Source organism: Pyxicephalus adspersus, chromosome 5 (genome assembly GCF_032062135.1).
Source record: "Pyxicephalus adspersus chromosome 5, UCB_Pads_2.0, whole genome shotgun sequence".
In the NCBI taxonomy this organism is placed as follows: domain Eukaryota; kingdom Metazoa; phylum Chordata; class Amphibia; order Anura; family Pyxicephalidae; genus Pyxicephalus; species Pyxicephalus adspersus.
Window position 1 is genome coordinate 66,502,974 of NC_092862.1, and position 72,089 is coordinate 66,575,062.

The 72,089-nt window shown below is 38.6% G+C and overlaps 2 protein-coding genes and 1 long non-coding RNA gene across 4 annotated transcripts; 1 reads left to right on the top strand and 2 right to left on the bottom strand.

The window, feature by feature from the left end:
- Positions 1–7,791: 7,791 nt before the first annotated feature.
- On the bottom strand, positions 7,792–43,675 carry LOC140331084 (leukocyte elastase inhibitor-like). 2 transcript variants are annotated; one of them, XM_072411803.1, is made up of 4 exons: positions 43,514–43,675; positions 10,389–10,565; positions 9,225–9,362; positions 7,792–8,213 (listed from the first exon to the last, which is right to left on the bottom strand). In XM_072411803.1, the coding sequence occupies exons 2-4, from the start codon at positions 10,554–10,556 to the stop codon at positions 8,046–8,048; spliced, it is 474 nt and encodes a 157-aa protein (XP_072267904.1). In that variant the 5' UTR covers positions 10,557–10,565; positions 43,514–43,675; the 3' UTR covers positions 7,792–8,045. The 2 variants fall into 2 exon arrangements, with proteins under 2 accessions (XP_072267904.1, XP_072267903.1); XM_072411802.1 differs by lacking the exon at positions 43,514–43,675 and adding an exon at positions 16,963–17,117 and having other exon boundaries at positions 7,798–8,213.
- LOC140331082 (uncharacterized) lies at positions 22,765–25,974 on the top strand. The gene is made up of 3 exons (XR_011920855.1): positions 22,765–23,006; positions 23,125–23,301; positions 25,657–25,974. It is a non-coding gene; the product is annotated as an uncharacterized lncRNA (long non-coding RNA).
- Positions 43,676–48,736: 5,061 nt separating the features above from the next.
- LOC140331085 (serpin B6-like) lies at positions 48,737–57,708 on the bottom strand. The gene is made up of 8 exons (XM_072411804.1): positions 57,572–57,708; positions 57,150–57,369; positions 56,019–56,081; positions 51,882–52,019; positions 50,850–50,967; positions 50,334–50,476; positions 50,056–50,223; positions 48,737–49,425 (listed from the first exon to the last, which is right to left on the bottom strand). The coding sequence occupies exons 2-8, from the start codon at positions 57,312–57,314 to the stop codon at positions 49,027–49,029; spliced, it is 1,194 nt and encodes a 397-aa protein (XP_072267905.1). The 5' UTR covers positions 57,315–57,369; positions 57,572–57,708; the 3' UTR covers positions 48,737–49,026.
- Positions 57,709–72,089: the final 14,381 nt, after the last annotated feature.

The following is a 72,089-nucleotide window of genomic DNA, read 5'->3' on the forward strand; positions in this document are numbered from 1 at the left end:
TTTTCAGACTGGTGGCCACTTGACAGCAAGGAAGTGTTACTCTGATGCCTGCACCTCCCTGAACAATAGAAACACACACAGGGCAGAGCAATGTGCCAGAGCTCAGTCATTAAAAGAAAAGTCAATAAGCCCTCACATGTGTATGGCCTTCTTGGGTTTTTGTACAAAGTTGTCTAAATGTCCTTTCCTTTAAGACACATTTACTCCCAATACAAAATGGCTATGCCTTTGCTGGATTAACAAATATAAATGTAAAGTTACTTACTTTGTATTTGTAGACAAGAATTCATAGGGATTCTTATTGTATATCCACTTAAATAGTTAACAGAAAGCCACATTTTACACTAATATATAGAATTAGTAAGACAAAACTGCAAGCATTTGACTAATAAACAAGAATAAATGCAATATCAAGTAAAATACATGCTTGCACAGGTTTATAAAAAAAAAAAACTTTATACCATATTTGTGAATTCCACAATATGTACTGCTCAAGGTTTCTCAATCAGGTAACAAACGATTATTCATGTTCTCATATAATCATAGCGCATACACTGATTTAACTTTATTTCTAAAATGCTAGCTGCACACAATACTTGAACTATAAATACGCAGTATGTAACCCATTCCTCAAAACCATTGTAACAAATACACTCAAACTTAGTTTTTACTTTGGTACAGTAGCTCAAATCAATTGTGGTTATACTATAATATATAGTATATCAGCGGTCGCGAAATGGTGGTCTGTGAGAAAATGTTGTTGGTCCGCGGCCATGTTCCCCGTATTTACAGAACCCGCCCACTTTCCCATCACAGGCTCAGACCTGCTTGCTAAACATCTTGGGGGGACAGTAGCGCAGGGCTGTGGACACAACTTTTCCCTGAATTTAGCAAGCAGGTCTAAACCTGCAATGGGAGAGTGGGCGGGTTCTGGCAGCATGACATCACTCTGGGGGAAGTTTCTTCCCCTTTGTGTGACACACGGTTCCCCGCACATTGGCGGTCTTTCGAGGTGGGAAAGGTTGGTACCACTGTATAATATAGTACTATATTATATACTTGGCTACTATGCAAAATTTAAAGCCGAGTGGTACCTTCATCTTTTTTCCCTGACACAAAGTCAGTTAGGCCAAGATACAGCCATAGAAAAAAAGAAAGCTCTGAAATCCTCACGGTCCCTGACAGGAGTGCCGGAAAGACCTGGACAAAAGTCAAGGCCCTAGCCAAAGATACACAAACCTGGAAAACATTTTCAACTGTCCTAAGGACCATTGAGAGGAACAGGAAATATGTCAAGTAAGTCGAAGTCAGGGTGCATAAAAGCAAAAGGAGGGTAGGGCAGTCTGAGATTACACTGGAGCTAAACCAAAATGTTAAGACTATTACAAAATTAAATTTTTGCACCTTGACTTTGACTAAGGATAAAAGTTGAAGGTAAAACTGAACTTTACAATTATTATTTATTTACAATAAATAAAAATGTTAAAATCAGCAGTAAATTCTTCAAAGGACAACTCTAGAAAATATACCTGGTTATATAAGTAACACAAAATGCAAAAAGGTGCTCTGATTTCCAATGCATAGTAGTAATGTAATGTTTAAAAAAATAAGCTGAAAATGTAATTAATAAGATAATATGAATGATGATCTATAACACAGATGTAAAAAATCATATTTCACTGTAGCCATAAATGAAAGATCAAATTTTGTTAGTTGTACTTGAATGCACAGTGTCATGAAAGAAACAATTGTTTGTTTCCTGTATATTGACTGCTGATACTCTTGCTTTAGTATCCTGAGCCAAAATGCCACAAATAAACATGCATATAAGGACTACCAACTCCACAACTTAGAATATTGGTCAGTTTTGAACTATTTTTTGTGTCCAAAATGTTCAACATTTTTGACAGGAGTAGAAGAAGAAATGTTCCAATGGGGACCCCTGTTCCTGTAAAAAAAATCAAAGGCGAATTTTTTTTTCACTTTCCGGAAGTGAAAGAAAATCACCTGAAATGAACACTGACAACAAAAAGAGTCTTACAGGGCTTATAATAAATCTATACTCAAACCCAGCTAAAGCAGACCTCTCTTATAGTGCTTTTATGGTTCATTGACCCTGTAAGTAGTACCCATAAAGTGTACATCAGTATTAGGTTTAATGGCTGAAAACAAAGCAGTTTCAGAGTCTGGACCCACCAAACTGTGTTGCATTGCTTCCAGCTGATTTCTATTAATCACAGGATCTGCAGCATGTTGATTTCAATGTCTTGAAAATAAGATTGTTTTCAAAATTGTTTTAAAATCATGACACTGTAGTTTAAAAAATGTGTACTCACATGGCCAAAGAAAATAAACTGTAACATCTGCCTGCTTGAGTATTATCATTATGTCATTGAATGTTAATATTGTAGGTGCTGAAGAAATTAAAATGAAGTGTGCGTGTTTTCCTTTTTAATTTTATTATTTTTTTTTTTTAAGGTGAAGTGAATCTGCCACAGAACAAAATGTGACTGCACTGCTTGTGTACGATAAAGAAGAGGAATGGATGGTCACAAACAAACTTTGGTATAAAACGTGCACAGCGAAGCATGACTACAGCACCAGTGGCTGCGGCTGCTTCAGTACCTTCCTCATTGACCTCTACAAATGATTTGTGTACAACTTTAGATAAAAATAGATCATTATCTCCAGACATGCCAGAGAGATCACATTTAATCACATTAAAGACATCAGTCATCCCTAGAGTGGTAAGCACAGAATCCAGGTCAAAGTAGTTTTCCAGCTTGAATTTTGGCAAGTAGAGATCCACTTCTATTTTTTCCAAATTAGATGGATTTATTATTTCAGCAAACTTCTCATAAGTGAGTTCCTGTTCAAGCTGGAAGCAAACACAGAATGATGGTATCAGATTCAGAGTAGAAAAAGAATGTATATATTTTACAAGTCAAGACCAAAACTAGATTTTGATTAAAATCTGAAAAAAATATATTACATGCAATAATAAGTATTTAATTGAAATTAAAATAAATCTTTCAAATTTAGAAATCATTGATGATATTGTTGGTAATTATTTGCAATATGCATATTCTGATCCGGAATCTGTCTAAATTATATTAAATGAAAATATTAGAAGATCTTACCATTCCTACGGATCAACATTTTCTGACGGTTCTAAAAATAAATTCTAAGTAGAATAAGGTAGTCAAGATTTAAATAGTGTGGCGGTCATTGATTACACCAGGCAAATTTAAAGTGAAACACCTAGATATGTATTCAATGAAAAAAGAAAAAGTTGAAAACTATTTATTACTGGAATGTATAGTCAAAAATATTATTTTTTGTACAATCCAAATACTAAGTGCTAGCAGCACATTAAAAAAGAGTTAGACCACTTCCCCAGTGGCCTGGCACTCTCACTTGCAAATTGATCTAATTAACAATGCTGCTCAGTGTGCTGAATCATTATTGAGTGTAGGCACCAAACAGTGCTTAAATGTTTTGGCTCAGGTGACCAGCTTTGACAGTTCCTGGCAGGGTTGTGTGGTGTTTGACTGCTATAGCACATTTCTTTTAGTCTGTCATATAGTTAGGCAACCCAACCTACAGAAACATGCAGAAAAAGGGAGGGGGGGTGGGGCTAGGGAAGAATGCATTTTAAAGTTACAGGTGGGCAATAAACAGTGTCAGTGCGAGGAGCTGATAGATGTGGCCAGCTACAATGTAGACCACATGGAGCTGTAGATCCCTGTGCAGAAGATGGCAGCAAAGTTTTAGCCAAACTGATTTCAAAACCACCAACAACCTTATGCCTGCTTCCCAGGGGGCCTCAGGATTCCCTGGACCCTGCTTGATCCTGGCCTTTGCACCTACTTTGCACCTATTCTGAATCCATTTAACCTCCATGCATCAAGATGGCACTGGCAAAATGATTGGGTAAGGAAAATAAGTAGTGACAACCAACCAGTGCCAATGCTGCCTGCCAAAAGTGCCCATCCAACTCGTTGAATGGGGAATCCCAAGTCACCTATCCACTCCTCCAGCTTAGCTCCAGGTCTTGTAGCCAAGAGGCCTCAGAGCTACCTTTGTGTCCCCCTAATGTGGGACACATAGCCCCAAAATATTGGGGCTATCCAAGAGGCTTGGCCTTCTGTAGCAGATATGGCTCTGTGGGCAGCAACAATTCAGCATACTCTTAGAAGGTGGATGATCTGCAACAGCAGGTGCATAAACCGATCTGGCTGTTTCTTCTCTGACTCAGTGCTTTGCCTTGGTACAGTCCTTTGAATACAATGTAATGTTGTTTCAACTTTATGTGCTGCAGCTTAAAGTGCAAGATGGGGAAAATCATAGCTACTGCAACAACATTCTGTTAAGAATTCCTGAAACCATTACTGGACCGCACTGAAGAACTACTGTTGCAATTCTTGGACTCTGATTCAGTCTTTGTTGCTAATTTGTGGATATAACTAAACATCTCAGGGCCCTTCCCTGCAATGTGTATGTCACAACCCCAGCGGAAAACTCTTTTCAGATCTCACCCTTGGCACAGTGCTCCCCAGACCACTATAACCTGCAAGTCCTAAGCATGTCTGCTGTGCTCCAGCAAAGGAAGAATCCTAAACGGACTCATTTTCTGTTCACTTTGCCTATATATTTCTGTTCCCTCCTCCTTTAAATGATAACTCATGTTGAACTATTAAGCCTCTATATTCAAACAGGGTAACCGATTCCAAATCTTATTTCATCACACAGCATCTTTACTACTGCACCTGTATTAGGATATTCAGCACAATCCTCTCGAAAACCTGGGACAACTTGGATATTGTAACAATATAATCTACTATAGAAAATCCCTGTGTCTTCATATGATAATCCTTCCAATAGCAGCCAACCAGCTACTATTTTGATCAATGTCCCCTCAAGAAGCATATTGGCAAAACAGGTCTGGAAAATGAGACTTTATACCGGCTTTAGTTTTTTCTTTCAGGGTTTTCCCTGTAAAGATGTGAAGGAACCACTACCTATGATATCTGAAATGGGAGTGATCAATCTATGTAACCTGTACTGTATTGAAATGTGTGAATGTGAATCAAATTCACTTCAACTCTTGAATACAAAATACACTTTGAAATTGCCAAAAACAAAACAATCTTTCCTTTGCTTTTTACTCCACGTTCACAAAACAATACAAAGTCATTCTTCATTCACTTTATGATTGCAGCTAAAGCTTGCATCTCCATAATCAGAAGGAACTCCTCTATACCTACAATTGCACAGCCGTTTGTGAGAATTAATGAAATCATGACTATGAAAGATCTTTTTTCTTTACCTATTTTTTCTACCTATTTTCTTAGAGGCTGTTCATTGCCGTTTCCTCTTCCTTGCTTCACACAATCTTCTTTTTGTTCCATTTCAGTGTAACTGCTTACTTTGATATGTGGCTGATGTGTGTTTTATTATTTGTTCTTTATTGGCTTGGATTGATTTTGGCTTACTAGTCCTAGTTTGTTATTTAGTCTGATCATGTGTGTACCACATAAATAATTAACAAACATTCATATTGTTACTTTGTACCAGAAACAATGCTAGCATACAAAAAAGGTTAGCAAAATTTGTTAGTATTTGTTATTTTAATTTGAGCATTTTTAAACAAATGCTTTCTGACAGTTGACCAGTGCTAGATAGATGATAGATAGAATTTGGTCAAGTATTAAAAACTTTTGCTAAATAGGAAATAATTCCTATATAAATCCATTCCAGGTTTGCTAGATAACCCAAGATAGTCTATCTTCTCCGGTCTTAGAGAGCTTTATTAAAGCCCACTGAGTCAATTAACAGTAAAGCAAAGGCAAAGATAACAGCTGTACAGTTTGCACTTTAGCGTAAAAGTTAGCAATATCATCCCTAATAGGAGTATCTTGACTATTTAATGTTAAATATATGATTATGGAGGATGCATAGCTTTATGGTCCTCTCAAATTGGGAGCGATTGAGTTATTACCTGGAGAACATTGCAGATCTTCATTTTTTTTTCCAATATGTAGTATAAGTCCACCACTAACCTTGAAGGCCACTCAAAGCTTTATCCACATAAAATTAAAAGATCCACATTCTTTACTAGTACAAGCTAAATTTCCCTGGCACAGAAATATTCTATACATCACCCAAATACACCATACCAACAGCAAAGTTTGAAGGTGGGAACATCATGGTGTAGGGCCGTATTCCAGCAGATGGTACTGACAGACTTCAATAATTGAAAGAAAGGTGAATGGGGAAATGCAGCGGAACATTCTTTATGTGAATCTGCTGCCATCCACCAGGATGCTGAAGATAAAATGAGGGTGAACATTTCAGACAATGCTCCCAAACATATAGCCAAGGAAACTCTCAAGTGGTTTTAGAGAAAGAAAATAAAGCTGGTAAAATGGTCCAGTCAATAACCCAACTTAGAACCAATTGAAAATCTATGGAAAGAACTGAAGATCAGAGTTCATAGAAGAGGACCTCAGAACCTTCAATATTTGAAGGCAGTTTGTGTGGAAGAATAGGCCAAAAAATCACACCTGAGCAATGCATGAAACTAGTTTCTTCATACAGGATGCATCTTGAAGATGTCATTACCAACAAAGACTTTTCTACCAAGTATTACCCACCTGGGTGTTTCACTGATGTCTGGATTTCTGTACCAAAAGCGGTACACTGTTTTTCATGAATTTTTTTTTTTTTTTTAAATTGTAGACCTTACAGAACTTACAGAAATATGCTTGAACAAGGGTCTAGTAGATATCCTGAATATAATAAAGTTTGAAACACACAATCATGTAAAAAAAAATAAATAACTTTAATAATAAAATTAAATAAAAAAAACAAAAAAATCAGCTTAAACAAGAATGCATAAATAAATAAAAAATACTGAAAATGCAATAATTCAGTATACTGTATAGTAATATATTTTTCTAAAACACCTCCCTAGTGTGGTAAATGTTAAAACAACGTCACATACCTATAGACAAAACCACATAAATATATTTTGTATTAGATTGGATACAGGACTTTGTATTGAATCCAATACAAAATATTTGAATTTCCCGCTACGACCCCCGTTGACGGGCATATGCACTGACATCATCAGGAATCGCCGAGGGACGCATATGCGAACGGGAGTTCTAATTCTTTCTATACTTCCATGCAAAAAGTGTTACATTTTTTGCATGGAAATTTTTTTCAGATTGTAGGCTATAATTCTTAGGCATAACTCACCGAAATGTGTCCAAAATGTATTAAATTTATTCAAAAACGTAAAAATTTTTTTTTTATAAAACATTATAAAAAAAAAGTGTATAACGTAATGTAACTGTACAGTAGCCTATATAATATATATATATATATATATATATTATATAAAGATTTCTTTGTGTTGGACTCAATACAGTTTTTTTGTATTGAGTTCAATACAAAGTTATTTGAATTTCCAACCCCGCCTCACCAGGAAATCCCGGAGATCGTTACTGCACATGCTGGGTGAAGACAGCGTGTGCAGTGACGATCTCCACACGCTGGGAGAAGAGGTCGGACGTCTCCAGAGGAGGTGCGGGGACAGGGTAAGTGTTTTTTTTCAGTTCTAATCCGATTGTCATACAATGTTGTATGACAATCGGATTGCACTGTAACGCTTGTTTATATTTTTTAGCTACCCTGAACCTGATTCAGGGTAAACGATTGTAGCAAGTTTTCTTACCCCCGAACCAGGCTCGGGGTAAACGCCCAGGAGGTTAAACACATTTCAATAAACATGTTCAATATTGTAAACAATGTGCCATTCTACTTTTTTACACATAACCTTATTTATGGACTTAAATGTTTTGATTTCTTTGTATGTGTGGATTACTTTGGTTGTTACAGACATCTGGTATAAATTTCATGGCAGCAGCCCCATTAGAAATATATGTATTGAAACAAATATTGACATGTTCAATATTTATTTCTCCTACCATAAAAGCTAATATTAAGCATTGATGTGGGCTGTACTAACTGTAATAACATCATCCATAGACTAATGCAATAAATGTATATAATAAAGAATTTTGGCCACCTTCTGTTGTCTGTTCCACCCAGGTATTAATGTCTTTTCTGCAGTCCTCTGACTTTCCAGTAAAGTCTACAGCCTGTAAATCTGCAAGATAGTGTTTCTGAGTTGATCCAATAAAATCCTGAAAAGTAAACAGCACAATAACACTATAGAAAAAGAAAATATTTATGGAAAATCAAATAAAGAAAAAACTAGTAATAGTAAAGCCTGGTGTTACTGAACCAAGCAGCAAATATATATATACAGTGCCATGGTCAAAACTGTTATGCGATTTCCTAAAGCATATATATATATCCTTTGCATTGAGGTTGAAGCTCTTCTTATTTTCTTTCAGCAACTCGAGCTATACTGACATTCATTCTTTGGGTCTATAATTTTTTAATATGTCTAAGGATGCCAAGCTGATGTGGCATATGTTACCTTTTAGCTGCTTACCTGCTTCCCACTAAAAGTATAACCAAGAGCCTAGCACACTCAACCTCTATAGCTGCATCTGAGAAGGTAAAATGATGGAAGTTCTTACAGCCAGGATTAACAACAATATAGCTAGGAGTGTGTTCATAAAACCCCTAGGATTGCTTTAAGGCACCTTTTAAGAGATGACTTATCTTGAACTACCCTCTTTTACAACCTAACCATCCTATACCTTTCCTTTGTTATCCTGCACATTCTTGTCTTTCTCCCAAAGAAAGGGATATTTTCCCTGCTTCTGAATGTCCTACCTCTATTTCTATTTTTTTTAGGACTCTTAACATTAATTTTCATAACTTTTAGGTACTAATAAATCGACCTTGCTGTAATTTAAATTTCAATATCACAACTAGGATTCCGTATATTCCAAAAGTACCATTGTTATGTATTAAAAATGAGCTACTCATAGTAACCTGGTTGCCAACTAACCCATTAAATAAATATAAATATATATATATATATGTTTTTTTTGCTTACTAGCCATTTTGTATTAAGTCTTGTACCCTATATATCTTCTCCAGTCTTGGAATCTAAATCAGACCCATTGTGTGAAGACTAAAAGGAGAGAAAACTATATTAAAAAACACTATTTACCAAGTCAATAATTCACAATATATCACTAAATAAAGTTAACATTACACTAAGCAAAAGATAGGCTTACGTCAAGAAAGGCAAATGACTTTTCTCCATAAAGACGATTAGCAGTTCTCAAAAGGTAATCAGTGCCTGGCTTGTTGATTTCAGTGATAAGGGACTGAAATGAAGGATGAACATTTTTTGCTTTTTCAAACTGAAGAACCTGCAAGAAAATAAAGAATAACAAAAGGGGTTTAAATAAAAAATATTTGCCCACAAATGTGAAAAGCCCAAACTTCCATTTTAGGATGTAAGTAGGTAAGCCAAACATCATGATTGTATCAGAACAAAAAGTAATGTTAAATGACAAACATAATGATGTGGTCATTGTGTGAATAGAACTCGATTCTGCTTGATTGGCACCTAAGTAGATAACATTGAATTGGGGACTTGCCTTCTACCCAAAAATGCACCAGTCATGTCAGAACCTTAAGAATACTCTTTATTTGGTTCCTGCCTGTGCAAATTTGCATGCCTAGTTTTACTGTTTAAACAATGGAAAAAAAACAGTTGACATAAAAAGAAATATTGTTTGCCTATAAGCAAAATCCAGACCAGTGGTCGCCAACTTTTTAGTTGTCACGGACAACTAAACTTACGGATTCCGGACCATGCATGTGCGGGTAACTGTGTGTCACTCAAAGGGAAGAAACTTCCCCCAGAGCGACGTCATGATACCAGCATCCATCCACTCTCCCATTGCAGGTCTGAGCCTCTGATGGGATAGCAGACAGGTTGTGTTCAGAAAGACAACCCGCCCCCCACCCTGATACAGGAGACATGATTTTTGGCACTGGCCGGATCACCATCATTTTCTTGCAGACCACCGGTTGGCGACCGCCGATCTAGAATATTGAAGCAATGTCTGGAAATTATTGAACAATATGCTAATACTGAAATATAAAACAATGATATTTGACTCTACTTTGCAGTATAAATACTGTAGTATTTGTACAGTAGTAATACACGACTTGGCCTCCTGATTTTCATTTATGAGAAATATATAACTATAAGGGTTTTCTTGTATTTAGTAATATTAGGCATTGTACATATTAATCTTTTAGTGATAAACACCCCACAATTTTTAACAGGTTAAGGCTAGCATGGCCAATGTATGTGTAACTGTACACTATAACGGAAATGCACTTCCACTTTTGTTAGGCATATTGCTGTAATTTTATATACAGACCTTTGACATCTGAGCAGCAGTGTTTCCTTTTGCCCCCAAGTAAACCATTGCCAGAGCAGAGGAAATGCTCAATGGGGAGAAGAACAAGTTGCATTTCCTATCATTTTCATTCAACTTCTTATAGAGTTCAATAGCAAAGGAGCCATTTGCTGCACTGAGAGAATCCATTTTCCAGGCCTACAAAATGAATGAGAAGATATTATATACAGACAAGCATTAGAGTGCCTGTCCAAACAAGAATTTGCAGTAAATCTTTGCAATACATGTAATGCTGCAGTATGTTCCCCATGCTTCATCCCAATTAAGACCCTGCAAGTATAATATTTAACCACTCTCAGATCTTTACAACAAAGGCTAATTATTCTGTTGTCCAATATAGGAATTGGAGGAGCTACATTGTCTCTTTCAAATAATACCATTTGTACAGAGGATACAAGACAGCTCATGAAGATCAATTGTTTTTTATTTGAACAGATATAACAAAATTTATTCAAATGTATATTAAACAAGATCATTCTTATTCCCACAATTTGCCTTAGACTGTGTTAACAACACAGAGCTCAACCCAGAGTTTTTTTTAAGCCGGATGGGAAGAAATTGTAGGTGGGTGGCAGCCCCTGTATTGTGACCAAACTCTTTAGTAACCACCCAAAAACAGCCGGGTGGTTGCTGAAAAGTGCCGGGTGGTGCGCCCAGCTAAAAGGGCCTGGGGAGAACCCTGCAACATATGAGATACATGAAAAATAATAACACATAAAAAACATGTACTTAATAGGCAAGTCTATTATAGCTACGTGGCTTTCTTTCCTGACAATTTATGGCCTTAAAATCTACCAGAAGTAAGGCTATTTTCTCCACTAGCAGCTTTTTTAAAGCCAGAAAAAAAAGTTATTTTTGAAACAAATTAGTACTTTTTTTTTTTTTAATAGGGCAGGACTGCCAGTAACAAAGAAAAAAACAGATATAACAAAGCCTTCTTACAGAGAGAGTCATATTTTGAAACATTAGGAACATTATTAAAAAATAGTTTATGGATATTGCATTGTTTCCTGAAATTTACTTAGGGAAGTTTTCGTTAGTGTGGATTATAGCTGGTTTAGTTGTTAAGATACACTAATGTTAAGCAAAGGCATTTTTAGAGTGAAAGTTCACTACAGGCACACCCAGGGCAAGGTTGATGAAAAACCTTTTATCTGTTTAGTCAGCTATTATATGACAGGTTGACATCTGCAAATGATCCAAACATTTTTTTTCTTGACAATGGATGCTCCCAGCATGGGAATTACCAACAGCATTAACAAATAAAACTGCCTACCTACTCTGTTTCCCCAAAAATAAGACTGTGTCTTACTATTATTATTACATAGTATTTATATAGCGCTGACATATTACACAGCGCTGTACAAAGTCCATAGTCATGTCACAAGCTGTTCCTCAAAGGGCTCACAATCTAATGTGTTATATTAATTTTTGCTACAAAAATGCAGTAGGGCTTATTGTCAGAGGATGTGTTATTTTTTCATGAACGACAATCGACATTTATTCTTGAACAAAAAAAAAAAACAACATTTATTAAAAAAAATAATCATGTCATTACATTCTGGAACATCACCACAAGTCTTCAAACACTGAAATCCATCATGAGTTTCTTGTGATATTCAGGAACAAAAATCAACATTTAATCAAATACAGTCCGGTCATCATCTTTGGAACATTATCATAGCTAACCAAACCCTGAATTCCATCTTGAATTTCTTGTGACACCATTTCCAAGTTCTCATGTCTAGCAATAGCGCTTTCCTTAATAGGGCACCTCTTGTCAATGTACATATATATATATATATATATATATATATATATATATATATATGCATCCTCAAAAATATGGAAAAATCAGGCTTGGGCTTATTTTCAGGGTAGGTCTTATTTTCGGTAAACGGGAATTACTTTTCTATTGCAAATTAATTGCAAACTAAAATTAGAGAGCAGTGTGAATGAACCATTACAGATTTACTGTTGTGGTGTTTTAACTTTCTGCAAAACTGGAAAGAGGTTTATAGGAACAATCACATATACCTAAACAATACAAAGAACAGAAAATTATTTGCATAACAGGGATTGGTCAAAAAGAAAGAAGAAAAATATTTGCATGTGAAGGCTCAGATGAAAGCTGGCATTCTGTATTTAGAGGTGAATACTTGTAGTGAGGTAAAAAAGCCGAACCTCATCAATTTAATTGTTAATTAAAAGGAATTAAACAGGAGCAACTTAAAAATGAGGCTTGAGACAAGGGTTTTTTGGTTTGTGAGAAATTCATTACTAGGTTTCTCCTTTGCATTGTTGGTATTTTTTGATTTTTAAACATTGATCACTGCTTGAAAAAAAAAATCTTCAACATCATATTAATATAAAACCCCCTACAATTTAAAAGGATTGGGGATATGTTGGGAGGTCTATGAGGCATGTATGTGGTTGGAACTTACAGTAAAGCAGAGGTACAGTCATGACTCAAAGGTCATGCAAGTTTTTATCATGCATTAAGAAAGGATAAGAAGGGCAGGTGTGGCTTTTTTTTTTGTAATGTGCATCCTAAAATCAACAATGTATAATATAACCACACTCCCAAATTCAAACTCAACTGAGGGCTTTTTAGTACACTCAAAACTCCTGTCTGTGTTAATATAGACCATGTTTTTCCACTATGACAAATAAAGCATAAACAGCATTTTAAAATTGTCAGGAGTGAAAAAGGTAAAGGTGTGGGAAATGTTTCAAGCAACCTGACACAAACCGGGCTAAATTTCCAATCCTACCACTGGCTCTAAATGACAAATCAGTGATTTTGTTTTTCGGATCTGGAAATAGTTGGCACCAACGTGATTTTTCTCACGGTCTGCAGGAATGTGTGGTAAGTGGCTGCAATCCACAGATAGAATAGTCTCGCCTCTTATTTATGTGAGGTGTGGTTGGAAATGTACTATGCATTACACAAAAGCAGTAAAATGCTTAGGCATTGTTCTACTTTCTGCTGTGCTTAAGGGCTTTTGATGTGTTGGTACCTGTTTTACTATAAAGCTGCAATCCATCTCTCCTTTTTCTAAGCATTTGCTACATAAACACTCCATCTCCAGCAAACTGTCAGTAGGGTATTATATTTGTAAAGTGAGTTTCAATGGACAATGCAAGTTTCACCTTGCGGAGTGATGATTCACTTTGCTAGGTGAACAGCCAACTTGAGTCTTTAAAAAAAAAACCCATTGTATTAGACTGAACATGGCTTCCTGAAAACATTACAGCACCCTGCCTTAGTACTGCTCTCAACTGTAGGCTGGTATTTGGGAGGAGTTCTGCAAATATCAAAATTCATTGATGGGTAGCTGTTAGTCTAGGTGAGTGTGCATTACTAGGCAGTTGTTAAAGTGTACCTAAACTCAGGAGTTTCACTTTACATAAAAGGGTAGACAACCTTTTTTTTGTTTTGTTTTTAAGTGCAACACCCTTTTTTAAATAAAAAAAAGGGTGCAGTACCGCCCCCTAATTCTCAACCGCCTAGGCGATCAAGAATGAATGGGAGCGCAAAGCCTCCCGGGATACCTACGCCAGGCATCCCGGGAGGCTCTTGGGTGCTCCTTCTGCGCATGCCCAAGCATCATGAACATGCGCAGAAGGAGCCTTTTTGCTCAAACAGATCATTTTGCCGATCTCACGCATGTGCAGTGATTTCGGCAAATTTTTTTTTCATCCTAAGTCACCCGATCCAGCGCCTGGGTTTGGTGACATAGGATGAAGAACCAGGAAGAAAAGCAGAAGATGGCGGCGCTCGGAGCAATCGACTGCACTGCGGGATTGAAGGTAAGTGTATTTTTTTTTTTTTGTCGTTTTCAATTTAGTTCCCTTTTAAGCCTTCATGGTTGAAAGAAATAAAATCCAATATTAAAAATAGGGGCCAGGGTGTCCTCTGTGATGCTGGAAATCGTTTAGGCAGCTAGCAATATACAATATAGGAAGCATTTTCAGTACAGGAAGAGATGGCCATACACCTCTGTAAGACTTAAGTGGATCTAAACTCAATGTTTTACTTAATTTTAGTGGACATCCCCTATATATATATAAAAAGTAAAAATATTGTTCTTTTTTTCTAAATTAAAAAGTTTTTTTTTTTTGTTTCAGTTTATTCCACTTTAAGGTAAGGCTCAGTTCAACTTTAGTAACACAAAACTTTTATCAGTTAATTATCCTATATGATCTGAACAGGAACAGGATCAAGGGACTATTCTAGAGGATGATGAGCAATGAGCAAGAAATGTATAGGCTGGACAAGAAGCTAAAAGTTACTCATATCTGTGTTCTCCCCAGCCCCTTTTAGCTGGGCGCACTTTTCAGTAACCACTCAGCTGTTTTTAGGTGGTTACTGATGAGTTAGCTCACAATACCAGGGCTGCCACCCGCCTACAATTTTTTACCACCCAGCTTAAAAAATTTCCAGCTTATTTCTGTGTTAAACACAGCATGTGTATTTACAGTCTGCCAATATACTGACATTTTACTGTGACATCTGCATGTAGCACTGTACTATTTTCACTTATGTTAATGTAGATTTTTTGTGTTTTGTGCAGAACGTTCACTCATTTTTCAGTATGTATAGTATCTGAATAATTTGCAGGTTTGAAATAGGTTTACATGTATTTTAGAATATGTTTAGACTGGTTGTGGTGCAGTTACTGCTTCCTCATGACAGTAAAGCTAGGTACACACGTGCAATAATTGTCAGAAAACGAAAAACGAACGATTATTTTGAACAATCGTATTGTGCACAATTCTGTACATGCTGTAACAATACGATTGTTCAAATATAAACCACAAATAATGTACACACGCTAAATACTATCATTTGAACAATGCAAGAAGTGACAGGTAAAGGAGAAAGTGTACCGCAGAACCATCCACGATCACTGAACGACCGTACGCACAATAAATAGCAAACAATTGTCGCCCAAATAGATCCGCCGGGACGGTCGTTCGTTTCCAGCAACAATCCTCGTTCATCAGCGTCGTGGTATATACCAGCCTGCAGGTGCCCTGATACATATATGCACGGTGTCTGCAAACTTCCAAATCTGTGTCACAATCTGTAAGTAACTCAGCCTGCACTCCGTCCAGGGGTGTAATTATACCATCATCACTTCAGTTTGTGTTTTTCCCATTCTGATCCTGTCTGCTGTCTTAGGGAGACAATGATCCCCTAGTAAGAGCAGTGTTGTCACCCTAGTGTGCACACCCCATGCAGACAAAAAGCCATCATACTGATGCAGTTTAGAGCCCATGGTAAGTTCAGGGAATTGTTGGTTATCCATGTCAGTGGAGGGAGACATGCAAGTGCACAAAAGCAGAAATAGCTGACAAGAACAAGTTAGTCACGATAGTGAACTATGGGAGAGTGTGGGAGACTAGAGAATTAGGAAATGTCTAAAATTAATTTTTGCCTACAGCAAAAATACATTTCTTTTCTTGTTGCGGAATATTCCACACCTAAACATACTGCTCCAGGCTGTTGGTGTGGCATCAGAAATTACTACATTTCCATTTGAAAGGATGCCAAGATAATTTATGATGTGATTCCTAATAAAAAAAATTATGTGCATGATCAACATTTGCATATGACCTGCCAAAGTGTAACACATACACAACTTTCCAAATTACTCCATAATACCAGTGCAATTATGTCATCTGTGTACTGTGCCCAGATAGCAATCCAATCAACGTACCAAGGCTGGGGCAATTTATAAGCCTATAATCTAATAATGATAAAAGAATAGAACTAATAATAATGAAAATTAAACTTTTCCAACAAGGATGTGTACAAACATGCTGACATTATATAGAAAAATACATTTACATTCAGGTATTAGTTTACTATACTTAGTAGTAAAGTAATTGCTGGATCATGAAAGATGTCTTATTCTGCATAACTTTCCTAGAGAAATAGAACAACTGTCCATGTCTCAGTACACCCCTCCCACTGCTTTATGACAGGTACACTTATCTCTTCCTATAATATGCACCCCCCTCTCACTACTATATGACAGGTACACTTATCTCTTCCTATAATATGCCCCCCCCCTCCCCTCACTACTATATGACAGGTACACTTATCTCTTACTATAATATGCACCCCTCTCACTACTATATGACAGGTACACTTATCTCTTCCTATAATATGCACCCCTCTCACTACTATATGACAGGTACACTTATCTCTTCCTATAATATGCACCCCTCTCACTGCTATATGACAGGTACACTTATCTCCTCCTATAATATGCACCCCCCTCACTACTATATGACAGATACACTTATCTCTTCCTATAATATGCACCCCTTATCTCTTCCTATAATATGCACCCCTGTCACTACTATATGACAGGTACACTTATCTCCTCCTATAATATGCACCCCCCTCACTACTATATGACAGGTACACTTATTACTTCCATGACTCAGTGCATTCCCCTCACAACTCATGTAATAACAGCGCTCAGGACAGACTGATATAATGCAGCTACAAGGGTCTCACCTGTCCAGAGAAGCCCCAGGTAGACAGTGTAATGTCAGTGAAGCAGAATAGCTGACACTGGGCTGCACTGTTATAAGGAAGCTAGCAGGAAGTGATGGTGGGTGGAGGGGAGGGGTGACTCAGCTCCCAGCAATGTTCCCGCCTCTGGCTGTTGCTCGGTGGGGCTATTATTCTGGACTGTGAACGAGTGACTCTTCGTGTTCTGTCAGCTGCTCACTGCTATGACTGACAAACGAGTTTATACATGGAAAGCACGAGAGTTTACTAGTAGTATCAGTACAGTACTACAAGAACATGTTCTAATCATTTCTAAACAGTGCCCAGCAGCCACATAGTAATACATGGGTATTATAGTATGTAGTTTATAAATGGCTATCATCTCCTGTGGGGTGTGGTGCAACATGGAGGTAATAACAGATAACAGTCTGGGAGAGCACATTCTGAGGTGATAAAGAAGCAGGTAATAGAAGATATGGGTGGACAGGTGGCTTCATGTGTTGTAAACCAGCGGTTGTTAACTGGTGGTCCACAAGAAAACTTTGGTGCTCTGCGGCTCTGGTCAGTGCACCCCTGACCAGAGTGTCAGGAGAAGGTTCTCGCTGAGGGGACGCACCGGCCAGAGCCGCGGACCGCGTCCCCCGAACAGTTCCCAGGCTCGGGGAAGTGGGCGGGCTGTGTCCCTGGAGACACTCCCATTACAGGCTCAGATCTGCTAAAGGAGAGTGGGTGTGGCTATGTCATAATGATGTCCCTCCGGGGAAGGTTTCTCCCCCTTTGACTGACACCCGGTTTCCCGCACATGCACGGTCGGGAGCCAGTGATTTTAGTGGTCCACAGGACCAAAAAGGTTGGCGACCACTGTTGTAAACTAGCAGCCATTCTGTGGAGCAAAATTCAATTCAGATATTTGCATTCTTTATAGGAGCCCTAAACCCAAATTGCTTTACTTTGCATAGTTCTGTGGCTCATTCTCTCCTTTTCCCTTCATATTGCTCCTTTTGTTCCTCATTTGGGACCAAATCCCTTTGTTTGTCTCCTGTTGTCCTGTTTGGTCTGCTGTAAAGGTAGTCCCTGGGTTAAGGACATCTGACATACGGACGCCCCTAGATACGAACGGGGGCTTCCCTGTGTGCAGAACAGAGTCTTGAAGGGGGGTTGCATGACTTACAGAAGAAAGGACTTGCAGAAGAAAGAGGTTGTGGGTTATTTTAAGAGCTGAGCTCATCTGTAACATCTTGTAACTAATGACCAAGAAAAACTGCTGTTGTTTCTTTTTTGCATATCAAAGCACAGCTTGCTCCAGAAGTTAATGAATGTCTAAGCTCCATCTTTTGGGTGGAACAAACTAACAAACTAGGCTCCATAAGGATTTTTTTTGTTTTGCTTTGTTTGTGATTAACTCGCAGTGGGGATTTTACACAGTAACTGACACCATGCTGACTAATATGTTGAGACAAACTTCTGTCCTAATTGCGTTTGTTAAAATAATGTAACTGTTCCGACATACATACAAATTCAACCTAAAAACAAACATACAGTCCTTATCTTGTATTAAACCTAGGAACTACCGTACCTGTATAGGCCTTTACATAAATATTTAAAGCTGACATAAACTAAAGTTTTTACTTTACATAAAAGGGTAGGCAACCCTTTTATATAAAGTAAAAAATATTATTCTTTTTTTCCAACATCCTTTTTTTAAAAGGGTGAAGCACCTCCCCTTTCTGGCAGTAAAGACTGAATGGAACTGCAGAGCCTCCTATGATACTTAATTACACATTTCTTGACGTTCCTAGCTGCTTCTACATTTTCCTACATGGATGCTCAATGAGATTGGCACTCTTTTTTTCCTCTTTACAGCAGGTTACCTCACCTGATCTCTTGTCTGTGCATTGTGAGATCAGGTGACGTTGCCAATAGAAGGAAGAAGATGGCTGACGAGAACTCCAGGACGGCGTGGGACCCGATCAAGAAAAGCTCCAGCGCAATTAAGCGATCCTCGTAATTAAAGGTAAGTGTGATTTTTTTTTTTTTCATTTAAGTCCTGCTTTAACTACCATCATTGTTGTACTACACCAGGGTCAATTTAAAAAAACAAGTAAGATTGGTTCCTTAAAAAACAAAAATAGGTTCCATATGGTGAAAGATCAACCTATGCCACATCACTTTCTAGACATTACAAAGAACAAAACAAAGTATTTGGGACTTTTCAGGCATGATTGCAAACAATTAATGCAATCTACATTATACAGTAAGTCTAAAAAAAACATTTATTAATTACAATTAAAATCCATAAAAAGTTACATAAAATGTATGTTCCCATGTACATATTAAACTCCAAGTAGTCTCCTATTGATATTGAAGTTCTATGCATTTTGCATAAGTCTGCTTCTTCAGGAACGCAGAGACCTATTGTGACAAATTTTACTTGGATCACAAATCTTAATCTACACCTTAATACACCCTAATCTGTGTATGTAGGTCAGCAGTTCTCTCACAGTATGGTTCAGAACAGCAGTCTCCAACCTGTGGTCCGCAGACCACTGGTGGTTGATGGCTCTGGCCGGTGCACCCCCAGCGGGGTCAGGAGAAGGACCCCACTTGGGGGAGTCCACTGGCCACAAACCATGTCTCATATGCATCGCAGGCTCAGGGCGGTGTGCGTGTTGTGTCTCTGGACACAGGTCTGAGTCTGTGATGGCTGAGTTGGCAGCTTCTGCCATCATTAAATCACTCTGGGGGAAGTTTCTTCCCCTTTGAGTGACACACGCCTCTCACGCATGTGCAGTCCAGAGTCTGTAAATATAGTGGTCCATGACATCCAAAAGCTTGGGGACCACTGGTATAGAAGAAAGACTGATCAGGAGTCAGCAAGGCCTATTTAATAGATTCATAAAGGACTCTTTCAAACCAATATGCATCAACTATATCCAAAAACTCGATACCAACACCATAGTTATCTTTATCCTATTTAAATCACCTTAACCCCCCTAGCGGTATTCCCGAGTGTGACTCGGGGTGGATTTTAACTAAACAAAAACCCCACTTACCTTGCTTCATCGCTGTCCCCCAGCATCCTGCTGGTCCCCACAGGTCCTGGGGTCATGTCCTACCTCCTCAATCTCCAGCTGGGGAATGCAGAGACGATCTCGTGGGTTTCCTGGTGATGCAGGTGCATGCGTCAGTGGGGCAGGAGGATCAGCGGGAAATTGAAATAATTTTTTATTGGATTCAATTCAAAATAGCTGTATTGAGTCCAATACAAATAAATATTCATATAATATATATATATATATATATATATATATATATATATATATATAACTATTTATATGTATATTATACATGCTACTGTACAATTATATTACATGTTTCAATTTTTTTTGTTTTCTGTTTTGGTATTTAACTGATTCTGTCCAAATTTCCATGCAAAAAGTGTTACAATTTTTTTGCATGGAAATTTATTTACATTTTAGGCTATAATTCTTGGGCAAATGGGCAAAACTCACCAAAATATGTCCAGTAAGTATTAAATGTAATAAATATACTAATAAACTTTAAAAAAAACACAAAAACATGTTTTTTAAATACAAAAAAAATATATAGTTAAACATGTAATATAACAATGTAACTGTACAGCTTTGTATATTTATATATATATATATATATATATATATATATATATATATATAGCAAAAGGTTAAGGGATCCCAGGAGAGCCTAAACTTTGTTTAGGTAGTTTTGGATTGCCATGCCTGTTTTGTTCAAGAATATAGTAAAAAGGAGAAGCGAGTGCACAGGCTTTTTGAAGACAAGGTACAATAATGTAGTTTTAATGTTTTGTGTTCAAAAGTTAGCTTCTAACAGAGTCCAACTGAACACTATTGCATAACAAATGCTAAATGAGTTTAGTGGTATATTAAAATTATAGGTGGTTACATTCAATATATATAATAAAATCAAATCTCAAATTTCCAACGCATTTCGCCGCTAGGCTTCCTCAGGGGATTTGCTTGAGATAACTATCTGGTAGAATCAATTGTATTCGTTTGGGAGAGAGTAAGGAAAACACGAAAAAGTATACATAGTGTTACAATCCAATATTGGATATCAAAAATCATATATACATTGTAATGTTACAGTTACTTACAATCATCAAACCACTATTTAAAGGTGAGAGTAAAAGCATCTGTCAAGTGTCACCGTAACTATACCCCAAATTCTGGGGAGTGGGGAAAAAGGGAAAAAAAAGGGAAAGGAGGGGGGGTTTTAAGTGAAAAAAAAGGAGCCTTCATGAATTTATGGATCAATTAATTCAAAAGACTCAGAGGTGGTATAGACCATGAACATAATTCATGCTGGAAATTTTTTTTATAATGATTATTGTATTACCAATGTGCTATTCATTAAAGGTAATTGTATGTATAATTAATTCAAAGTTTATTATTATAAAGAATAATGAAGCATCGATATTTTCAATAATTCCAATAATTTTCAAACAATATTGGTTTATTTCCCAATGTAAAGACAAATAGCTTACAATACTCAAGGATGAAATTATAGATCCTATAAGAAAATAATGGCAGGATGTTGGTTCAATCTTTTATCAGTTGCTACCCAACCACCGGGGTTAAATTATGTTTTTTCCTTTAAACTGTTCCTCTGATAAAAGATTGAACCAACACCCTGCCATTATTTTCTTATAGGACCTATACTTTCACCCTAGAATATTGTAAGCCATTTGTCCTTACATTGGGAAATAGACCAATATTGTTTGAAAATTATTGGAAGTATTGAATATATTGATGCTTTATTATTGTGAATCTATTGTATAAACCTTTCCTATTTTTGTGAATCTATTGAAGCTAGCTTTGTGATTGTTAATCTATTAGTTGTAAGTATTGGTGACAATGAAACAGTTGTAAGTATTGGTGATAATGAAACATCTAAGTGTTTATTAGATCAAGTAAGCCCTTATCATTTTTTCTCTAACTTTTTCCTCTCCAACCTACGGGGGACGGGGGCATCCATGCTGATATGGGTGTCTATAGGTAATATGACAGGAAAATGAACCCTATACTGCTGGGCTCGTTTCCCTTCCTCACCCTCATTGGGGCCCGAAACTTTTGTTTCTGGCCCAAGAGATGTGAGATTACCCTCAGGCATATTGCCTGCGCAGGTATGGTTGGTAGCAATGGACTCCATACTACAAGTTTACCTATTTGAATTTCCTTGAACCTGAACTCCTTTTTTTCATGTACCCATATTTTTAATCCAGATTGAAATTTAACACTCTTTAACTATCAACAATAATTTCACCCATTGTTATAACCTTGTTTATTCCCTTTCCATCTCCCTTCTTTATCCTCCTTTTTGTCAAATCCATACCATGGTCTGACATATACAGTACAACATAATACGGTACAATCTTCACTATCACCAGAAACTGACTATTTACACTTATTAACTGACTATTTACACTTATTTACTGATTATAACATTGACTATTTAAATAGCTAATCTTTCCTTTTTTCTTCTTCTCCTCTCTCTTTCATGATAGTTTTTGCCAAACAGTATTCTCTTTTGCATCATTTTTCTCTCCCCACCTCTCTCCCACAATGAAAATGTATATATTAGAACCATGGTAACATCACTACACGTCGGTATGACGAAATATTGCGACATTTTCTCATTCAATAGTATGGGATGCGTGATGTCGCAAGATCTCACCACCCAACAGTGAGGAGTGTGTGATTTTGCGAGATCTCGCTCCCCAGTACACAACTTGCGGCAGTCATTTCAGGACGGGACGCCGACTGGTACAGACCCCTTCGGTTTGGCTGGCGGCATCCTGTGCTTTACTCCATTCATACCACCAACATTTCCTCTAACAGTAAGTGCGCCATGCTATGGTCCCTCATACAAACTTTTAATAGCATCTGCATTCACAAAACTTGTGCCATTATTTTAGAGACTACTTCTGATCTTCCACATCTGACTATCATATACATGCCATCTAAGGTGAATCATTCATGATCACTGAAGTAAGTAATTTACCCTTTGTTTTTTATTTATTCTTTCATCCTCTCTTTTTTTAATGCCTCTATACTTTTTCTCAGGAAGTAGACTTTATAGGCAAACTACTCTGAATTTTTTCCACAGTTTCTGAAACTGATGATCTCCCAGTATTACCCAACACAAGCAGTTCCTAAGATCATCTTTCAGTATTACTTGATACAAGCAGTTCCTAAGAATTTCAGTATTACTTGATACAAGCAGTTCCTAAGAACAAACATCCTCATACTATGAAGCCTCTAATCTTCAATCCTATTTATTGATGTAAGTAACTTATTCTTTATAATATTATAATTTGAATTCATTATAAATACAATTACCTTTAATGACCAGCACATAGGTAATACATAAAATGAAAAATACATAACATAAAAAAAGTCCCCTCCCAGCCAGCTTGTGGCTGTTTCCTAGTGCTGATTCCCTGTTTTTGACTTTGGCTTGTTTTGACTTCGATTGTTTGCCGCCTGCCCTGACCTGGTCCTGCTCTGGTTTTTGAGATTGCCTATTGATTTGGTACTACGCTTCGTTTCCATCTGCAGTTAGCTGCTTTCTGCACGGGTGTGTCTGAGGGCTGCAACCTGGGCACTGTCCAGCAAAGTCCATCACTCCTTGCGGGGTGCTCTGGTGAACGGGTGGTTCCTTAGACTCTGTGCCTCAGCTCATTCCTCTGCCAAACATGCAGATGGCACAGAGGGTCCACAATAAGTCCCCATACTTGTGACAGATCGGTGACACAACAACCAGAACCAACCACCATATTCATATACAGGGGTGTATAAAAATTGAAAAAACAATAGTGCATTTATCTCTACATTACAAAAGTTTTAATGCCATCCCAAAGCTACTAGTTACCAAGTTTTATTTTATACTTATATACATACTTATATATACTTTATATCTTATGTACATTATTTTTATTTTATTTATACATTTTAGTTGGGAAATTGTGTTTTGATTGTGATTCAAAATTATTGGTTTGTTCATGTCCATTGTAAAATTTGCGTTCCTGAAGAAGCAGACTCCGTGAAACGCATAGAACTGCAATATCAATAGGAGACTACTTGGATACAAGAGTATATAACGTGTAAGAATATGTAAAAGAGTGAAAGTCACCTTACCGGCTCTCCTGCATTGACAGCTCTCCCTGCCACAGGCTACACACCATGGCCTGAATGGGCTGAGGTTTCCTTATTGCAGCCGAATATAACAGAGATAACAATATCCACCACTAAAAGGAAATTAAGAGCTGAAAAGATATGTTTGGGTATAACTAACTAATTTTTGCACATTCATTTTTCTGCTACATGTAACTGAACACATGAAATACTTTGTGCTAAATGGTGTCCCTTTTTTACATCTCAGGAAGTTGAAATGTATGACTATGCTTTCACATTGGCAGCTAAAAATTATGGGGAGCTTACTGGCCAATGAGAATGTGAGGGGTGAGGGGAATAGAAGTTTATATATTTGAGCCCCTGGTTAATTGGTCCTCAGGGTGCTTTACCTATAAACTGAAGATAAGTTCAGGTAGAGGGAATTTTCTCCTCCATAGTCTGGCTTCTAGTTTACTATAGTAACTGTTGGATGCAACTTGGAGAATTGTGGTTGTTGAATATAAATATCCACACCTCCATACTACTTCTTGTTAAGGGGTATAAAAGTGTGAAGTCCATGGTCAATTGCCAATGCTTTTCTCAGACACCAATCCCCTAAACTATCCCTATAGTGTTTGCCCATAAACAAGCACCTGCTCATCCTCAGGAGGCAACTCGCACCATTCCAGCACACCAGTCGTTTATTACACAAGATAGCTCTTGGAGAGGGCAAGGATTACCAGACAACTAGGGAACCCCAAATGTGGACTGAAACAAAGGGGAAACATAGGAGGCCAGACAGCCAATTGCTAGATCCAAGGAAGTTAGAGAGTTGGTGGTCTGGGAACAACAAGCCAGAAGTAAGGCAGAGAGATCAGTCAGGCAAGGAAAATATAAGAGGGTTAGAAAGTTTGTGGGAGGGAGAGCCAGAGCTAAAGTTTAGCCAAAGGACAGTCCAGAAACTGCGAATCAAATGAAAATGAAAACCACATCATAATGCAGCATTACACAGGCCCTGGCCACACAAGAGTCAAAGCGCAGGGTTAGGAGCTAGATCAGATAGCAGATTTACTGCTATCATGCTTCTGTCACTAGGAAGTCACCAGATACTTTGTTGCCAGAAGCGATGTACTCACTGGACGTGATTTATTAAAGCTCTTTAAGGCTGGAGAGGATACACTTCCATCAGTGAAGCTGGGTGATCTAGCAAACCTTGAATGTATCAGGTTCAGGATTCAAAACATTTTCTAGCAAATGACTTTGGAGAAATCCAATACAGGTTTGCTAGTTCATTCAGCTTCACTAAGGACAGTGTATCTTCTCTAGCCTTGTAGAACTTTAATAAATCTGGACCACTAATCCAACCAGCACCATACAGAAGGGTGAGTATGCACTCTTTGCTCATAATGGAGCTAAATCTTCGGAAAAACTTTGCAAAATACAGGGCCAGGCAGGTAGTTATTGCAGAAAGAGATAGGTGATGTCCCTTTTGCAGTAATACATCTGACCTTCTTGACCTCAACAGGAAATTTTCAAAAAAGCTGGTTGCCAGGGAAACTTGGGAAACCAGGGAAAGGCAATCCCAACTTCTCCCGTGCATGCCAGGAATTAATGAATTCTCACATGCCTATGTCATCCCGGCACAGCCAATCAACGTGGCCAAAGATCAGAAGAAAAGAAAGAAGATGGCGAGTCGTGTGGGTTTAGTACACTTTTAACAAAAAATATAGAAATTATACTGGGTTTATGTGCACTAAAGATAATGTAATGTTTTCTTACTAATCAAAGTCTTGAAGGGATAAATGTGTGTACATCATGCAACATAAAGTGCCTACCATTATCATTTATTCTACAGTTCCTCCTCATTTAAAAATATATTTTTTGTTTAGGGGTGTAAAGCAAATTATCATGTCACTTTTACTGTCACAGATCCCTGCAGGTACAGGGGATCTGTGCCTCCTTCAGTGCCACCCACCTTTCACTCCCCTGCTGCCAGCACCAGCTCTGCTAAGGCATCATCTCCTCAGTACACGGCCTGGTCCAGGTCATGTGACTCCCAGTCAGCTGCTCCACTACCACAGAGGACTAGAGTGTTTCCCCGACGTGCCCCCCTGCTGGTGGATTTGTGAACACCACCAACCTCTAGTCTCCTGGACTCCCTCTGGTGGTGGAGTAGGATGCAGCAGGTCACATGGCTCCATTCATCACAGGCCCTGCCCTTAAAAGGACGTTAAAGGCAACAGGAAGTTGCCTGAACAAGGAGTTCCTTCTGCTCTGGTTCCAGGTTCCTGTTCTTTTTCTACTGCTCCAGATTCTTTGTGTTCTGACCCCGACTTGTTTCCTGACTACGCTTGTTTACGCTTCGTCCTGACTTCTTGCCTGTTTCCTGGCCAACCTTGTTCGCTGCCTTCCCTGACCTTTTGGCTTGTCTGACTACTCTCTTGGATTTCCTTATGGCACTACGTTTTTGTTCCAGCTTGTTAACAGTTATCTGCCTCACGGGGGCCGCAACCTGGCAGTTGCCCGCAGCGCAAAACCCTCGCCTCTAGAGGCTCTGGTGAAGGCCGGGCAGCTGCTTAGACTCTGCATCCTGTGCACGCATCCACTTACCGAGCTGTGATACAGAGGGTCCACTATCCTGCCGTGCAGCTACCGTGACAATTACACTTTTAAGCATGTGTGTGAAAAATTAAAAAGTTGGTGCTGCATAAACAGTTAACAGGTTAGAATGGTAAAAATATGCAAATAAAAAAACATAAACTGACAACTAGTGGGAGGGAGATAAAGAAAGCAAACTGGATTATTTACAGTTCTCAAAGGAACACAAGATGGCAGCAGAGTGTTTTTTTTTTTTTTTTTTTTTTTACTTTGCTGGGATTTTACAGCTCCACAACAAAAAAATGTTTCACTTGCCAATAATTTTTAATATAGTTAGTGTATTTCAGGTCTGCTGAATCCAGAAATTACATCAGTTTAATAAAACTGGCTCTAGTTCTTGTGATACAGGAACAAATGTTAACACAGCATATTATTATCAATCTTTATTTACCCCAATGTTTTGCATTTTATATTTTAAATGTAGCATTATTTTCTTGAAACTTTCATTTGCCTGAAATATGAATTCTTCAAGAAGTTGTTTAAATGACCCTCATGTATTTTCCTACATTTGTGGTGAATATTCTCAGCAAAAACAGAGAAGAAACATTACAGAATTTGTGAAACAAGCATATCTTGCATATTTTGATATTATACTGGGGGACCAAAATAAGTATTGGGCCCCCTAAATGGTAAGCAAAACATGAGTAGAGTGTCTATTTCAGTGGAAAATTGGAAAACTGAAAAGTATGAAATGTGGTGTACCTATGGTATGGCGAGAGCCCAAAAATTATCATAATGATTGTTATTTTTGTGCTGTGAATGTAAAGGTTTCAATCGTTACAAGAAAAACAAGTGGGAGTACCCTGATTTGGAATCAGCAAGACGACCTGTGCCGCATGGTGCTGATGGTCCCATACCAGTGTTCAGTACACTCCCTGATATTCCTTTATCCGACATGGAGGATATACAGAATTTGGAGTGTAATCCAGGAGTTAGCAGTGGAAGTGATTATGAATGAAGTGCTTCATCAAACCATCAGTTCTCCCAAGAAGAGCTCAATGATTTAATATGTGACCTACCGTATTTTTCGCCGTATAAGACGCCCTGGAATATAAGACGCACCTAATTTTAAAAGAGGAAAATCTAGAAAAAAAAGATTCTGAAAGATTATTACCCTTCTGATCACTCATGTGCCATTCATACCGGTATTCCCCTTCTGATCACTCATGTGCCATTCAAATTCCCTTTCTGATCACTCTGTGTCATTCAAATTCCCTTTCTGATCACTCTGTGTTATTCAAATTCCCCTTCTGATCACTCTGTGTCATTCAAATTCCCCTTCTGATCACTCTGTGCTTTTTTTCCACTGTACGGCAGTTAGGACAGGGAACAGCAGGGGGCGCTGTGCCGGCTTTACTGCAGCCAGGAGGAGACACACGCTGCTGCCAGAGAGGAGAAGATACACACGCAGGATCGGGTATCGGGTGAGTATCTTATTTTAATTATTTTATAACACATTTGTCGTATAGGACGCACCAACTTTTCCCCCCCAGTTTTGGGGAAGAAAAAGTGCGTCTTATACGGCAAAAAATACGGTAAGTCTGTCAAAACAAGCATCTGAACTTTTAGCATCCAGGCCAAAAGAAAAGAACTGTCTGAGACGGGAAGTTAAAATAACAGTTTATAGGACAAGAAAGGTGACACTCTTACCATATTTTAGTGAAGATGGGGACTTTGTGTACTGTTGTAACATCCCTGGACTACTAGCCTTTATGGGGGTACCAGAATACCGAGAGGTACCAGTCTTCTGGTGACTTTTCATAGACAGTTCCACTCAAAGTTTGAAATCTGTTTTACTGCATATTGGCAACTGTCACTCAACAAAACTTAAGAATATGAAAATATCCAGATGGTCTTACAAAAGCTTTACTATCATGAACACCAATGGTCCATATGTGTTGATTTAAAAATGGTTAACTTCCTACTTGGACAGCAAAGTGGATACACAAAGTACCCATGTTTTATCTGCTTGTGGGATAGTAGAGCAAAGCAGGAGTATGAAATAAGGTGCATCGAACACCATTAACGAGCCAATGGTTGACTGTAATGCGCCTGGGCACACAAACTCAATTGGCACACAGCCAACTCCAAATATCCTTTTATCAAGTTTTATTATTGTCATAAACAAGACAAGGGTTTTTTACAGATGTTAAGTCCGATAAGCGTAGTACAGGAGGGTAAGGCAAAGGCAGGTCAGGAACAATCCGAGGTCAGGGCAGGCAGCAGACAAGAGTGGTCACAAACAATCCGAGGTCAGGGCAGGCAGAGTTTCGGCAAGAGTCTGGTTTCAGACCAGGTCGCTATGGGAATGACAAACTGGATTAACATAAACGAACACAAGGGACGCACACAAGCACACTGTATTCACAGAGGCTTATAGCAGGCAATGGTGTTCAGGACAGGTTCTCTTTAAATAGCCAGAGTGACCAATGACCTTGCGCCTGGCGCCATTTGATAGGAGGGTAACTGAATCTTCTGGGGCCGATTGGCCGCAGGGAATTCAAACTATGTACTGCCCCGCGGCGAGCAGCCGAGTGCCACGCCCTCGGGGGGTACAAAAGGCACGCGTAGTAGCGTGCGCACCTCTTCCCACAGCACCCCTGGGACGTGCCCTACTTTGCACCTCCACAGGAGTGCTGAGAACAGGACTTTCAGTAATCACGCCCATAGAGATGCAAGGGATCCCGCCTGGCCGAACAGTAGTTCTGCTAGGACGGATCCCTCTGCCTGCAGAGAGAGACACGCTGCGAGCAGGGCAGCAGCCTCGGCCATGCTGCCTGCTGCAGTACGTCTCCCTCTGCGGCTGGGATCCCTAGGGACGCCGCGGGCTCGCAGGATAGGTAAGTTCCTTACATTGACAAAGAAAATCTCATTTCCCCTCCACTACACATTAAGTTGGGATTAATGAAGCAATGGCCTTGATTTATTAAAGCTCTCCAAGGCTGGAGAGAATGCACGTTCACCAGTGAAGCTGGGTGATCCAACAAACCTGGGATGGATTTGGTCCAGGATTCGAAGCATTTGCTAGCAAATAGCAAATAACGTTGAAGAAATCTATTCCAGGTTTGCTTGATCACCTAGCTTCACTGGTAAAAGTGTATTCTCTCCAGCCTTGGAGAGCTTTATTAAATCAGGCCCAATGTGTTAGAGCACTGAACAAGGATGGTGGTTGAGGTAAATACATTTGTAGTTTCTTCCCTGGATTGAGTACTGAAAAATTGTCAAAAATTGTCATGGTTGTCAAGAACGTCTTGGGCAACCATAAAGCACAAAATTATGAAGAACTGGTACAAAACTTGCTCCTAAACCTAAACTTTGGGTGCTACTATGAGCCTAAAGGTACACTATCTCCAAAGCCATTTGCAAAAATTTCCAGAAAACCTTGGCGATTTCAGTGAGGAACAAGGGGAGAGGTTCCATTAAGATATAAAGGTGATAGAAGAAAGGTATCAGGGCAGATGGGATAGACACATGGGCCCTGATTTATCAAGAAAGTGCATGTAAGCTCACTGCGCGTATATACGTGCCAAAATATACGAGGCGTATTTCCGCGAGCTGGAGTCGGAGATAGAGCCGAGTGCTAGTATACTCGCCTTCACTTGCAAGCCGGATTCCTGCCTTGATAAATGAGCAATAGGGGTTGGGAATATGTCAATTAAGACGATTAGTTTGCAGCTGCGCCATTCAGGAGGATCTGTTAAGCTCTGTCAATGGTGAGGTCATAGCAATTAATTAGCGCACACCTTCTCCCTGTTCTGTCCCTATCTACAGTCCATTACAGGTCAATTTGAATCTTTAATGCTTCAATCTTCTTTTAGGTAGGTGCTACATTTTTATGTTACATTATACTCATTCACAAAATTGATTAATTTATTGTTACATTTTTGCACTCTTTTGATACTTTTTGCTTTGCTTAGCAACACTGCAAACTAATTTAGATCAAGCTGTATACATATTAATTAGGACTTTATAATATGTCTTCACACAATAGTATGAATGTCAAAAAAAATGTCACCAAGCATTTGTGATATGATTCAAATTTAATTCTAGTTTGGCTTTTATAGAAATTAAATATTTGAAAAAAGGATTGTTGCCAAAGATGTTATAAAATGTATCAAGGAACATTTTGTGATTTTTTTCTTGTGTGTGTGTATGTCAAAATACATTTAAATACATATAAATACATATGCATTTTCATTAATACTATTTTAACTGGACTGGTTTGTGTGGGTGGGGTTGGGGAGGCTGACTAATCAAGTAAGTTTGCTTGGATAGTATGGGTTGATGTGACTTTGTAATTATCATTATTGTTAGTTTCATCTTTTGCTGCAATGTTTTTGTGCCTGGTTTGTAATGACTGTTTCTGTTGTTTAGCAATTCTTCAGCAATGTTTGTCATTTTTTTCCACAAATATTCAGTACAAATGTTTGCATGGTTTCCAGTCCAGACTGCTACTTCCTCGTTACCTTTGTCCCATTCTCAAAGTCACAAGTAACATATAGGTATTTGAATGTATTATGTACATACTCATTTTATGAATAAATTGTCATGGTTTTTTTATGTTTTTTTTTTTTAATTTTCTTAGTCTGACATGTTGATTTGCTGCCACACAACTCCTCTATTCATTTGTAGTAGTGTTATAGGTTTGTTCTTATTGTGCTGTGCTGCCTGATCTTAGCCCTATTGTATACAAAAACACTTCCACTTGCTGTCCAAACAGGTTTAACAGTCAATTAGTCCAGCTGAGTTGGGTATTATTCTAACACACCTGATGGTAATGGAAGGAGTGTAATGCATGCGGGTGTGGACCCACTGTGCCACTGACTGGGTCTGCTCCGGAGGGGCATAACTAAGCCACTACCTGGTCTTCACTAGAGCCTCTGATGGTGAGGATAGGCTTGGGCCGCAGGGTAGCTGCCAGGTGCCACTCCAGAGCAACCCCCAGGTCAGTGGCCAAGAATGCGGTGGCAATCAGACAAAAACAAGATCAGAGGTCAGGGTCAGGCGCCAATCAGGAAAAAGTCCATAAACATAATCCGGGGTCAGGTGGCAATCAGGCAAAAGTCCATAAACGTAATCCGAGGTCAGGGTCAGGCGGCAAACAGGCAAAGTCCAAGGGTAAGTAAACAAGGTCCGGTACACAGCAAGGCAAACAGAGGAAGCACCTTTGCACTAGGAGTTTAGACAAGCTAAAACCTTGAGATTGTAGCTAAAACCTTGAGATTGAGATCCTGTAGTAGGAAGTGCCTTTAAATACTAGCAGAGATCCAGCCATAGGCTGTAGAAACAGAGGGCACCCACGCCAGCTTAAACACCAGTGCAAGTCTCCAGCAGGAAGCAAACTCTGGCATGGAACACAGGTACTGGCGTTACCCTACCTGAAAGATAGGACCCGGCGCGCCTCCCTGCAATTAGGAACAGCAGCGCCGGCATGACCCGCAGGGCTAACAAGGAGGTCCAGGTTGCCAAGCACAACATCAAACCACATTGATTGCCAAGCTCACAAGCAGGGTCAAGCACTCTTAGAAATGAGCAGATGTTCTGTTGTTGCTCAACTTAATTTTGTGAATTAAATACTGGATTGTATGCTTTATTAGGTATTTACACAAAACAAATAGTACTAGTATCTAAAACTTCCAGGGACAAATCGACTTTGTGCCAAACAGATGTTCTTGCTTTTCCAGCCTTTCAGGGTATTTATTCAGGTTTGAATGGCATTTTAGACCTTGGCCCATTATATATTGACTTACTCACCTCAGCTTGGTAGTGGAAGCACATAAAGGTGGATTCCTCCTTTAACCAGAAGCAATATGATCCATCAATGTTGCTTGGAGCTAAGCCCATGACATCAGAAATCATAGGGAGAAATAGGCAATCTTTACAATTTTAAGCATGTTAAGCAATATGCCATAAAAAAAATCATTTTTGCCTATTTCTTCCTATAATTTCTCTTTTATATGTAAATGTACACACAGCAAAACAAACATCTTACACCTAAAAAGAAAAACTTACAGGAATGAAGATCCTTCTCTGGAAAATTGGCCGGTGCATTTCTTAACTGATAGAACACAGTTCACGCGCACATAACGGTTACGCCTTGGCACACAACAATGCGCATAACACTCCCTAAAGTCAATTATGCACATCAAAATGAGTTTTAAGAAGCCAATTGTGCTGTTTTTAGCCAGTCAAACAAATCGTAGAAGGGAACTGCTTTAATACCAGCATATTTTTTTTTTAATTCCTGGGGGATTGTAAAGAAGATCACATAAAAACAAACCCCCTGAAAAGAAACAACTTCAACATTTTAAAAAAAACTTTACTCAAAATAAATCCATTTGCTAAAAGGTCACATTAAAATATAGAGACCACACAGACAGCACTAAATTTACATGACAAAATCAAAAAAAAAAAAACCACACACATATAGACCTACACTTCCATATAAAGCAAAATTATTTAAAAAATGGCCCAACAAATATTGCATTCCAAAAATACTTACCAAACCAATATGCAATTTTGACCTATCAAGGGTGGAAAATTGGATTAGAAAATATTTATGCAGGACAAACATTTAAAGGTGGTAATAAAGACATATGCTGAAAGCGGGGTAGGTAAACCTATGGGAAAGATAGTAAATACAGCGCTTACCTGATCCGCCAGGATCCCACGATGTCCATCGCCGCGATCCCTGTCTTCTTTCTTCTTCCTCCGGCCTCTTCTGCACACGATCAGTCACCGGGAGGGTTCCCGGTGACGTCGGTGCGTGTGTACATTGCCAGTGGGGCTGGGCGGGAAATTCAAAATCCATTTCTATTGCAATCAATACAAAATAACTGTATTGAATGCCATACATTGAATTTATATGTAAAAGCAGTTCATTGCTTTCAAGAACATTTATTTTACAGTATATATAATAGTATGAGTATAATATTTATTTATTTTTTTAAACCTAAAAAAATTAAAATGTAATATTTATTTTTAATATTTATTAATATTTAATAATTTATTTTTTTAATGATTTTGTGTTTCAAACTTTATTATACTCATACTATTATATTATACTGTAAAATAAATATTCATGAAAAACAATGTACCGCTTTTAGAAATATAAATCCAGACAGAAATGTACCGCTAGGGAGGTTAATTTCAAAATGGAAATTGAAACATTCAAAGTTGCTATTGTGCTCCCAGCTTTGTTCTTTGTGTGATCAGCTAGTGGAGTTTGGAACTTTGGTAACAAAGTTAGGATGTGTGTGTGTCTGACCTTGTGTGTGTTTTTCTCTTGTGACATCCTGTGCTGCTAGTCGAGGTGGGGGTGCTAGTCTAAGTAAAACAATCACAGTATATACAAAAATCATAATTTTCTTCACATCTCCCCCCTTTTAATTCTTTTATTGTTCCAATTAAAACTCTCAACCCCCATTGTCTGTGTTTTCCAATGGAGGCTTCATTTATTTAGGAACAGCAACATCATCATAGGGGTCTTCCCAGTCTGGGTCGGTCTCAGTTTCTGTATATTTGTTGTCATCCCCTTGGGATATCAGTGGTTGATACATAGTTTTTGTCAGTGAGGTGTCTATGAGTCCAAGCCTCTTAGGCATGGAACACAACAACAACCACAAACGACCAGGATGGCAGCCATCACCCCAATTGAAAGCAATAGGCTGGCTTCCAGGTTGCTCCATCTTCCAAACCATTGTTCCAATAGGCTGGTGAAAGGATCATACATTCCTGAATTCTCTGCAAGTTCCTCTGAGACCATTTGAAGACCATGCAATGCCTTGGTAATACTGCCATCTGGTGCTGTATTGTTAGAAATAAAGGTGAAACAAAACGCTTCGAACAACTTGCAAACTCTCTCTGCTAACAGCATATCCAGTGCTATTCAATTTTGCCAGGCTACCAAGAATGTGGCTTCCAGTTGACCCGCTATTCCTTTCACAGCATCTAGAGTGTAGTTAACAAATCTCTGTTGGTTGTAGTAGATGTAGTTGATCCAGTCCGTGTTCTTGTTAACCGACACCTGTGGAAAGATAGAAGCAAATCCCGACCATATTTGGTTCAGGGCTTTATATTCATCAGGAACCCCTCGGGGAAGCCCTATACTATCTATATATATTTGGTTATCGAAAGAACTTTGAATGGTTTCCCCTTTCTCTGTCTCTTTGGGCCTGCTTTCTGTCTGTTTACCACTCCCTGTATTGTCTTTTCTTCAGTGGGGAAGACATAAAATGGAAGAATTAATTGTGTCAAAGCACAGGTTCCTGTCCATTCAGGAGACAATCTAGACCTTAGTTTTTTATCTCCACATATCCACCAAACATCAGCTAACCATTTAACCTTATAATCCTTTGTATCATTTGTTACATCATACGTTGTCGTACAATACTTAAATGGGGTTCCATTTTTATTGTTTGTGCCTTTCCTTCAGAAACAAGTATAATTTCCATCATACACTGTTACTCCTGGAGGGGCCCCAGTCAACTTGGTGTTGGGGAAATCCTGCCTTTCTTTCTCACACTCTGAGGGGATTGTTGGGTTGTTAAATAATTTCAATAGACAAGTTACATTTACTTGGTCTGGGAGAATAGGTACTGTAGCCAATTGGGGCCAGGTGCTAGCACAGGCTACACACTCCCTGGATTCTCCCAAGTGTGCATTCTCCTTTTCTGAAGATCATTTTCCCCTACTCCCTCTATCTGACTCTGGTGTTCAATTACCCAAATTATAAGAATGATTACTACTCCTAGAATCCATGCAGCTATGATTGACCTTCCCATAGGGCATTTATAAAACCCTGGTTCTAGGATTCTACACCTTTTACCCCTTCCCCTATGGACCCTTCACACCGTTGATTGCTTCACTGGGGTTGAGACAAACTAGCCCCTATTAGGCCAAGTTCCCTTTGTAGCCAGACTTTGGCCCTGATTCATCAATGAAATCCGCGCTCGCTGGTCGCGCGTACTTTCGCGCTTCCAGCGAGCCGCTTTCCCGCGGTCCGGAGTCGAGTGCGCTCGTACACTCGCCTCCTCACTGCCAGCCGGATTCCTGCCTTGATAATAATGAGCAATAGGGGTCGCGAATCTGCCAATTAAGGCGATTAGATTTCAGCGCGATTAAGGAGGATCTGTTAAGCTGTCACTGGTGAGATCATTGCAATTAATTAGCGCACACCTGCTCTCTGTTCTGTGCGTATCTACAGTCCTTTACAGGTCAATTAGAATCTTTATTGCTTCATTAGATTTCAGCTACGCGAATAAGGAGGATCTGTTAAGCTGTCACTGGTGAGATCATAGCAATTAATTAGCGCATACCTGGTCTCTGTTTTGGATAAGTGCTACTCACAAAATAATTAATTTATTGTTACATTTGTTGCACTGTTTTTATACTTTTTGGTTTGCTTTGCAACACTGCAAACTAATTGAGATTTTTTAGGGCTAAGGGTAATATGTGTGCCATTAGAAAGAATGATTTTTTAGGGGAACAGTGACTTTTAATGCAAGCTCGCCAGTGAAAAGCTGCCGGAGATGCGCGGCTCCGGTCGCGAGCTCATTCATTTGCTGAATTGCGCGACGGCTTACGATTTCGGATCGCGAATACGAATGCGCGAGCGAGCGTCCGAATTTGCTTGATGAATTAGGGCCTTTGTGTTCAGGAAGTTCCCTAGCTCTCCTCCCAGCTCGAACCTATTAACCAGTTTGAAGTGGGACAGGAACTCGTTTAGCTATGTTCACTGCGGATGGAGTGGTCAGTAGCACTTGGTATGGCCCTTCCCACTGGGGTAAAGGTCCAGTTTTTCCTAATTATAATTTAAATCCAAACCCAGTCTCCTGGTTTCTCTAATGCGGTCTGGTCTTGGTTATCGGTATTACTTGGAATTAGATTAACAGACAACATTTCTTTTGACACTAACATCCTCTTCATATAGACTGCCAAGGTAAAGTCTACCTCTTCCTCGGTTCGGGAAAAAGGTTGCCATACAAAATCTCATATGAGGTTAGTCCCCGTGAGGAGGGAGTGATCCTCATACTTAGTAGGGCAAGGGGCAGGCAGTAGAGCCAATTCTTTCCGGTTTCTGACATCAATTTCCTTAATTTACTTTTAAGTATTCCAATATTTCTTTCTAGTAACCCTGCTGACTGCAGGTGGTGGACACAATGATTTTTCAAAGAAATATTAAAGTGTTTTCCCAGTTCTTGTACAACCTGATTCACAAAGTGGTTCCCATTGTCACTATGTATATTACTTGGAATTCCAAATCTCAGAATTATCTATTTTGTAATGGCCTTGGCCACACTGATTGCATCTGGGTGTGTGACTGGAAAAGTTTCGACCTATTTGGATAACATGTCCACAATGACTAGGCAAAACTTCTTGTTGTCACATTTAGTTAATGCTATAAAATCCATACAAGTCGTGTGAAAAGAATATGAGGGAATTGGAAATCCACCCTTTGTTGGCCGTAGGGCTCCTTGCGCATGAAATCCATACATAATTAGTAAATGCATACGTAATAAATACCGTATTTTTCGCCGTATAAGACGCTCCGGAGTATAAGACGCACCCAATTTTAAAGGAGGAGAATCTAGAAAAAAAAGATTCTGAAAGATTATTCCCCTTCTGATCACTCATGTGCCATTTATACCGGTATTCCCCTTCTGATCACTCATGTGCCATTCAAATTCCCTTTCTGATCACTCTGTGCCTTTCAAATTCCCTTTCTGATCACTCTGTGTCATTTAAATTTCCCTTCTGATCACTCTGTCATTCATATTCCCCTTCTGATCACTCTGTGCTTTTTTTCCACTGTACGGCAGTTAGGACAGGGAACAGCAGGTGGCGCTGTGCCGGCTTCTTTCGCTCTGCTTTACAGACAGGAGAAGACACGATGCTGGCAGAGGAGAGAAGAGACAGACGCTGCATGCAGCCAGAGACACACGCAGGATCGGGTATCGGGTGAGTATATTATTTTAAATATTTTATCACACATTTGTCGTATAGGACGCACCAACTTTTCCCCCCCAGTTTTGGGGAAGAAAAAATGCGTCTTATACGGCAAAAAATACGGTACCTTATTTACCATTTATACCATTCCCCCTGTTGAGACATGGCTTTGCCCATGACTCAATAACGCCACATATCTAAACAAATTTGTAGGGCGAACCAGTTTTTTCTCTGTTGACTATAGGCCCTGATTTATTAAAGTTCTCCAAGGCTGGAGAGAATACACTTTCAACAGTGAAGCTGGGTGATCCAGCAAATCTGGAATGGATCTGGTCCAGGATTGAAAACATTTGCTAACAAAAGCTTGACTTTTAGGAAATTTATTACAGGTTTGCTGGATTACCCAGCTTCACTGATGAAAGTGTATTCTCCCCAGCCTTGGAGAACTTTAATAAATCAGGGCCATAAATTCCATTGTTTAAGACAGCCTCTTTCTTTATCCATAGGTTTTGTTCAGTCTGGCGTGATATTGCCTGCATATGTTGTAAAGTGTCTGAGTCTAATATCTTTGTTGGTCCCAGTTCCTTACCAGAATAGGCCATCAGAGTTGCAGCTGCTTCTTTTGCAGCTTTGTCAGCTAAATAATTTCCTTGTGTTACCACACGCGTGCCTTTAGTATGTGCTGCACATTTACAAATAGCTACTTTCTTTGGCAATTGAACAGCATCAAGTAATTGTAGTATTAGGTCTTTATGGTTATTAGCTTTACCTGTAGAGGTAATCATGCCTCTGTTTTTCCATATTTGAGCAAAAACATGTATTGTTGAAAAAGAATATTGGCTATCTGTATATATATTGACTGTTTAATTTGCTGCTAATTCACATGCTCTAGTTAGCGCTACCAATTCAGTTGCTTGTGCAGAGAAATGTTGTGGTGATGCTTTAGCTTCAATTATTTCATCATTAGTAACCACAGCATATCCTGTCTGATTTACTCCTTTCTTGTCTTTCTTACAAGAGCCATCAACATAGTAGGTCACATCTGGTTTGTCATAAGTTATGTCAGTAAGGTCTTTCTTAGGAAGGATCCTATGCTCAATTTCCTCAAGGCAGTCTTTTGGTTGACCGTCCGTTGGGATTGGTAACAAGGTGGACGGGTTGAGTGTAGTACATCTTTCAATAATTAGGTGTGGTTGGCTTAGCAACACTGTCATACAGGACAGATGTCTAGCCAGAGACAAATAAGCTATTTTATCCTCCAGCAGGATTACAGATACTGCATGAGGGACTCGTAGATTCAGAGGGTCACAGGATCCAGTTGTGTAGAATAAAAAGCTATTGGTCTGTGTTTTGTGCCATCCAGTTGGGTCAGTACAGAAGTCATATAATCATCCCTGCAATCTACAGTCTGACATGTAACTTGGCAAACCCAACACCGATGACCCCACAATCAACCGTTTTACCTCCACAAAGGTGTCTTCAGCTTCATGTGTCCAATTTATCTTGTACTGCGCTGCCAATGGCTGGTCATAGATAAGCCTGGTCAAAGGTGAGACCACTGCCAAATAGTTTGGGATCCAGCTCCTACAAAAATTACCTGTTCCTAGAAAAGACATCATACCTTTCTTTGTCATAGGCTTTGGTGCCTGAAGTATTGTCTCTTTCCGTTTTTAGTCTAGGATTCTTCCTTCATGTGAGAGGGTATATCCCAGATATCGGACTTCCTCTTTCCACAGTTGTAACTTGTCCTTTTAGCAGAGCTAGGGTATCCTGCTTACAGCTTTCTAAATCTGGGGGAAGCAAGCAAAATATCATCTACATATACCAGTATTTGGCTACCACATGGTGGGTCAAACTGTGCCATATTGTTCGACATTTCTTGTGAAAATATTGTGGGACTTTCACAGTACCCCTGTGGCAGCCTGGTATATGTGTACCGCTTACCCTTGTAGATAAAGGCAAACCAGAATTGGCTATCGGGGTGGACTGGTATTGAGAAAAATGCATTGCTGATATCTACTACTGAAAAATACTGACTGTTTGGCTTCAAATCATTTAGCAGTATGTGAAGGTCTGGTACAGTGGGTGCTCTGGGTATTACTGCCTCATTTACTGCTTGTCTTGTCTTGCACCATGCACCAGCCTCCATCTGCCTTTTTGACTGGAAAGAGAGGAGTGTTACAAGGAGAATCTGGGCATTCTATCGGTACTCCTGATCCCAGTAGTCCTTGCACTAATGACTCAGTCCCTGCCTCCACATTACATCTGAATGTAGATTTTGGATGGTAGCTGGAGCAGCTCTTTTAATCAGTCCTACATCTGTTTTCCCTGTTGACCACAGGTGTAGAGGAATACTAACCACTTCTCCTTGTGTTACCAATATTTGTCAGGCTTTCTGTGCCTTGAACCTATACAGATGTACTGCAGGTTTTGCCTGAGTGACCCAATTTAGGTCCTGAACTATGACACAATTCTTTTTCCATTCAGCCTCAGTCCATTCGCTCCAGTTTGTAATTAACTTACCTAGATCTGCCCATGTTGACCGGGCTTGTTTTGTTATAGAAACATGAGGAACTTTACAGGATCTAAACAATTTCTTAATTTCATTCGGCAGAGTGCAACTAATGCACAATTGCCATAGTTGTCCCAATAAATCTTGTTTAGTGTCAACCTGGTCACAGGTACTTTAAACAACTTTTCCTCATATATTTTATCAGGACCAGTCGTATGTTTAAAAAACATATTACAGTGTAAATTACCTTGTATATCAAATCTCTGTTTTGTTCTGGTACCTTTAACCACCTGGCCGTTAAACCGGACCTTGGTTCGTGGTAAAAACACTTGCAAAAAGTGTTAAACCCGAACTTTTCTCAGGTGGTTAAAAATATAAACAAACGTTATATTGCAATCCGATTGTCAAACATTGTATGACAATTGGATTACAACTGAAAGAAAATACTTACCCTGTCCCTGCAGCTCCTCCAGCAGCAATAAAAAATTTGCTATTGTTGCTGGCATCTGCAGTGAGATGTGAAGCACAATGCAGAAATCCTGTATTGTGCTGTGCATCTCTCTGGAGATGCGAGCAGCAGCAGCTCCAGCGTCTGTGTGCCTGTGTGAGCAGGCAGGGAAATCTCCACTCACATCACCCCGGGAGGATGAGTCACCTTTCGGGTGATGTGAGTGGTGATGTATGGGGGTGTGTCTGGGAGGGAAATTTAAAAGCAGATTACAATGTAATCTGCTTTTAAATGGTTTTTACAGTACAAAAACACCAAACAACATGAAATAAAAATAAAAGTACTTTTTTAATTTTATATTTTATTTTTAGATTACATTGTTGTCTATTATTTCATTATTTTTTTAAATTATTATTTATAATTATGTATTACATTATAATTTATGATTATAATATAATAAATAAATATAATTATTATACCCGGGAGTTAATCCTAAGAATTACAAGCCCACAATATAAACAAAAATTTATATGCAATAAAAATAGGATTGCTTTTTGCATCAAAAAACTAACTTACAGGTCTACAACTTAAAAAAAAAATTCATGAAAAACAGTGTAACGCTTTTGGTACAGAAATCCAGACATCAGTGAAACGCCCAGGTGGTTAATGGCTAAGTCAGTTAGGACCTGAATGACGGACCCTGGTCCGGTGGTCACCAATTCCTCACTGTACCAATACTTCGGCGTGCCAACTGCTTGGACTACCCCTATATTGCACATTCTTTGAGCTTCTATGCCTTTTACAGTGGGTATTGCTGCAATCCCCAGGGCACACATTAAATCTCGCCCTAAAAGGTTAACTTAATTCTTTGAAATTACTATTTTACAGTCACGTTTCTTATTTGTGAGAGGGTCCCTTATTTGGATTTTGTGTGATAGAGGTTCCTTGTGGAGTCCTCCATTTTCAGTTTTAACATAGATATATAGTCAGAGGACTCGATCCAGAAGATCCAGAGGATGGATTACTGTACGACAAGCTCCTGAATCACACAAAAAGGTAACTTTCTTCCCTTCAATTACTAAAGTAACTTCTGGGCGTATATCAGCGTAAAAATTTTCACCAAGGTGTTCTAAATTTAAAATTTCATCTTCACTTTCTTTAGGTAATTTAATTGTCAGACTAATGTTTTTTGGGCTTTTGCAGACTGGTATATCTAGTCAATTCTTATCTTTCTCATCTACTTCCTCTTCCTTTCTGCTTTTGCAATCTCTTGCCATATATCCCTTCTTACCACATTTAAAACACCTCGCTCCCTACTTCCCTCGTAATCTTTCATACGGGGTACTTCCCTCGTAATCTTTCATACGGGGTCTCCGGTCACCTTTCTTATCCCCTTTTCCTTTAGCACCTGCTTGTACCACATACACTTCAGATCCCTCATTTACAGTATAGACTTGGGTCTTCTTCTTTTTATTACTATTGAAATGTCTTTCTGCATGTCTAGCATATTCAACCACTGGTTGCATCCTGCATGTCCTGTGATCTATCATGTGTTTTGTAACAGTTTGTTGCTGCACGGACTGTATTAGATAGATATCGTGCTCGTAATCCTCATCCTCCTGTGTTCTCCTTTGTGTTTCTGCTGGTAGTTGTGGATATAAGGGTGTATACGGGGGTGGAATAGAGGATGTGATTTGGGCAACAGTTTTCTCTGTACGGGGATTTTAATCTTTCTAATATATTTTCAAAGTATACCAGACTTCTCCACAAGCCTCCATGTATTGCCGGCCCCACTCGGGAACCTGTGGATCTAATTTATATCCCCATCTATCTCCATTACTGAGACACATTCCTAAAATACAACTAATATGGAATTTAGAGAATGATCCTTCCAATTGGAAGGGGTCAGGGCATTTCAAGTTTTCAGTTTCATTGTTCAAATGTAATGTAAAAGGATCAGTAAATTAGTCTCCTGCTCTGCAATTTACAAAATCAACAGGAGTTTCCCCTGGAATATTATAAGGAATATCCTCATCACTGGGTGACATGGCTGTGAGTTTTAGCTTCTGTCTGATTTTAATGCGTTTCTCTACATGTTTTTTATGTGGATCTGGGAGCTGTTCCTCCTTTGTGGAATTCCCCATACCTTGGGATTTCCCCATAGTATAAATTACAGTATAAATATCAGACGGTTGTACACAGTTATTGTTAGTTTAGTTAATTCAGTTAGTTCAGTTGGTAGCTGCAGTGCTCGCTGACGTCCTGTTCCCAGGACCGCTTACCAAAACGCAGCTTAGGTCACGTTACTGCTTGCCCGAGGCAACCACAGCAGTGACGATTGACCCAACCTCACCTTGGCAACCAGATTAGTACACAAACATATCTTATATACAATTATTCTTAATAATTTACAGCATGACTCCTTTTTTAGGCTAACATCAAAATCATATTTGTTTTTCCATAACTTTACAAATTTTACATTATCCTTACAAAGTTGTTTCATATATTCAAAATCTTCATTCTCTCCTTCACTTACACAACATCCCATACAACATCCCACACAATTATTGCGCAATTTCACACAACAGTTTCCTATTTTATCAGATTGGTCCTTTATTTATCGTGCTTTATTTATACTGTCTTCTCACAATGACAGACTTAATATTCATCCGTTACCTCAAGAATTTCACAGTACATGATCACAATTGACTTCACTTACTTAAAAGGTCTTAGCCATTCAGAGTAATCCACCTGGTCTTAATTCTCTAGAAATAGTATTACTTATTAGTCTTAACCTGACATAGTCGGAGGACTTACTTTCAGAAGTATCAAGGATTGTCGATTCTCCCCCGTATGGTTCAGTCGTCGGTCTCCTGATCCACGATGAGATTGGTTTCTAGCTCGAAGGACCAAATTGTGAAAGAAATCCACCACTGGACATCTCACGTCAGGTTCAAGACTATCTTTACTCGCAGCGAGGAGACAAAAGCATTACATACAAGCAATAGCCTAGTTGATGATTTGTCTGAATTCCCTACTTGCAGTTACAATTTTTATAGCCCTTTTGTCACGTAGTCTGTGATTTTCCATTTTACCCACACACAGATGTTTCTATTCACACAGTATTGCTCACCTCCTCCTCCCAGCTTTGTTCTTTGTGTGATCAGCTAGTTTTTGGAACTTTGGTAACAAAGGTACGATGTGTGTGTGTGTCTGACCTTGTGTGTGTTTTTCTCTTGTGACATCATGTGCTGCTAGTCAAGGTGGGGGGCGCTGGTCTAAGTACAAAGATCATAATTTTCTTCACACACACACACACACACACACACACACACATATATATATATATATATATATATGTCAAAATATAAATGTGTATATATAAATATATTGATATTGTGATAGATTACTGGGTGTTGCTCATGATAATGGGATGCTTACAGGGCAGATTAGAGCCAGCAGACTCCAAAAGTCCAAAATAACAGCAGCTTTTATTTGTTTAGGCATGTGTTACAGCACACTCTACACAGCTTCACAACAAAAACAATAAACAGTAGCCTGGCTGGGCCTCTGGCTACCTCAATTAGGTGCCCTCTCTTACTAACACATTCACTATATCAGTACTGTTCCACTAACAGTTTTGTAGTACTGTTTGGCCGCTGGCTTTCCTCGAACCCTTTGGCTCTCTCTGAGCCTGGAACACTCTGGCTCTCCCCCAGCCTGGAACACTCTGGCTCTCTCTCAGCCTGGAACACTCTGGCTCTCCCTCAGCCTGGAATCCTCTCTGGCTCTCTCTCAGTCTCTTGCTGATCAATTCCCCTTAGCCTCTTTCTGATCACTTACCTCCTCTAATTGCACCTGAGTGCAGGTGCACATATCTCAGTCAGGATTGGGTTGGGCCAAGGAACCCACCCTTTCACTCTTTTGGCCGGCTCCAGAGCCCTAAAGAGCCAGGTTTCTGCCTAGAAACCTACACAGACCTATCTACTCTCTATTCCCTGGAGCCTTTTTAACACCTTCCCTGACATTCTTAGTCACTCCGTCAGGATATATATATACATGTACATATACATATATATCTATAAAAGCAAACAAGAACTTGTGTGTGCCTGTAACTTTTGTTGAAAAAATCTAGTTCGCTGGCAAAAGCGAGCTCTCCCCCGCCTGAGCTCGCTGGAATTTATCACTAGGCATTGTATGCGTTTAGATATGCACCTGTGTAAAGAGCTGAAATCAGTTAACTCTTTGTGAACCTGAAAATATTAGGTCATTTAAAAATATGCCTATTTCTTAGCTAATATATATGTTTGAAACATTTGAACAGCCTAAACATTTTTATTTAGGTGAAAGATGTGTGCCATTAGAAAGAATGATATTTTAGGGGAACAGTGACTTTTAATGCAAGCTCGCCCGTGTCAAGCTCACGGAGAAGCGCGGTTCGGAGCGAGCGATCATTTAAGTTGATAACTGCCGGGAAAATATGCCAGCATATTCGCGACGGCCCAAATTTGGTTGATAAATAGCTTTTAGGCATCCAATTCCAGATCGCGATTTCGCGCAAACGAGCTTCTGATTTGGCTTGATGAATCAGGGTCATGGTGGCAGACTACTGCTGGAGCCTTCAACGTGATTGTGTTGATTATGGTGATCAGCATAAAATAAAATCATACAAACAGAGCTTTTCAATTACTTCTTTGTGATTAGTTCTGTAAATATACTGACTATAAAATATATTGACATTAAGTATTTCAAAAATTTTATTTTGTATTTGTAGGCATATCTAGTCTAATTTTGCTTAATTTTCATGTTTCATTAGATTTCTAGAGCCAATCTAGCAAAACCAATACCATTCTTGAAATCTGTGCATCAAACATAACCTAATTGACTTTCTTCTGTTTGGCAAGAAAATGTTTGTTGACCAGTGTTATTATTAACCTTTCTAGAGGTAACCCCGAGTGTGACTCGGGGTAGCAAAAAGTTGCTACAAGTGGTAACCCCGAGTCACACTCGGGGTATGTAAACCTATGGGAAGGTAATCGTAAATAGACCCTTACCTAATCTGCCGGCGTCCTGCGCCGTCCAGCGCCGCGATGCTGGTCTTCTTTCTTCTTCCTTCTTCCTGCTTCTGCATCCGATGAGTTACTGGGAAGTTCCCGGTGACGTCGGTGCGTGTACGTTGCCGGCGGGGAGGGGCCGGAAATTCAAAATCCATTTGTACTGCATTCAATACAAAATAACTGTATTGAATGCAATACAATGGAATTTTATGTGTAAAAGCAGTACATTGTTTTCAAAAACATTTATTTTACTGTATATATAATAGTATGAGTATAATGTGTATTTTTTTTTTTTAAATATATAGATTTTTTTAATTTATTCAACTTATTGTTTTTCCATGATTTTGTGTTTTAAACTTTATTATACTTATATTAATATATAGTATATTAATTATATTATACTGTAAAATAAATTTTCATGAAAAACAATGTACCGCTTAGACATATAAAACCGGAAAGAAATGAACCGCTAGGGAGGTTAATGCATTATATTATTATCTTGAATTTTTATAGCACCAACATGATATTCAGTACATCACAAAGTCTATAGCTATGTCACTGGCAAAGCCCTAAAAGAGATACATATAGACAGTATATACACATACTCCATGTATTCAATTTACTGTTTATATCAAGTCTCAAAATAGGATCTATTTATATCGACTCTTCACAAGGGAATCTTTCAGTAAATGTCAGATTCATTGCTTTATAGACAGACTTTTAACAAGTATTTAAAACAATGTTTGTGTGCATAGTGAGCAGTGTGTGTATGTTTATGTAAATGTAAATCGGCTGAAATGATAAAATAACTATAACCCTTACTTTCCTTCCTTGTGGACAGAAGCTAGACATCACACTTCAGGCAGGTGGTTCTAAAATCTCTGAAAAGAATTCCTTATGACAGAATAATGTTGGATGTAAGACGATACACATAAGCTTCCATCGGTATCCCAGGGTAAGCAAAAATTTAGCATCAAAGTATTGAAATTTTGGTTCTGAACTGCTTTATGTCAGAGGATCAGTTACCAGTTTCCAGGCAAGGAGCCTTGGTTAAATCTTGCTCAGGGTCCAAATGTATCTAAAACAAGCTGGGCTACCAATGCATCTGGCTGCCCTTTGTTCATCACTTGGGCTGCCAATGCACATGGCTGCCCTTTGGTCCTCATACAGCTTACCAATGCATCTGGCTGCATTTCTAACCACATCTGAGCTACTGCTGCTTTATGTTTTTCATCTGGCCTACAAATGCACCTGGCTGCCCTTTGTTCCTCATCTGGGCTACAAATGCACCTGGCTGCCTTTCTAACTACATCTGGGCTATCAATGCACCTGGTTGCCCTTTGATTCTCATCTAGCCTACCAATGACCCTTTTTCCTCATCTGGAGTACCAATGCACCTGGCTGCTTTTGGTTCCTCATCTGAGCTGCTAATGCATCTGGCTGCTTTATGTTTTTCATCTTGCCTACTAATGCACCTGGCTGCCTTTTGCTCCTCATCTAGGCTACTAATGCACCTGGCTACCCTTTGATTCTCATCTAGTCTACCAATGCACCTGTCTGCTGTTTGTTACTTGTTTGGGCTACCAATGCAGCTGGCTGCCCTTTTTTCCCCATCTGGGCCAGTAACTCACCTTGGCTGCTGTTTGTTCCTCATCTGGGTTACCAATGCACCTGGCTGCCTTTGGAGCAAAACTAGTATGTCTGACTGCAAATACTCCTTGCTACCACACCAAGGCACTAAACCCCCATAAACATGATGACCCTTTCTCTTTCTTCTTTGTTAGGAAGAAATGTTCCAAAATATCCATCCATGCTTTCACCTTTTCATCTGAGGTGTCAGATTTGTCTCCCACCACTGGACAGAAATGATTGGGTTAATCAGCTCTGCTGTGTCCAGGGGTGCAGCCATTGTTGTCATCTTTGACTACTTCCTGTCCAGTACTGAGGGGGGCACTTTGCAAGCGTCACAAATGTCTGGAAACTGCTCTATGAAAAGTCAAAAACTCCTGTCCAGATGTTTTTGAGCAGTTGTAATCCCTTTCTATTGAGGTCTTTAGAGGCTGGCAGAGCCAACAGCAGCTCACAGAAACTACAAGGTGCGTCTGGATCACTCCAAGATAACTCCAATGCTGCTATCTGGGTGTCCCCTGAAATATCTAGGAGCTGATCTGCAAAATTAGAGAAGGGTGTTTCTATGGGGGCACATATTTTGGATTTCCAAAAAAACACAGGAATTTTGAAAGGCCCTCAAGCGTTAAGCTTTGTTGTGCAGGCTCTTCTTCATCATCTAAGTCAAAGTATGTACTTGTTATGTATGCAGATTTGTCATATTAATAATATTATTAAAGGACTGTTTTCAAGTGTATTTTCAGAATATTTCAACACTTGATTTGGATACAGGTTTTTTTGAAGGGAAAGCCCCTCCTCTTCTGTTTTTATCATTGACAAAAATGCCAATCTAGCGTCTACACAGTGCGGGTGCAAGATCAGGTGACGTTGCCAAAACAAGGAAGAAGAAGGCGGAAGATGCAAGCCCTTCCTCCGCGCTGGGACGAAGGAGGATTCCAGGACAGTTTAGGATCTAATCGAGGACAACTATGGAGGGATGGGGGTTCTCTGTGGAAGTAAAGATAAGTGGAGTGTTTTTATTTTCAGTACATTTCCACTTTAGGCCCCTATCCCCCCTTTCCCTAAATCTAATAGGGACATGTACCATATGGGAACAAATATTACCATTTCTTTTCAATTTGCTTCATCCTTTATCAGTAAAGCATCCTAGTACATTTGAAGCTCTCTAAAATAACAGTAACAATACCAAGCTTCAAAAATATGTTAGGTAACACAAAGAACAAGGTGTAGTCTTATTTTAGCAAGATTATCACACAAACACCTATAAAAATATTACATATCATCTGTAATAGTGAAAGTTTTTGATTGAGATTGCAAATGAAATAATGAAATGATGAATAATGAAATACTGGTGTAGGTTTTTCCACATCTTATTTAATCAATGATCAACAATAGCATGCTATAGTTTATTGCAAAGCTAGGATTATGGAATGAATAAAAAATAATTACCTGTGAAGGGGTGCTGGCAATTGTTCATATGCAAATAAAATATGTTTACCACATTTTTGCCCAGAACACAATTATTTAATCAATGCATTTTTTTTTATCACACATGATATATTTAAATGATTTTTTTTTTTAGGCTTACACATTAGTTTGCAACCTTGGTGGTAAATCTGTTTCTTAATTTACCTAATGATCCTGTCATGGTGAAGAGAAGGCACCAAAGAATAGGATAGCTTTTGTACGGTTTTCCTTTATGAAGAACATGAAGGGGTGATCTGCCTGGACTTTTTCTACTATGGGACGTGTTCTGACAGTGGCAATAGCTCCAGTAGCTGCTGCAGCCTCTGTGCCCTCTTCATTGATCTCCACATACACTTTGTGAAATATTTCTGACACGTGCAGGTTGCCTGCTTCTGATATTCCCCTCAGATCAGCTATTCCTGGACTAAAGAGGTCAGCCATTCCCATTTTGCTCAGATATGACTTCAGGTCATATTTCTCTTCAAGACGGAATCTTGGGAGTTCTATCTCCACTTCAGTTTGTGTCATCGCATCCATCCACTCATTCAGCTTCACGTAGCTTAGTTCTTTTTGTAGCTGTTAATAATTAGAAAATGTAAACATAGACATGGGAACATCAAAAAATATGCATTCAAAGTGATTTTTACAATGTAAAACTGTTTTAACTCTTAAAGTGACCAAGATTTACAAATCAATAAATAGCTATGTTGCAGCATGAGGTTATGGGGAACACTAGGATTAGTTTAATGTGCCTAAGTAGTACCCCAAAAATTGGAATTCTTCCTGAAAAATAACAGTACACTTTCTGGTATGATAGTGTGCCTAAAGTTTATTAGCAATATATTTGGAGTGTTAGATTGTAGACATTGCTATCTCTGCCACTGTTGTGGAAAAAGAATAGGCGCTTGCACCTTAAAAAAAAAACTAGTTAAAAGTATTGGATAAACAGTGTTCATTCCATAGTGAGAATAGGTGCCTGCAGTAAAAAGGATCAGATACATTTTAGCCATTATTATATTCCTATTCTATCATTCAAAGCTGATCTTCCAAAGAGCTTCAATGTGTTACTTTATGTTATTACTTCATTCATTCATTATGCTATTGCAGGAACCTAGAAGAGTGGGTACTGGGCACTGGAACTGGGGATCTATAAATGGCAGGTGTTGCGTTTATGAGAAAATAAATATCCAAATATTAGGATCCCACCTGTTCCAGACCATTGGTGTTGTCCTTAATGTCATCTGGCAGTAAAATTATCATGCTGGTTTCCTTATTAACATAAGGAAGCTCTAACACCTTTGTTTCAAGCTCCTCAACGTAGAACATGTTGCATTTGTTTCTCTGAAACATCATTGGTACCATTTTAGTTTTTGTCTGTGAACAAAAATAATTAGACAAATTCATGAAAGTAGAATACCAACGTGATCTAATGTCTTAATTTATACAAAGGAATACACATATATTTTATAAAAATTCTTCCAAACCTTGCTCAGCCTAAATGGTTTTTGTTCTGTGTTTTCTTCAGGAAATTTCACATCCCAGTTTCCTTTAAAATAGAGTGCATTCACCACAACTAACTTTGTTAATGAGTCAACTGAGCCTTGAGGCAAAAGATCCTTTATTTTACCTTGGAAGTAAAAACAGAGAGAATTGCTGCAATGTATTACATAGCAAAAATGAACATAAAATAAATGATTTTGCTTTAGACTTAAAGTACTTATAGGAAAGAAAAAAAAATGGTAAAAATGTGATGATAGGTCCTCTTCAAATTAATCTGAAATATATTGTGTCCATTTTTGTTTTCTTTTTGCCGCCTTCTGGATATACCAGATTTCTATCTCCTATTGCATTAAAACAATACAAAATTTACTGTTAGTACAACTGCTGGTACAAAGCCTACCTGAAATTTTAAGTTTCAATTTCTGAAGTTTCAAATATACAAATATATAGACATTTTTTTCAAAAAAATTATCAAAATAAGGTAGCATCATTAAGCTTACACTCAGTCTTCTCTTCCACCCAATTATTGATCTTTTTCCTGGCATCATCTGCACTATGAGCGAAATCCATAGCTTGTATTTCAGCATGAAAATGTTTACTAATTAGTTGGTGGTATTGCTAGGATAACAAAAAAAATAAATAAATATATATATATATATATATATATATATATATATACACAGTATATATAAGTACATAAAAAACTGAATTATTTGGGCAGTAGAAAAACACAGTCACTGTTTCTACAACATTGTTTTATAGTTCTGTTGCTTTGTGAAAAGTTGTTTACCGAATTTACATGGCCATACAAATGCTGACCTAAACCTTCTAACCTATGTGACCGGTGCCACATGGGCATATTGTACTGTAAAAATACACAAACAGGATTAGGGTTTTTGACTTTTTACATTTATTTGCTAAATGTTTGTGGAGATTACACTGCCTTCCTATATTCATTACTGGTGATATTAGGAACTAAGAAGAAAAGAAAATCTCTACACCCGGGACATGAACAGGAATAAAACCTGACAACATATCCAATGTTTTCCCACTATTTTAAAACAAAATAAAACTGTGGGTAGGTGTTTTATTATCTATTTCACATTTATATAATCTAGTATGTTACACAATGCTTGGCTGGGTACATACAGCCATTTCCAAATGGGATTAATTTTTCATTGTTCTGTTTTAATAGCTTAAGCCACATACACAGATAATAGTTGCCGTGCTCTTCGTGGGCGAAAATCTGACATATGAACACTCAGATTGTGCCACAGCAGATGCCCCCCCCCCCCCCCCTTCATTGAACAGAATGGCATAGTGCACACATGATTCATTTATTCCTCTGTCACTGGAAACTATCACAACTGTTTGACATAAACCTCTTTATTAGTGTTATGTAATAAACTGCTTCCTATTTTATTGCACAAATCAACATATGTGGCACTGTTTTGAGGTTCAGAAGGATTTAGCCTGTACATTGTTACTAGTTAAGAATTTGCATTTGAAGTTGTAGTCTTAAAATTCCTTACCTGAACAACATGGAAGCTCTTTTCACTGTATAGCCTGTTAGCTGATTTCAGAATAAAGTTGTTGCTGGGTTGATTGACAATTGAAAAAAGCTCTTCGAAAGCTTTGGGGATATTATGTATGTGTACAGCACCTAAATTCTGTGTAAAGAGTTATTAGTTTCATTAAGCATTCAGCAAATTTTGTTTTCATTTATTTATTTCTCATTCTCATTTTTGTGGCAACATTACATACTGTATATCTCTATAGATAACCATAGCATAAACAATGGATGAAGTAATTGAATTTTTCATTAACACATCTCTCACAAGAACATAAATCAGAAGAATATGAGTCATTTTTTTTAATGATAGTATTGACTAGCAAGATAAAAAAATGTTAATGTGACCAGTTGTCACATGAAATTTTCATTATCAGTATTATGTTATCAAAAGCACAATGATGATAAACTGATGAACATGAGAAATTTCAACAAGAAAAGGAAGGAAAGGAAAATATGGTAACTAACACAGTTTATCTTCCTGATGAGTTATAGTCACACACTGTATAAAGGGTTTTCTAGCATATCCAAACCAAAAACTTTTGTGGTGGCTGGATTGGTTTTTCTTTATTTCACTTGGTAATCCTACAAAAAGCTCTATACCTGTCAATGAGCGGACATATGTATGTCTCCCCTATTTCTATTACTTTGTTCTTTAGTTTAGCTTACAGGAAGTGTCATTGCAATTCTGGCAGGTATTTTCTATACTTGCTAATGAATGTTCCCACCACAACAGGCAATTTATTAGATTTTTGTTCTTAGGTTTATTACAATTTGTTGTAAGCCTTTAACATTTATGCATACTCTTAATAGGCAGTAAATGAGCTTAGTAAAAAACTTAATGACCTCTGTAGCTGCAGACTGCCAAAGTACCTGTCTGTTGCCACAGTGCTACCCACAGAACCTTCCTGCAGTATCCCTTGCCTGTCTGCCCCCACTGAGCTGTCAAGCTCAGCGCCTATTCTCTGTCACTGCCTGACAGAGCAAGCAACCACACTTCCTGGCCTCACTTGTCTGTGGGCAGTTATGCACACACTGACACAGGGCAGGATGGAGGAGCTCTTAAAAGGGGTAGAGGATATTTTAGTGGACATGGATTATGCCTTGCCTGCCGCCTGTCCTGACCCTCTGCCTGAACCTCGATTACGCTTTGCTAGCCCTAAACACTTACCTGGACTTCAGACTAAGCCTGTCTACCACCATCATCGACCCCTTCTCACGTTCTCACACAGTCTCCCTCTCGCACCTGCTGAACTCCACATTTTTCCACACCAAAGCCTCCATCCTTCCTCAGGTGGGGTGACCCCCAAGGGCCATGACCTGGTGACACTGCAGCAAAGGGTTTGGTTGGCTCCAAGGTTACCGGCCCATCACCTCTTGCGAGGTGCACTGGTGAAGACTGGGTGTCACTTAGATTCTTCGCCTCAGGTGTTTTTTTGCTACCTACCTGAGGGAACCCTAACAGAAAGTCACAGCCAATATGTCTGATTCTGGAGGCAACTTGGAGCTTGAATAACTGTGAAAGTAGATTGCCGAGCTTAGATCTCAGTACAAGAGGTCCGAAGATTACTTCCAATTGGAAGGCTGCCTCCAAACACTGTCCACTCTACCAGCCCCACTCCAAGTCATCCAGTTCTTCCAGGACCATTCCCTCCTGCTGCACTTGAACCTAAGATTTCACTCCCTGATAGCTCTTTGGGGGTCCATGCCAGTTTTAGGCCTTCAACATTTCCTGCCAGCTATATTTCTCACTGCAGCCCAGAACCTTTGCAGATGAATGCACCAAGCTGGGTGAATTAGTACCTTGGGTGAGCCCGTACTACCTGCTGTCTGAAGGGACCATGGCACAGACACTATGGAAAAATTAACTATTTTATTTATTCAATTTCACAAGACAATTCAATTTCACAAGACAAAAACTGAAATGATTTAAGTTTCATCTTTGTTTACTTCATTGATTGGAAGGCTGCCAACTCAGTGCTAGTAAGCGTAGGAAGGTGAAATGTGCTGCTGAAAGTGATTAACCTGTAAATTTTAAAGCTGAACTTAAACAAAATATTTTTACCATTGCAGTGGGTCTCCCTCCCTACTAAAACTAATAATTGCCTATTTTTCTAAGGAACAGAGAGAATAGGAGCAAAACCTACCTAACTCCCCATGCCCACAGCAACCAGCTTTTCCTCCTCGTTACAAGACTGATTCTGGCCAAATGCTTAATAAACCCTGAGTCTGGCAGATCTTGATAAAATCTATCAGCCTTGTATTGTATAAAATGATGTCAATAAAAGATGTGTGCCCATGCATTGTGACCATGAAAATAAGTGAATCCCTTGCTTTGGGCCATACATACAGTATTTTTGCTGCTTGGGACACACATGCAGTATCTTTGGGTCAGCTCCTTTCTTTAGGTTGCAGCTGAAAATCATTGACTGGTGTTCAAAGAATCAACGGACTTGTATTCCCAACTCAATAGACCAAAAGAAAAACAGCAGTGTGCATATGCATATTGGTTAGTACAGTGAATCAACATAAATCCACGAACATACAAATGTAGTCAAAATGTGTACAAAAGTAGTCTACCCACTACCAGTAGGCGGAGTGTAAGACATTATGCTATACACAAAACTCCTACAACACATTTAAACGAACATTCCACCCACAATTAAATGGCAGGATGTTGGACTTCTGTGATATACATGACATTCCTGTAGCTCAGTTTAACATATATCCCCAAGCCTTGGGAATGAAATGTTGAGGAAAGACGCAAAAAGAATTGACTTGAAACCCGACGCATTGTTTCCACAAACAGCTTCCTCAGCCAATTGAGATTAATATTATATATAATGTCACTCATGTACAGTATACTTTATTTCTTTTTCATACCTATTTTGTTATTGAGCTATAGTATGCTACCTTGCTTCACTCCTACTATATATCAATTGTTTTTTATGTAACTAAGGCAGGGTCTACATGAACGGTTTTAAAACGCATATAAACGTTCCTACTATGTTCGTACGTGTTTTTATGCACTTTTACAAGCCTTTTAAAGCCTAACTTTAAAACGTTAAAAAAAAAAAAATTGAAAAGCCTATGATGTGTTTTACCGCGAATTGCCGCGATTTTACATAAGCGTTTATAAAAGTTTTACTTTTAACCCTTTCAGGGAATGAGTACAGGGGTACATAAAACCCATTACTTATTCCCTGAAAGGGTTAAAATATGTGTAAAAATCTGGACAATGCTTTAATGGTAAAATATTTTTATTAAAAGTGTGTTTTTGTGTAACAAAACTTTTTTTTACAAGTTATCCCAATGACAGGATGATTTCCATGGCTGCAATCATGACATGAGCACAGCCCTGGGAATCCTCCTGACAGTTAGGGATCGCAGGGCACCAGGGGTTAAATGAGGACAAGGCTCTCCATTCACCTCTAGTGCTCTGTGATTGGCTGAGGTTTTACGTTTCTCAGCCATTCAGCATTAGACTTGAATGGGGAGCCTTGTGCCCATTCATCTTTAGTGCTCTGTGATTGGCTGAGAAATAAGAAACCCTGATGACAGCTCAAGCATCTTCAGGATTTCCCTTTCCTCAGCCAATCAGGGAGCAGAGCAGTCAGAGGAGCTCTGCTAAGCTGACAGCTCCACTCCCCTGATTGCTCCGGCAGCCCTAGAGAAGCTGTGACATGTTCTGTATCTGTAACACATACTACAGCTCCTTTTTTTTAAAACTTTCCATGTAAACCCAGCCTTAGGAAATGCTGAACTCCTTTGTATGTATCTTTGTACTCTGCCACCCTAGATTTAATCTGTCAATGTGTCTAAAAAAAAGCCTTGTGTTCAGAAAAATTATATTTAAATATATATATTTTAGTAATTTTTTTGCCACAAAAGGTTATATTACCTAAATTATGTTTTACCGTTGCTAATTGTGTATGCTCCTGGCTAACACAGTAAATCAATTTCTAAGTACTTCTGTTTAAACATATGTGACTTGACGCTTGCTTGCTGCCAGTTGTGTAATTAAGCAATTATATCACAGATATACATATAACTCTCCAATATTACAGCAACAGACATAAGCAAAAAAAAAAATCTTTACCTGTAGCCTTGTCTGTGTTAGTGAACAGCTTTTTTTCTCTGAAGCTTTCTTAAAGTTCAAAACCTATATAGTTAAATACATTAAATGAGTTTGATGCAGATTAATAAATATAATGTACCATTAGTAGGTCTGGGGGGGAAATAAACTCAGTTTGCCAGTAAAATACATCATCAGTATAAATAGAGTGGATTTCATACCATTTGGTTGCATAGGTTACAAGGTATTAAATGTCATCTAGCTTTAAGCAAAACTCCAGCGGAAGTTTTTTTCTTCTAAGTTACAGAGAGAGACTTAAGTAACAGACCACTTCAAAGCAGACACCCCCTTAGTGACAGATCCCCTCAGTGCAGCCATTGCAACCCCTTTCTCCAGCGCCAGCCAACTTAAAATAATGCTGTCAGTTTTGTAGTTAATAAATTTGTCACCTTCTTTTATATGATTAAAAATCATGCTACATCCCCAATTGTTGTATAGGCTTTTTCTTTTTTATATGGGACTTTTAGGCACGTATTTTTAATAAATCAATGTTTTTAGATATAATTTAGAATGTCAAATTTTTATCATAATAATCATGATTAAAATATAACAATATTAAAAATAGCTGATATACATCATATAAATAACATAGCTGAACAAATATCACTTGGTATCATTTTGTGGGTTTCTCTCCTCTTCACGCACTGCTATGTTCATTTCATCCATGTTGTTGGTGTGAGAGGAAATTTCCTCACATTTATTACAGGTCATTGACTCGAAACATTAAACCAAGGCAACAATATGACAGACGAAGAGTTAGCATCTCATCAAGTTTAGAAATTAAAGTATTACAAGGTGAAAATAAATTCCTTTGCTGTTAATAATTATGTGGATGATATGGTGAAAAGCACTAAATAAATATTTCACTAATTTTCTAGATATATTTATTACAGCTAAAAGAAACAACGATGCGCAAAGCATTGTGACTTAGGAAACATCTGTTATCTGAGCCTCCTATAGATACCCGGTTGATATAAGTTACAGAAATAGTCATATTTAACACTAAACTGGACTGGTAATTCTAGAAGTACTAACAACAGAGCACAAAGGTCCTAAACAATTGCTTGAGTATCAATATAGTAGCTTGGAACTTACTTCTGACATCTGGACTTCTGTATTTCCTTTAGTACCAAGATAAACCATTGTCAGAACAGCTGCAATACTCATTGGAGAAAAGGCTACATTTTTCTCATTTTCTTCAATGAGCTTTTGGTAAAGCTTTATACAAACTTCATTGTACGATTTAACCAGAGCTTCCATGGTGGTCCTCTACTTCACAGAACAAAACTGACCTTGTAGTAGAAATATATGTATTCTGTAAAATGACAAAATAACAATTGGTCACTATTGCATTCTCTCAAATTCAAACCTAAACGTGCACATTCATTACATATTTGATTTCTTTAGTATAATATTATCATGTTAATAATGCTAAAACTATTGAAAAGCCTCACTTGTATTCAAAACTCTACAGTTTACATGATGTTCTGTATGTAGTAAGCCACATATTATATTACCTGTTGTAGGCAAAGATGATTCCTCAGTCCAGAATGTTACATTACTAGCTACACCCAAATATATACCGTACTTTCATCACCAATTAAAGCAACAATTATTTCCTGATATGTTTTAATCCCCTGCCTGAGCATGTATGTTTTTGTACTTGTTGGCTCACAGGAAGCAGATTTGCCAATGGCAGTGACTTATAAAAAATAAAGGCAGCACTAAACATGTTTCTGCAAACTGCCAGAAGTAACATTTTGTAGGAGGTGGATGGAAAAATCAGGAATGTTTGGGTATAATATATACAACTATAGACAAGTCTTTTGGTAATTACACACCCCTAATAAAATAAGATGAAAAAACTCCCAGAATACAACAATTTTCTAAAAAAAAAACACTAAATTTAACAAAAAATCTAAACATTATTTGTATTTTCCACAAAAATAAGAATCAGAAAAGCAGTTTGTAATTCAAAATCAGATAAAGAATATTTACTACTATGTTAGTTCTGGACCTTTCCTTTAGGCAATGTTTAAATCTATGTTTTATATTCTCAGTGTTCGAATCTAGTTCACAAGACAAACTTCTCATTTGCTCCTGCTTTTGGTTTCCATGGATATTGAAGAAACAAACAATTCTGTAATGTAGAGTCTGGATTAGTACACTATTAACCTGTTGCATGTTTTGATATATAAAGCTCTAATCTAATAGAGATTAGTTTTATGCTGGCAATGTTTACCTGGTGCAAAAGGGACTGTTCACCCAAAATCATTGTTTCAGATTTTGGTAGATGCTGACCAAATGAGCTTAGCATCAGCCTAACAAGACTAGATTGTTCCACAAAATTTTTGGTTCAGCTTGTTAAGTCCTCTTTTAGAGGGTACTTCTGTCAATACCATACATTAACCACCCGACCGTTAAACCCGACCTTGGTTCGGGTTAAAAAAAATTACAATTATCGATAAACCCAAACTTTTCTCACTGTATGAAAATACAGTGAGAAAAGTTCGGGTTTATCGATCAATTACCTGGTCCCGCTGCGATCATCCAGCGTCGTGTTCCAGCGTCGTCCACCAGCGTCGATCTCCAGCGTCGGGTGCCTTCTCCGAGAAGAAGAAGCCAGCCGGCGGAGAAGAAGAAGCCGGCCGGCTTCTTCTTCTCCGTCCGTAGCGTGTACGTGTCCCTTGGCGATGACGTCGGCGCATGTATTCATGATATCTACTAGAACCCTGTTCGGACATATTTCTGTAAGTTACGGGTCTACAATTTAAAAAAGAAAATTTCATGAAAAACAGTGTAACGCTTTTGGAACAGAAATCTAGACATCAGTGTAACGCCCAGGTGGTTAAAAAACATCATGCTTAATGAAATGCATCAAGTCCAACAACTAACTACTTTGGAAGATACATATGCAGCTTAACCAGGGGATTGTAATAGATCTATTTGTTTGATAACCCAAAGGGGGTTTTCTTCTCCGTTAACAGGTAAAACAAATGAAAATATTTTTTTCTCAGAGATTTTCTGGGTCTACTGCATGGGTTTGTTGTACTGAAACCAAAGGTATTTCCCACTATTTACAGGAATTCAGTTCTGCAATAAATACACAATTCCACTACAAAAAATTAAAATAGGCTGATCATGCTTTCCCTTTTTCAGCCTTGCCTTATTATTTTGACTCACATTTCTTTGAGAAAGAAGATTAGGGGATCAAACAACCAAACTAGACAACAGCAAGATTTACATATTTGGGTTTGGAAAAAAAATTAAAAATTAAATTAATACTATTTAAACATTAGCACCTAATGTATGCTAATAAATTTGGTTAAGGACTATCTCTAATTGTAAAACTAGTTACCTTTAATAATTTTAACCAATATTTGACCAGGACCACCATTCTTTATTAAAAGCTTCAGATTTACAAACGTTACAACTTAAGGACATTACCATGGTAAAGCCTATGTGAGATTTTGGTAATCTGGTTACATATGGTTTAAGATATTTATTAACATACAATTTTTTATTGTCCTTGTGAGGCTCTGGTCCAGCACTTGTGCTCACCAGATGCCAGTCCCCCAATCTAGCTCTGCACTATTCACCTATAGCATGTCCAGCCTCCAAGGGCTAGTTCTATCATTCCAGCACACAGTTACTCCCAGGACTTCTGTGCACAAAGGTTGGCATCTGGGGAAGGACTGACAGAGGACCAGAAGCCCTCAGGGAACACAGTACAGGACAGTCAAGTAGAAGCATGTCAAGAAAACAGAGCCAGAGGTTACACATAATCTGTCCATTAAACACAATAGGATTTAGACAAAACAGAGTCAGGGTCACAGGTAGCCCGGCCTGTCCAGGCATCATACAATTGGAGGGTCAGAAACAGGCAGGGTCAGCAACAGTAAATGCAATGAATAAACATACCAGCAGCAGGTCAGCAAGCTTAACATTACAACAGGCAAATGGTGACTGGGAGCAGAAAGGCTATAAAGACCTAGCAGCCAATGCCAGGGCAGCAAAAAGCCAGAGACTAATCGGCTCATAAAATCTCTTTCAGGTGTGCACAGCGTCAAAGTGTGTGCTGGAGATGCAGAGAAGGTACATCTCAGACTTCACAGCTAAAGGGAAGCAGGAGATGCCACTATTTTCTTTGTTCTCCTTGCTGCTGTAAGGGTGTGATACAAGGGTGGCACACAATGCGGGATGGCTGGCCAGATAAGCATCTCATAACAGTCCTTATCTTATTCTCCGTATAATGTCTTGCATAAAAATGACAGTTTTTAAGTTGCCTTATTATTTCATAAGCTGAGGTTTTTGTGACATCAGCAATTGTGAAAATAACTGTCTGCTTGCAAAATTTTTATGATCTAGTCTAACAGACTCGGTTAATAGGAAAAAACTACTTTGCTAGGCCATAGCACAGGAGTATATAATCTTCTGCTTGCTTGTAAGTGGATAGTTTAAAATAGTTCTATGATTGGCCTGAGTGTAAATAAAAAAGAGGGAATTATGTAGTGGTGTATTAGTACTTATTGTGTATAAATATATTTATTTAATAAACACTGTTTATATTATAGCAAGGTTAGGTTTCTGAGAAATGCTATAGTAATAATGAAATTGTCAGTGTGATGCAAGTAGGGATGCAGTATTGATGCAGAAAGTGCAGAAAAGTGCACCTGTGTCCAGATTATGGACATTTATGTATTTACATATTCTTAGTAAATTCTAATTTATAGAATAAATTAATATGAACTCTAGTGAACCTGAGAGAGGAAGACTGTTTTATCCATTTTTTTAATTGTATTTTTATTAAACAATTTTTGAAAAAAAGGTACATATATACAAAGAAACAAAACAAGGAAATACAAAGAAATTACAATCAGGGGTGTGTGGATCCATACACAATGTAGTAACAGTTTGTCAACAAGATACAATTATATACCAAAGCCGGAGACCCATAAACATGTAAACATTTACTAAAAGTTTGCTACATGTTCATAAACATCAGCTGTTGTCATAGGACATGAGGTGACAGCTTAAAGAGGTATGGGTCAGGTCATGTGCGAGTGCATGCTTGATCCTAGCAAGAGCCCTGGGGGTTTGGCAATCTGCAGAACCTTTACTAGGAGTTTAGTAGGGGATCTGGAAATAGAATAAAGGGACCACTGGAAAAGAGAGGGTGGATGTGGGACAGGGAATAACTGGTAACCAGGATGCTCAAACACAATCTAACATTATTACCCTAGAGTTGCAAATAGAAAGTTTACCAATTTTCCCACAAGCGTTCAAACTTTTCAGTGTTTTTCTTTAGTAGTGCTGTGAGATACTTCATAAGGCTGACATCTTAAATCCATTTATATAGGTCCTCCATAGAGGGGGGTAAGGTAGCTTTCCACTTGGTAGGAATCAGTGTACAGGCTGCTACAAGAATATGTGCGATGAGCTTATGGGTATATTTAGGAAGGGTAGTGAATAGGAGGCCCAGAAGATGGGTTAGGGTATCTAAGGTTATCTGTTGATGAGCGACTTCGGAGAGCAGTTGGTTAACTTGTTTCCAATAGACTTGAATGGGAGGCAGAACCAAGTAACTCTATGTGCCCCGCAACGCCAGCAGGATGGGTCAGTACTTGGAAACAATGGGTGAAGCACTTCTGGTGTGTAATATCACTGAAAGATAATTTTATAAAGATTTTCTTTGTAGATTGAGCCTTTCCACGTCACTTCCTAGATCTCTGACCACTGCTTGACATCTAATATCAACATTTTCTCCCACTTGTGCATATATACCAACTTTCCAAAGGCGTACAAACAGTTGTATGTAGGAGGTGGTAGATGAAGGATATAAGGCCCTCAGAATACAGACCATCAGCGTATAGCCTTTCAAAGTGGGTGATGTCAGAAAACCCAGAGGTGAGGCAGAGAGAAAGGGATAATGCCTGATTTGTAGGTAATAAAAGGAGGTTTGGGGGAGCTCATATTTTTGCCGGAGCTCCAGAAAAGACAGCAAACTCTTCTCCACTGGGTGTATTTAATTTTTAATGTGAAATAGCCCCCTGTCGCTCCAGGGTTTCGACATGGCGGCTGATGGGCGGTAAGGTATTTGTGGGTTTTGTATAATAGATGTCATCACTGAGGCTAAAGAGGTGAGACCATATTTAGATTTTTGCAGATCCTCCATATGTGTGTCATAAACAACATAGGAGAAAGCAGGTTGCTATCTGCAAGTAACAGAGATGAGCTCCAAAGCATACCATTAGGGTGTATTGGGGGATCCAACACTTACCTGTTACACTTACTCCACAAATACTAGGTGGTCTAGGTGTTGCCCATATCAATAAGTACTGCAGATGAGCTGCTAGGTAATACTTGTGCAAGTCTGGGGATTCTAGTCCTCCCAGTTCCCTAGAGGTACATAAGATATCTATAGCCAATCTGTGCCGTTTATATGCTCAGATAAAGTTTAGAAAATCTATCTGAATTTTTTTTAGAGCCTTAAACTCTTGCAGCAGTGGGGGGGGGGGGACATTTTTGAGTATAGTTGATTGTAAGTGGAAGTAATCTGGACCCTTAGATAGCGGAGAGAGTGTTCCTTCCACGTAAAGGGTATTTGTCCTGTAAGAAGGAAAGCAGTAAGGATTTTGTCCAGTTTATTCAACATTTATATAGTCCAAATAAAATATAGTAAAAGAAAAATTAGAAAGTGAAATAACAGGTGTGACCTTGCCATCATATACAGTTGTGAAACAAACATTATATATTCCAGGAGTAAAGACCTTAGACCTTTTGCCTTGCACCACCATGCCCCCTGACTCCAACTGAACCTAGTCAGCTGATACTAATAACACACTAACGATACCAGATTTTATAGCAACAAAAGTTGTTGTATATGGATAATCATTTCCCCTGTTCTATTAGCAATCCAGTTCTGGATGTACAACAATAATAACACAGCTTTTCTTTTATGAATTATTTATTTATCAACCAAACAATATGAAAAGTTATTACAGTATGTAAAATGTTGTCACTTCAAAGATACAAAAAATCAACCAAAACATACAATACATGTAACAACAAATATTTTTGTTTTTGTTTCCATATTAAGACAAGCCGTAATAGCGTGTGTGTGTGTGTGTGTGTGTGTGTGTTTTTAGACTATGGCTGAATTCTGCAAGTTTTTATCTTTTTTTAATTGGGGTATAAAATTATGAAAAAAACTTGTCTATACTTGTATACTAAGCATTCTATATTTTCCATTCACTTCCTACAAAATGTTACTCCTGCCAGTTTGCAGAAACATGTTTAGTGCTGCCTTTAGCTGTTTTTATAATTCTCTTCTGTTGGCAAACATTCTTCCTGTAATCCAACAAGTAAAAGGTTCATACTGAGGCATGGGAAATAAAACATATCAGGAACCAATTGTTGCAGTTATTGATGATGCAAATATGGTATATGTATGTTTGTAGCTCGTAATTCTGGACTGAAGAATAGTCTTTGCCTACAACAGGTACTATATTACGTAACATCTACTATCTATCAGGTAGATTGTAGAGTTTTGAATATAAGTGTAGTATTTCAATAGTTTTAGCATTAATAACACCAAAATGTTATACTAAAGAAGTCCAAAATGCAAAGAATGTAAAGAACGCAAAGAACTTTTAAGTGTTTTTGATTAATGCTAAAATAATCAATCAATATTTTGTTATTTTACAGAAAATATATTCTGTACTACAATACACTCATATAGTATCAAGCAATCTCCAACTTTATTATAACAAACATTAGTTTATATACCATAACAATATGCCGTTGCGCATGCTCATTTATTAGAATGGAAATTCACTAAAATATATGTATCCTAAATGAGATTATTTAGCGACATAATTTCAGACACATACAAAACACCTTGTTATTCATAAACAATCGACATTATCTGAGTTTAGCAGAATTAACAAGGACACTCGTCTTGGCAGAACATCAGGTTTATACATATATAGTCTAAACAACCAAGGAATACATTTAGTTCTCATAACTAAGCTCTCCTAACTAAAAACTGAAACAAAATGGAGTGTCTCAGGCAACAAAATGGAGTGTCTCAGACCCTTTCAATCCCCTCTTAAGTCATGAATATGACTTTACCTCCTATGATTCATCCGTAGGTACTCAATGTACTTATGTCCAACGTCCCTTGGTCTAGGACAGAACGCCTGAAATGCTTGCAATAAGGTGGGAATGCACTGAATACAGCAACATAGCAAGATTAGACAAACAATTATAATAATTCCATACATAAAGAGCGTTTTCAACCAGGTAATATCAGGTAACCAACTCAGAAACCAATCCCACCATGAGGATGATCCCACATCTTGTTTATTACCTTGCACAATTTCTTGTAATGCCTGTATTTCTTCCTCTATGGACTTTGAATGATCTGATAGGTTGAAACAACACATACCCTTAAAACTCTGGCATCCTAGATTATGCTTAAGCAGTAGATAATCTACAGCAAATCTATTCTCTGATACTGCTCCTCTCAAACCTTGTAAATCTAACAGTATATCGGCTAGAGCAGTGGAGGTATGATTCAGAGATTTAGCTAAATCACATGCAATAGAGTTTATAGTACGAGTATTATATATAGCCAAACCTGGGACTCCTACAATAGATGCCCCCAAGGCAATGTACTCAGAAGCACTTAATAGAGGCAACCCAGAGGTACAATCAGAAAACAATTGTTTGGCAATTGATCTTTTCCCTCTCCGATTATCCCTTGTAGGTCTCTCTCTTGGGAGTGCTACTGTAAGTCTAGAAAAGGCACAAGGACCTCAAGTAACATTACCAGGGATATAATTGAAAGTAACATTACCACAGGATAGGAACCAACCAGTGGGTAGTCCAATATCCTCATTTACACCAGGCACCGGATGGGTGGCATTACAACTCATATTATTAGTAACATCACGTAGTGGTACCTTCATGCCTACACCATTATACTTTCCAGTACTATTATATGTGTATTGCAAATATGCTTTGACATTAGCGTATCCAACATTATTACCTGGAGAGTCATTCATCCAATGGAGGTTGTGGCACATCCGACAAAAACTAAAACAGTTATGGGCTGCTGTGACATTAACAGTGCTTACCATAATCTTATCCTTTGGCTTCCGGATATGACATTCCCCACAATAGTAGTATATGGGGGAGGGTAATGTGAATTCAGGATACTGTTGTCTGCTATACCACAACTGGCTGACATTCCAGATATAAAAAACAACCACTGTTTGGCACATGAATGGGCATAACTGAGGATGTGACATGTAGGTGTCCTGTTTTGCTAATCCCCAACTGCAATTTCAGTAAAACAAATAAATCCCTTCCTAGCAGATTCACGGGACAATTTGGAATGATCCTGAAACGGTGTGTGAACATTGACTGGTGATTGTATGGATGTTGAACTGAGAGAGGAGGGGTTTTATAAGATCTTGTAAGTATCCCATTAATTCCCACAGAGGGCTCAGCATTCTCTCTTGGACCACTATAATATTCTTTACATATAGTACTACTAGTAGCACCAGAGTCCACAAGAAAAGGAAGAGGTCGCCCTTCTATATTTACCACAATTAGTGGCGACTGTTTATTGTGGTTGGTAACCAGAGCAAATGCTGGGATACTGTCCTCCGGGCACCTTCATTGCGGTGTCTGCTGTCCCCAAGCTATGGGGAAGCGAGGATTACTCTGGGGCTGTGGTGGTGGTGGAGAAAGATCTGGGGTCTGAGAGTGTTGTGGATATGCCTTGAACCTGAGTATCATGTGGGGTGTTTTGCCTAGGTGGGTAGGGGCATTGACTAACCCAGTGGTCTGTCCTACCACAATTAAAACAACCTGTGGGGCGTTTTCTATAATTACCCCTTCTTCCAAAAGATGTACCCCTACCTCTTCCCCTACTTCTTCCACGTCCTGCTATACCCCCCCTACAGGGCTGATTTGAGGGACAGTTTCTATCCTTAGTCTGATAATAAGCTTCTTTAGGCCTCACTACTTCAAAACATCCCGCTGCATCTTTTTCCATTAATTTAGTTTGGAATGGGTCCTTGGTCAAACTTGGCCACTCTGAAATCATTTGCTTTACAGTAAGCTGCAAATGTGGTTTAAGATTAGTCAAAAATGTCTGGATGAGCATAGAGTGCATATTGTTCTGCACACTCATTCCAGCTTCCAAAGTCCAAACTTCATTAAATCTCTTCCAGAAATCAATTACTGATTCTCCTGTCTTCTGCTTACAGGCTACCGCTGTAGGTAATGAAGACCTAGTCTGAAAGCACCTTTCCAACTCCTGCTTTACCTCATCCCACATTTCCTCTATTCCTGCTTCAGTATTTAATTTATAATTACCAGCAGAAGTATTAGGGGGTTCTATAGTACTTATGGAGGGAACCTTACTCCAATCCCAGGGAGAATTTAGCCCAACAATGCCATCTATTATCAAACACATGTCCTCTTGTGTCATACATCTTCCCTTACATGCCCTTTTAAGATAATGTAATGTTCCAGTAGAGGAGAAGGTTGGCTTAGGACAATGCTTGACAATCTTATTAATATCATCTACCTCTATAGGCTTCTTTAATAAAGTATCTCCCACAGTCATAAACGGAAATTCCTCTACCTCACTGTCATCATCTGAGGTAGGTGTTTGTCCCTTAGGTAGTTTTACAACATATTTAGGAGGGACTTTACCTGACCTGCTTTCCTTTGGGGCACTCTCCTTGACCAAGACTATTTTTGGTACTGGGGGCCGGGAAGGAGCTACCCCCCACCGCACCCTCCTCAGGTATCACATCATCTGCCTGACCACTCTGATCAGGGGATGGCATAGATCCACCCTGCTGCACAACCTGTGACAGTCCTAAAGATGATGATGATTCGGGCGGAGGGGCAGTAGCAGAGGTTATAGTAGCAGTATACCCAGCTAATAGGTCAAGATCATCTTTAGACAATGAGGGATACAACTTAGGAAAGGATCCCAAATATGGAGGGGGAAGCTTTTGGGGTGAGCTTTTACCATCCTTCTCTAATTCATGTTTCTTCCTACTTCCCTCCTGACTTTCCTTCACTGGCTTTTTAACCTTCTTATTTGGTCTATCGTACCAGTAAGGTGCATATCTCAACCAATTTTCCCCCCCAGATTTCATGTATTTCATATCCCACTGAGGGTCTGACCCATAGTATGGGTATGCCTCAGTATCTCCTAAACATAAACCCTTAACCATATCCATATGAAATGAATCATTAGCCCCTTCTCGTGCAAAGGGATTTACACTTCACATGCTCTCAGTCCATCCTGCCATGTTGTCCACCCAAGGATTTATCAAATAATATTCTGTTCCATATACCCGGGCAACATAATCCTTACATGTTTCTCCTACCTTAGGGGAAGGCATTTTTGTCTTATTCTGACCCTTGTTTGAAGAAGAGATCGACCAAGACAGAGAACACAGTTATTGTGTGCTGTTAGTGTTCACTTTATCTATCAGTTCTAGTAACCAATAGCTTATGTGTTTTAGAAGTAGCCCCAATTATTCAAAGTTCCAGGCTCATTACCTATAGTCCTGGACTCATAGTGTTTTTACCTAAAAATAAACACATTAGGGGTGTCACTAACTAACCCAAGCTCATAACCTGTCCTGGGTTTATAATGTTAACTAATTAGAAAAAATAGTCTTTAGAAGAGACTATAAGACTATAATATACTTTATAGGATAGTATGGACTCTGTCTCTGTCTTGGCAGCTCAGGGCAAGGAGCCAAACATTTTTCAAACAGTGGAATAGCCCCCCCTATGGGCCGTCCAACAACTGAATCAATTCCAGCTACATACACATTTACCTTATAGAGCTGTTGTGATTTAGTATACCAACAGGGATTCTCTCTAGTGGCAGACCATAAGTGTAAATTATAACCTGATTGCACTACAGCTCTAATAATATCAGTTCCAATATCCCCCTCTCTTTTTTCTAATAATAATCCTACACAACAATTCACACGTAACATTCTACACAACAATTAACATAACATGACATAGGCACCCAGCTTGGTGTCACCGTGCTTTCACCTGTCTCGGGTCAACGATCAATAAGACCTAGCCGAGGAGGTGGTGCGTCTTACACCTTGTTGACAAAACCTTCAATGACCCTGGTCCGTACACTTACCACCCGGACACTTGTGTCATACAAACAAATTATCTTATACTTCTACGCAATAGAGGAGAGAAAGCAGAGAAGAAAAACAACAGCTGTTATATTCACAAACACTGAGACAGACAAAAGTGAAAGTGAATCTGACCATAAGAGACACCGGGATGCGTGCAACATCACAACTCAAAAATGTGCTATACTGATTCTTCTCCTAAGAATCTCTTGTAGACGTGCACAAATCTACATGTAAGGACTTACACAATTAGTCCTATATTAAGACCTAACTTCCTTAAAGATAGTCCCTATCTTCTCCAAAGATAGTTAAATAGCACTTCTCTTCTCCTTTCTTTATCTAAAAAGGATTCAAGATAGAAGCAACAGAAATTATTCGGAAAGAAGCGAGAAAGTTCCCAACCCTTTAGGGAGGAATTCCCGTACTCACTGAAAATTCTGTGTGCTCTATCCCGGCTTACGAGCCCCCAGCTGAAAGGATCTGCAGGTTTCTTGGCTCTATTCCTCTGTGATCTCTCACCATCCCAGTGTCCCTCAGTGCATCAGAACAGGCGCGCCCAGGAAGAATCACTGACGCATACACTTGTATGGTATCAAGCAATCTCCAACTTTATTATAACAAACATTAGTTTATATACCATAACAATATGCCGTTGCGCATGCTCATTTATTAGAATGGAAATTCACTAAAATATATGTATCCTAAATAAGATTATTTAGCGACATAATTTCAGACACATACAAAACACCTTGTTATTCATAAACAATCGACATTATCTGAGTTTAGCAGAATTAACAAGGACACTCATCTTGGCAGAACATCAGGTTTATACATATATAGTCTAAACAACCAAGGAATACATTTAGTTCTCATAACTAAGCTCTCATAACTAAAAACTGAAACAAATGGAGTGTCTCAGGCAGCAAAATGGAGTGTCTCAGACCCTTTCAAAGACCACCATGGAAGCTCTGGTTAAATCATACAATGAAGTTTGCATGAAGCTTTACAAAAAGCTTTGGAGAAAATTACCAAAATGTAGCCTTTTCTCCAATAAATGTTGGAGTTACTCTTACCATGGTTTATCTGGATATTAAAGGAAATAGAGAAGTCCAGATGTCAGAAGTAAGTTCCAAACTACTACTGACACACAAGCAGTTGTTGAAGATATTTGTATTCTGTTATCAGTACTTATAGAATCAACAGTATAATTTAAATTTAGGTAAGAAACAAGTAAAAAAGTTACTTATATCAACAGGGTATCTATAGGAAACTCAGATTACATCATCATTTCTTTTAGCTGTATTAGATAAAGCTAGAGAATTAGTGGAATATTTTATTTTAGTGCTCCTAGTAATATAATCCACATAATTCCTAAAGGAGCAGTAAAAATTACGCTATTATTTTCACCTTTTATGAGGAAGTAACTAGACAAGTGGACAGTAGAGTAGCGGTTGATATATTGTACGTGGACTTTGCTAAAGCATTAGAGACAGTACCCCACACACAGTTAATATGCAAGTTAGGATCAATAGGTTTGGAAAAGTCAATCTGTTATTGGATAGATAACTGGCTTAAAGACTGCATCCAGAGAGTTGTAATTAACGATTCATACTCTGAATGGTCTTAAGCTATTAGTGGCGTACCCCAGGGTTCAGTGTTGGGACCTTTACTGTTTAACATCTGTATAAATGATATAGAGTTTGGGATTAAAAGTACCATTTCTGTATTTGCAGTCCACCCAGGGTGTCTATAATCTACAAGCAGACCTGGATGTACTGTTTGATTGGGCAGCCAAGTGGCAAATGACATTTAATATAGATAAATGTAAAGTTATGTACTTGGGGGCTAACAACATGCATGCTTTATACTGTCTAGGGGGACTACATTTGTGGGAGTCAGAAATGGAAAAGGATCTGGGGGTTCTAGTAGATCATAAACTTAATAGTATGCAATGCCAAGCTGCAATATCAAAAGCTAGCAAAGTACGTTCTTGTATTAAAAGGGGAATAAACTACAGAGATGGAGATATAATCCTGCCCCTGTACAAAGCATTGGTCAGACCACATCTGGAATATGCAGTCTGACTTTGGTCACCAGTTCACAAAAAGGACATTGTTGAATCAGAGAGAGTGCAGAGAATGGCAACTAAGCTAATAAAAGGAATGGGGGAGCTCAGCTATGAGGAGAGATTAGCTGAACTGAATCTATTCTCCCTTGAAATGAGACGTTTAAGGGAGGATATGATCACGCTGTATAAATATATAAATGGTTCATATAAAGAACTCTCTTCCCACTTATTCACTTTGAGATCAATACAAAAAACAAGAGGACACTCTTTGCATCTGGAGGAAAAAAAGTTTAAGCTCTGGATAAGGAAGGGATTCTTTACTGTAAGATCTGTGAAAATGTGGATTAGGCTCCCTCAGGAAGTTGTTTCAGCAACTACTATAGATTGCTTAAGGAAAATGCTGGATGCCTTTCTAGAAGCACAGAGTATAACTGGGTAATAAGGCTTCAAAGTAAAGATAACAGTGACCATTGATCAAGGGAACATCCGATTGCCTCATGGAATCAGGAAGGATTTTTTTCCCTGTTGAAGGAAATTGTACCAAGGGTTTTTTGCCTTCCCTTGGACCAACTATGTCCATAGGGTTTTATACCTGGGATATGTTTATTTCCCTTGTGGTTGAACTTGATTGCCTTTTGTTTTTTTCAACCTGACCTACTATGTAACTATGTTAATATTTTAAAGGGAAATAGTTACATAGTTACATAGTTACATAGTAGGTTTGGTTGAAGAAAGACATAAGTTAGCTACGCCACTGTCCACCTGTTAACTTACTTCCTCATAAAAGGTGAAAATATTATAGTAATCTTTGCTGCTCCTTTAGAAATTATGTGCATTATATGGCTAGGAACACTAAAATAAAATATTCCACTAATCCTCTAGCTTTATCTAGTACAGGTATAATAATGAATGATGGGGTAGTGAGTTCTCTATGGACCGTTTATATATTTTTACAGGGTGATCATATCCCCCTTAAACGTCACTTCCCAAGGGGGAATAGATTCAGTTCAGCTAATCTCTCCTCATAGCTGAGCTCCTCCATTCCTTTTATTAATTTAGTTGTCTTTCTCTGCACTCTCTCCAAATCGACAATGTCCTTTTTGTGAACTGGTGTTCAAAACTGGACTGCATATTCCAGATGTGGTCTGACCAATGCTTTGTACAGGGGCAGGATTATGTCTCCATCTCTGCAGTCTATTCATCTTTTAATACAAGAAAGTACTTTACTAGCTTTAAATATTGCAGCTTGGCATTACATGCTGTTATTAAGTCTATGATCTACCAGAACCCCCAGATCCTTTTCCATTTCTGACCTCCCCAAATGTATTCCCCGTAGACAGTATGAAGCATGCATGTTGTTAGCTCCCAAGTGCATATTTTACGTTTATCCATTTTAAATGTCATTTGCCACTTGGCTGCCCAATCAAACAGTACATCCAGGTCTGCTTGTAGAATATAAACATCCTGTATGGATTATTTCCATTACATAGTTTGGTGTCATCTGCAAACACAGAAACCTCCCTCTCCTCAGGGTCTGCTAACAAGCAATAGGGGGGCACAATGACTGCTCTGAGGAGGTCTTTCACCAAAGGAGGTCTGCTTGGAGGGGGTCTGTTACTAAGGAGGAACTGCAACTAAGAGGGTGGGAGTCTGTCACTGAGGGTGTAGAGAGATGTACACTGAGAGGGCCTGAACACTGAGCCTTGTTTAAAAATATTATTAATATTATTAGTATTATTATTATTATTATTAATAATAACAAAAATA

What these genes read in the sequence shown, in the direction of transcription:
- LOC140331084 (XM_072411803.1), bottom strand. Translation starts at nt 10,556, where the DNA reads ATGGATTCTCTCAGTGCAGCAAATGGCTCCTTTGCTATTGAACTCTAT. An exon ending in CTGCTGCTCAGATGTCAAAG is followed by an intron (nt 9,363 to 10,388) that starts GTCTGTATATAA and finishes ATTTTCTTGCAG; the next exon opens with GTTCTTCAGTTTGAAAAAGC. An exon ending in AGTCATTTGCCTTTCTTGAC is followed by an intron (nt 8,214 to 9,224) that starts GTAAGCCTATCT and finishes TTTACTTTTCAG; the next exon opens with GATTTTATTGGATCAACTCA.
- LOC140331085 (XM_072411804.1), bottom strand. Translation starts at nt 57,314, where the DNA reads ATGGAAGCTCTGGTTAAATCGTACAATGAAGTTTGTATAAAGCTTTAC. An exon ending in GGTGGAAGAGAAGACTGAGT is followed by an intron (nt 50,477 to 50,849) that starts GTAAGCTTAATG and finishes TTTACTTCCAAG; the next exon opens with GTAAAATAAAGGATCTTTTG. An exon ending in ACACCAATGGTCTGGAACAG is followed by an intron (nt 49,426 to 50,055) that starts GTGGGATCCTAA and finishes AATTATTAACAG; the next exon opens with CTACAAAAAGAACTAAGCTA.